At 39.0% G+C, this 72,089-nt stretch overlaps 2 protein-coding genes across 3 annotated transcripts in view; one reads left to right on the forward strand and one right to left on the reverse strand.

The window, feature by feature from the left end:
* Positions 1-510, reverse strand: part of TGDS (TDP-glucose 4,6-dehydratase) — a 16,593-nt gene extending 16,083 nt beyond the window's left edge. Inside the window, exon 1 of one of the 2 annotated variants that reach the window (XM_047081039.1) lies at positions 318-507. In XM_047081039.1, the coding sequence (XP_046936995.1) occupies positions 318-403 (86 nt within the window). In that variant the 5' untranslated portion in view covers positions 404-507. Of the gene's footprint in view, positions 1-317 lie in introns of both variants that reach the window. The other variant, XM_047081045.1, reaches the window with a different exon arrangement.
* A 3,472-nt stretch (positions 511-3,982) lies between these two features.
* GPR180 (G protein-coupled receptor 180) lies at positions 3,983-38,193 on the forward strand. Its single transcript, XM_047081057.1, has 9 exons — positions 3,983-4,158; positions 6,796-6,954; positions 14,918-15,118; positions 21,513-21,693; positions 21,838-21,887; positions 25,065-25,222; positions 27,727-27,918; positions 29,783-29,860; positions 31,328-38,193. The coding sequence occupies exons 1-9, from the start codon at positions 4,014-4,016 to the stop codon at positions 31,484-31,486; spliced, it is 1,323 nt and encodes a 440-aa protein (XP_046937013.1). The 5' UTR covers positions 3,983-4,013; the 3' UTR covers positions 31,487-38,193.
* Positions 38,194-72,089: the final 33,896 nt, after the last annotated feature.

Below are 72,089 nucleotides of genomic sequence, written 5' to 3' on the forward strand. Positions count from 1 at the left end.
GGTGCACTCAGAAGAGTGACAGGTGCATCCCAGGCCAGGTAAGAGGACAGACGGTACCACAGCACTTTGGTTTTGGTTGGGAAGCATCTTAAAGAAGTCGGAGTTTCAAAGGAACCAAGACTTTTCAGGCGGAGGCGGGGACGGGGGGCGGGGAGGGGGGGTGATGGCAGAAGGTAGGCTGATCCTAGTCATGCGTTAAGACCCTTCCCATTTCAGACCCCCTAAGCTGGTCCCAAGTTGCCAAGAGCAAGTAGAGGTGCAGGAAAAGGTTGGGGTTTCTGGGGAGCCACTACTCGGCCAGCGACGCCGTTACCTACATGAAACCAGCACCCCCGGTCACCAGGAGCCGCTTCGCAAAGCTGCCGGGAGGACCCAAGGGCTCCGCCCTGCCCGCAGCCGACATCTCCCAGCTCAGCAGTGCCTAGCAGCGTAAAGCGCCAGATCTGTACACCGTAGGTAAGTTCCACCGTGACTCTTCGCGACACGTCTCGCTGCCCCGACACGTCAGTGGGGTGGGCAGCAGCAGCTTCCGGAGCTGGGCCGACTTATCCCCGCCCACTGCAGGCTGGGCGGGGCCCGCGGGAGAGCGGGCGGTGCAGCGCTACTGCGCAGGCGCAGCTCTTCTCCGTTCAAACCCACCGGGTTAAGCGCAATTGGGGTGGCTGGGAAGATGAGGTCTGGTACGGTTCGGTTCGTGACAAGGACACCAGTATGGATCGGGTTTTTACTTAGATACGCAGATGTCGGAGTTATGAATGATTACCTTCTTTTCATTCTTGTACTTCAACGATCTCCACCGACTGTTTACCAACAGTTGAGCTGAGAACAGGCGTTCTCTTCTTGCAAAGTGTGGAAATAGGAGGTTAGAATTGCAAAATGCCTTTTACTTTGTTAATATTTTTACCGACAACGCAGGCTGCTGACCGTAGTGGTAAAGATATTTCCTAGATTCTGCCCTTACACTCCCTCTTTCTCCCTATGCTCCAGCCTGCCTGCCCTTCTCGCTCTTCCTTGAATTTATCAGGTCTGCTACTTCTCCTGGGCCTCTCCCCAGATGTCTGCCTAGTTTTTACCGATACTTCATCAGTTCTCCGCCTGAATGTCACCCTTCTAGAGAGTCCTTTGACCACCCCGATTAAGCTAGCAAGCTCTACCCCAGCCCTGCAGAACCACTTTATCCTTCTTTCATTTTCTACATAGTGGTCATTGATGTCAATTAACTGCTCATTGATACTGCTCCATGAGGTCAGGGGCTCCGTTTTGTTTTTTGCCGTAACGCCCAGGCCATGGGACAAGGCCTGGGACAGAATAAATGATCAGTTAATGTTGTTGAATAGATGAATAGATATGTTGGTTGTTGTTTTTTTTCTTTTTTCATGTAATGTGTTGGCAAAGTCTAAAAAGAATGAGAATACGCAGTATATGTCGAAATGCCATTTGTTACAACTTTTTTCAGGGGCAAAGTGGTAACATATATGAAAAGTTCAAATGTACATACCCTATGATCCCCAAATTCCATGATGTATAATATAGATAATTGCAAATAAACACAAATATGTTCATTGCTATATTGCTTATATGTAGTAGTGAAAAACTGGATACAATCTAATGATATATTAGATCCAGTCTCACCTTTTAAATACCATGGGCTGAAATAAACACTTTCAAAAGAATGTATGCACATGGAATGAAGACCAAAATATATTGTAGTGGATCCTATGGTTTTATCTGACCAAACTCTCCTACCCTTTATAATCACCCTAAATTGACCAGTCCCCCACCTCAGGAAGGTCACAGGAGCATCGAACTCACACTAGGCCAACTGAAGCATCTTCCTGGGATTTGGAATTGGACTAAGGTTCTAGTATTATCTGGTTGCTCTTCTTGAACTCTTGAGGACCTACAAATCTGGGACTAGTTGGTGGCCATTTTCATTCAAATGAAGTGAGGAATCAAAAAAAAAAAAAAATCTGTCTTCAGTGAAAGAAAAACAGAGTTGATCACGAAGAGAAGAGACAGAAAGGGCCTCACAGCATTCATGGCCTATGTTCTGATTTTTTTTCCAGGACCAATTTTATTCCTGTCCTTGGTGTGCAAATACCATGTACATTTGTAACTACATGTCTAAAAAGATCTACCCTAAACTATTAACAGGGGTTACCTTGTTACCATATCAGGCAGGGCAAGGAAAAAATGAGGACTTCCATTTTTACTTCATACACTTTTGGCTGTGAAATTTTTTTTCTAAGTTACATGAATTACTTTTATAATAAAAAAGTGCAATTTTTAAAAATCTCATATTAATACCTTTAGTTTATTCCTGGTTGACCAGCAATATAGAAAATGTTGGGTATACTATAGAAAGCATTTCATCAAGTTTTTTTTTTTCTAAATAGTGAGGTCTGTTGTGAGAAGTTGCTTATATGTAATGAAAGCATGTTGTGAAATGAAAATAATTTATATACATTTATTCATGAAATTTTTGAGCTTCTGCTCTCAAGACAGATACAGTCTCTGACCAGATGAAGCTTCTTATATAATGGAGGATTAGAGACATCTAGAGACATTTACAACACAGTGTAGGAAAGTAAGGGATTCTGGTTCCCAGGGTATCTAACACAGCCTTAGAGGTTTAGGAAATTTAAAAAAAATTTTTTTTAACATTTATTCATTTTTGAGAGTGAGAGAGACAGAGCATGAGTTGGGGAGGGGCAGAGAGAAAGGGAGATGCAGAATCCAAAACAGGCTCCAGGCTGGGAGCTGTCAGCACAGAGCCCTACGTGGGGCTCCAACTCCTGGACCGGGAGATCATGACCTGAGCCGAAGTTGGGCACTTAACCAACTGAGCCACCCAGGCGCCCCAAGAAAAGTTTTGTTTGTTTGTTTGTTTAAGCCAATTGGGAAAGAAGAGTTAAAGTAGAAAATGGAAGGTGATGGAGAGGTTGAGTGGTAGACTAAGCGAAGCCTTCCAGCCATAGGGATCTGCAAGTGCTCCAGGCTCAGAGAGGACAACTTGGAGTGTTCTGGAAACTGACAGTGGCTCCATAAGGATGGAGACAAAAAGTTGAGAGATGGAAATTTGAGAGCCTTGAAAGCTATATTCTAGAGTCTGACTTGTGTACTACAGGCGATCAAAGGCGTTTGAAGGAAAGTGATGCAGTCAGATTGCGTTTCCCACAGCTTTCTGTGACTCCAGGGTAGAGATGGGCTGTGTGTAACCAACTGGAGAAAATTAAGGCTGGTGCCAGATCACTTGCCACAGGCCAAGTAAGATGATGTATCCGCGATGGCCTGGATAGAAATGGCAGCGCTGCCTACCATCGCCGCCCAGAAGAGGCGCTAAATTGGCATGTGTTTCATTGAGATGATTGGATGTAGGGGTGTAAGCTATACTTCCCAGGTGTCTGATGACATAATTCAAGAAGATAGGGAACCTAGGAGGTTAAAATCTGTTAGAGGTGCCAAGAGAATTCATGCGTTAAACTTGGACGAGTACAGTTACGTGTCTTTGAGACATTAAAGCGGAAACGTCCAGCAGGTTGCATAGGCACCTAGAGCTCTGCCGGGGCTTTCCTTTCTTCGCCAGAAACGGTGCCATCGTGCGCTTCTCAGTTCTTTCCAATTTCCACACCCTCCACTCCCCCGAGAGCCCCCGGGAGCCGCGGAGGCGATCCCACGCATGCGCCGTGGCACCACGCACAGAGACGGAGGGGGATACTTTTTCCGTAACCTGAAGCAACATCCTTCTGAGTCTCCATAAAAAAGGCGGGAACTAGCCAACAGGCTGAGGAGTGATGGGACGCGCGCCTCCGCACGTCCCGCCCATTTCAGCCTCTGATTGGTGGATGTACTTGGCTCGTGGTGGAGGGACCTGCCACATAGGCTGTCAGTCTCCCGGGGGCGGGTCCGCGACGCCGGTCCTGCTCCCTCCTCCCCCACCCCCGGCTGCCGACGTGGGGAAGGCGGCCGCAGGCTGTTAGGGGCCGGGGCGTGGGTCCCGAGCGGGAGGGGGGATGGGAGGCCTGCGGCTGCTGGCGGTGGCCCTCACCTGCTGCTGGTGGCCGCCGGGCGGCCAGGGTAAGACCCTGCGGGGCAGCTTCAGCAGCGCCGCGGCCCGAGACGCTCAGGGCCAGAGCATCGGCCACTTCGAGTTCCACGGTAGGTGCGGGGGCGGGGAGCGGGATGCAGGCGCGTGGGCCCATCTCGCGGGCCGCGCCTCCCCACCTCGCTTCAGGAGGCCTGGAGCCGGCGGCGGTGACGCGGGGACCTCCCCCCTCTCCCAGCCCACCCGGACTCCAGCGTCGCTGGCAGCCCTCCCCCGACCGCAGCTGCCGGAATCTTGGGCTGCTCGAATGCCAGCTCTGGTGTTGCTGCTCCCCACTCCCTAGTCTGCACCCTCCCCCAGGAGTGATTGTGTTCTGCGCTTGGAACGCCGCTTCGCCAACCCTCCCCACACGCACGAAAGTACGGAGACTCTAATGCATCTTTCGAGATCCTTCCCTCAAGGAAGCAGGGTTTGCTCACCCCTGACTCAAACTGGTTGTAGACACTAAGGCACTGTACTTACGCGTTCATCGAAGCCCCAGAACTTAGATTTACTGGGTTTAGTTTTTGTTTTTAAGATCAATTTGCTCTAACCTCCTTGAAGCAGAGAAGTGTGGGAAACCAAATAAAACACCTGCTAATCTGGTGGTCACAATTGCTAGGTCAAATCGCCTAAAGTAGGAGATTGACTCTGGACCAGGAGGCCCGGAATTAACTTGACAGAAATGCTTGTAAGTGGGTCCTGGGAGCTTCATAATTTGTATCCTGTCTGGACCTTCTGAAATGAGAAGTGCATTTGATTCGTACTTTCTGGTCTCCCTCAAAAATCAATAATTCTTGAATGAATGAATTTGCAGTTCATTCTAATTTTTGCTTTATTTGCACTCTCGAAATTTAAGTGATTTTCTTGGTATGTACTCTTGCTACTCTATTTGACTAGTACTATATTGCAAATAATTATTTGCCTTGATGAGGTTGGGATCCTTGATTAATGTAGCTTTTAGCATGAAAAGACGCAATGTCAGACTGTGGTCCTAGAGAGGATTCTTAGAAGATAATAGGAGCAAGAAGCTATTTTGTGTAGGGAATTTAAAGTATTGGGAAGGTACAGAATTGGTGACGTAAAGGAAGAGGAACCTGAATTTTTTTTTTTTTTTATACTCAAAGTGTTTAAAACAACTGAGAAAAGAAAAGCAACCCAGTTTTCCAAAATCCAGTGTGGCACAGATCTTGAATGAAGAAGAAACTCTAGAAACGGTTTTGTTATTATATTTTAGGTCACATTTTTAGTTTTTTTAATCAACTGGCTGTAACTGTACTTTGAATATTGACAGTGATAGTAAAGACATTACAATAAATGGCACAACCTGGACAGTGCTGGAAAATCTGGGCTATATGGAAGCTACAACCTGGATTATCACTCAAGACTAGCAGAGGACTTAGACAACCTGGATATTTCATGATGATATTTCATGAATATCATCATGATATTCCATAAACATGGAGGAGAAACATACGTTGGGAATCCAGGTGTTTTAAGGAAGATTGAGGAATTGAGTGTTCAAGTATATTCACACACACACTATCATTGTGTGTATTTATTACCAATTTTCAGTGAATTTGAATTCAGTAGAATAATATTACTAAATTACACTGAAATAATAAACTCTAACTCAGTGCAATTTAAGATGGTAAGCCTTTGAGTCACTCTTAAAATTATTGATAATTTGGGGAAACCTGGGTGGCTCAGTCGGTTAAGCGTCTGACTCTTGGTTTTGGCTCAGGTCATGATCTCACAGTTTGAGGGTTCGAGCCTTGCTTTGGGCTCTGCGCTGACAGTGCAGAGCCTGCTTGGGATTCTCTCTCTCTTGCCCTCTCTCTCTGCCCTCCCCTGATCTCACTCTCTCCCTCCCTCAAAATAAATAAACTTAAAAAAAATCAAAAATAAAATACAATTTTTGATAATTTGTAATGTGATCAATTTATGTAGGAGACTTGGACATTCTTTGATACATACTGTACGTTTAAATTTATTTAAAATGTTTAATTAGAGTAAAATTATAATAAAGTGATGACAGCAACAGAAGAATATATCTTAGAATGAAATAAGTCTCCAGCTTTTCTTCTCACCTAGAGGCAACTACTTTTTACCATTTCTGTTAGGGCCTTAAATGTAGTTAGTGTGTGCAACCAGGCTTATTCTGTAGTGTCTTACAGTATGTATTGTTCTGAAAGTTCTTTTGTAAAAGTCACAGATGTCACATTTTTTTACATGGTCTAAAATGTCTACCCCCAAACTAATTTATTTAAACTTTCTTGCTATTAGCTATGCTTATTTTTTACATTAAAAGTATAGCTAAATATTAACATACATGTTACTTTAGAAAACAAGAGCAACTTTGGTGGGAAATTGCTGTAGATGGTTTATAAACAAAGATTAAAGCCATGTGGAGTGGTTCTAAAAATGAGGCAAAAATTCTGTGACAGTGAATGTCCAGATATAGTGAAATGTCATCAGTTTTCCTCAGAAGTAGATGGAGACACCACAGGTTAAGTTTGGATAATTAATATGAATAGTCTCTTGACTTGCCTGTGAATAGGCTGTTCATTCTCATGTGATCTACCTAGTTAAGTGAGATTTAAGAAAAACTCTTTAAATTCCTGTCTTGATAAATACAGATGTTGAATTGTCTTGTCATTTCAGTTCCATACAAGACCAAACTCATTGATAATTTTTGTTTTAATGTCAAGGTGACCATGCTCTTCTGTGTGTCAGAATCAACAACATAGCAGGAGCTGTTGGGAAAGAAGCTAAACTCTACCTGTTCCAAGCCCAGGAATGGCTAAAGCTCCAGGAAAGCAGTCATGGTTATAGTTGCAATGAAAAATTGTCCAAAGCTCAGTTGACAAGTGAGTATCTCCTTTTTCTTTTGATCATTGGATCTGTTTTTTGACTCCTGAATGTTGAAGTCTGTTGTTTATATACCAAGATGTTTCATGACACATCATGCTTTGATGACATTTTGTCTAGTACATTTTAAGCTGAAGTTTAAGGAAACCAACTTTTTCCTTGATCAAGGGGTAGAATGTCTTTTCCCTCCCTTTATCATTAAAAATTTTTTAAAAATATCTAGCTAATTTATAAAGGCATACTTTCATTCATTTGGACTTCTTACAAGTCACATAATTCACACCAGTATGGCAAATATATTTTGACCCAGTGGCAGCATGGAATGAATGATAGCATTTGTTGAATGCTTATTATCTGCTAGCACTGAGCAAAGCACTAAACATGTATTATCTCAGTTAATTGTATAATTTAGCCCAAGTGATGCTGTTTTGCAACATGTTACTAGAACATGGGACCTAATCATGTGGTGACACAGTATGTCATCTTGGGATGTACAAGCACCACATCATTTGTAAACTTCTAGATTTGCCTCTAGAGAAGCTCTGCTTTTATTATCCTAGTTGCCTGTATCCTGGAGCCCTTCCATTCTCATCAAGACTATCCTATGTATTAGGGTGCACTATCCAGAATTAGTGCAACTCTTTTTAATTTCTGTATAAACGAAGGGCATATACCATGCTACCCATGTTACCCACTGGAAGTTAATTGGTTGTAGAAGACATGAGAAATGTGAAACTTCCATTAGAAGAAATAGGAATTATCCCTCTCCTCTCTCCCCTCTCCCTTCTGTAGGGAAACAGAATTATCCCTCTGTTTCCCCTACTGTCTTCTGCATATCAGTGAGTCTCTGAATCTTCTTTTAATTAGTCAAGTAAAACATTGCCATTTCTAAACTTTCAGCCTTCATAGTCTTAGCAGCTCTCTTAGGTCCCTCATAAGGTAGCTAGCTACAGTAGGATTAAGAGTAGAAGACCCCAGTCCTTGCCACCTCGTGTAGGGATCTCTTATTTAGATTTATGAGATGGCATTAACAGTATGTTGAAGAAGTCTCAAATGACTGGATTCAGATATCAAAGAGACAGTTATATAAACTTATTTACCTCTCCCTTGAATTTTAGAACTAACCTGGGAAATTTGTGCAAATGCTCATTATCAGTTATCTTTTCCTTTCTATACCAATTTGGTCATCTGAATGTTCCACATATGTATAAAAAGTTCTGGCCTTCCATTCCTACTTCTTATAATGTCCCAAACCAATTCATCCTCTTGCCCATCTAGACCTCACCGTCTTCCAGTGTTCCCTGTTTCAGGAACCAACACCACCATCTATCCAGTAAGCAAGCTAGAAATCAAGGAGTCTTCCAACACTCCATCTTTGACCTCTCCATCTCCTTCCAGTCTATCAGTGAGTGACCTCTAAATCTCTCTTGAATTCATCTACTTTTCTTCATCTCTGCCTCCACCACGTTATTCCAGTCTGCCATAATTTCTTGCCCATTGCAGTAGTCTCCCATGTGGCCACTGCTGCCATTCTGGTGCCCCCCGGAACCAGAGTGATCTTTCTGAACAGAGATCACGTCACATTCACTTCTTACCACACTCATAAATCTGTCTTTTTCTACTGCTGTTAGGACAAAGACATGCCTCCTTAACCTGATTAGCAAAGCCATCATAGTCTGGCCAGTGTTTGCCCCCCAGTTCCGTCTCACAGCATTGTCCCCTCCTGCCTCATTTTATCTGTGGGCTTGTTCTATTTCAGTGCTACTCTGGGCCTTTGCACAGGCTTTTCCTCTCTTGTTCTTCCTTCCCTTTTTGGTTCCTTCCTACACTAAGTTAACATGTGAGTTTTTATAGCTTGTTTTCCTCCACAACACATATTATAGTTACCGCTTTTCATTTTATTTATTTGTTATAAAATCAGCGAGAGAAGCAAAGCTCTTCTAGCTTGTTTTCCTCCACAGCACATATTATAGTTACCGCTTTTCATTTTATTTATTTGTTATAAAATCAGCGAGAGAAGCAAAGCTCTTCTGGTCTACCCATTCACTCATGCATACACTGGGCACTTTCATGCTTCATGTACTAGGCAAGGATAAATCAGGGACTAAAATACACTCTCTTTGTCTTTACGGCTAGTGGGGGTCACAGGAATGAATCTGATCAATGTGAATAAATATGAAATTGCAATTGTGGTAAGTACTATGGATGCTAGTCACATGGTGTTAGGAGAATGAAAACTTATGTCTTTGTAGCTTTTACTAAGTATTTGTAGGATGAATCGTCATAGAGCTTAGGGCTTGAAGGGCTTTTGGTTTTTGGTTTTTTGGTTTGTTTTAAAGTTTATTTATTTAGGGGCATCTGGGTGGCTCAGTCTTTTGGGTATCCGACTTCGGCTCAGGTCATGATCTTACAGTTTGTAGGTTCGGGCCCCGCATCGGGTTCTGTCCTGACAGCTCAGACCTGGAGCCTGCTTCAGATTCTGTGTTTCCCTCTCTTTGCTCCTCCCCACTCATGCTCTGTCAAAATAAATAAACGTAAAAAAAATTTTTTTTTAACATTTATTTATTTTTGAGAGAGAGGGTGCGTGAGAAAGGGACAAAGAGGGAGAGAGAGAATCCCAAACAGGCTCCACCCTGACATGGGGCTTGATCTCACCACTGTGAGATCATGACCTGAGCCAGTATCAAGGGTCAGATGCTTAACCAACTGAGGCCCCCAGGCCCCCCTTTTTTTGTTTTTATTTTAATTCAGTGTAGTTAACATAGTGTTATATTAGTTTCAGGTGTATAATATAGTGAATCAACAATTCTATACACTACTCAGTACTGATCATAATAAATGTTCTCTTAATCCCTTTTACCTATTTCACCCGTCCCCCCACTTTCCTCCCCTGTTTGGTCTCTGTAGATGAGAGTCTTTTTTTCTTTTTTTGTCTCTTTTTCTTTGTTAGTTTGTTTTGTTTCTTAAATTCCACATATGAGAAAAATCAGATGGTATTTATCTTTCTCCTGACTGACTTATTTCACTTAGCAGTAACTCTCTAGATCCATCCATATTGTTGCAAATGGCAAGATTTTATTTTTTTCATGGTTGAGTATTATTTCATTGTATGTCTATACCGCATCTTCCTCATCCATTCATCTATCAATGGACAGTTGGGCTGCTTCCATAATTTGGCTATTGTAAATAATGCTGCAGTAAACATAGGGGTGTGTATATATTTTCAAAGTAATGTTTTCATATTCTTTGAGTAAATACCCAGTAGTGCAATTACTGTATCATATGGCAGTTCTGTTTTTAATTTTTTGAGGAACCTCCATTCTGCATATAGTGACTACACCAGTTTCCATTTCCAACAACAGTGCATGAGGGTTCCTTTTTCTCCACATCCTCGCCAACACTTGCTATTTCTTACATTTTTTTTAAACCATTCAGGGAGGTGTGAGATGATATCTCATTGTGGTTTTGATTTGTATTCCCCTGATGATGAGTGATGTTGAGCATCTTTTCATGTGTCTGTTGGCCATCTGGATGTCTTCCTTGGAGAAATATTTATTGGTGTCTTCTGCCTATTTCTAAATTGGATTGTGGTTTTTTGGTATTGAGTTGTATTATGTATTTTAAGTTGTTTATGTATTTTGGATACTAATCCTCCATCAGATATGTCATTTGCAAATATCTTCTATTTAGTAGGTTGTCTTTGTGTTTTGTTGATTGTTTCTTTTGCTGTGCAGAAGCTTCTTATTTTGATGTAGTCCCAATAGTTTATTTTTTCTTTTATTTCCCTTGCCTCAGAAGACATATCTAGAAAAATGTTGCTTCGGCCAGTGTCAGAAAAATTACTACCTGTGTTCTCAAAAATTTTTATGGTTTCAGGTCTTCAGGACCCACATTTAGGTCTTTAATCCATTTTGACTTTTATTTTTGTGTCTGGTGTAAGAAAGTGGTCCAGTTTCATTCCTTTGTATGTAGCTGTCCAGGTTTCCCAACACCATTTGTTGAAGATATTGAGGGTTTTTTTCTGGTTGGTAGGCTGATTGCTTTGTATTTGGTACCTCAAATTCTTTTTCTCTCTCCAGTAAAAACTTATAAGGCCATTTAAAGCTTTGACTTCTAGGAATTGATTTGTTTTTTTATATTACCTTGTTAATATTATACCATACCCTGTATACATTTGCAAAAACATAATTTTTATATCAGTCATATACCTTCAGTCCCAGAACTTATGGGTACAAGGAGACAGTACGGTGTGATGGAAAGGCTGCTAAACTGAGAACTATGGCTTGTTTTCTTTGAGCCTCACTTTACCTATCTGTACATCAGGAAAGTTGGGTTAGTTTTTGCTAAGATTCCCAAAAGTCCTAACCTGATGTAATTCTAAATATAACTCTTCAGGATGGAGTTGAATCTATATAGGGCTATAACTTATGTAAAATCTCTAGCAGATGTTTCTTAGACTATTTTTCCTTCTTTTCTGTTCTTCTGTTGAGTGCAAGGGTATTATTGGAATGGAAGATCTCAGGTAATAAGAATTTGTGGGGAATGATGATTGTTTTGTTAAATTTGGGGACCTGAAATAAATTAAGTACTGGTAATATATATATATATATATCGCTTTTTACAAATCTAATCAATTCTTTTCCCAATACCAAAAGCCAAGTCTTAAGAAAATCTATATTCTCTACCTTTTACATATTAGTGGTCATATTTATAGTATGTTATTATTTAGAGGCTTTGGTGCGTTGAAACACAAAACATATCCTTAAATGCATGACAGTGTAGTAGTACCACATATTTTTAAGTAATTTCTTGTAGAAATATTCTCATTTCCTGGCCATTAATGAGACTTTGAGGATTGAATAGCCTTTTACCTACTTGGTAATGTGTTCCTTAACTGTTTCTAACTCCTTTGAAAAACCTTGTGACTGTGAACTATGAAAAGACTAGCAGATTTGAAAAATCCTGTAGTGTCAGATGTTGCTTGTGAGTATATATATTCCCCCAAATTAATGTTTGAGAAATTATTTTTCTGTCTTCCTTTTTCCTCTTTCAGTAATGTTATAAAACATCAAATTTTAAAACAATGGTAAAAACTATTTTGTAGGTTTTTAAAGCAAGCAAAGGAGACATTTAAAAGCACTGAAAATTACAACTGTATGTAAAAAATATTTAACAAGGAGGTTTGGGGTAATTTGCCGTCATATTACAAGAGCTAAATATTTTGCATATAAAACATTTTCAGTATTATCTTTTTACATCATATGCATAAGATTTCCCTTTGTACAATTGATGTGTTTTATAAATCATTTAAAGATATTAGCATTTTATTATTTTGTGTATTTTTGTTAACAGTATTCATTTTCTTTAATAACATGACTCGGCAACTAGCCATTTAACGTTATTGTCTGCAATTCAAGTTTTGTTAATATTTGAGATACTAATTACATCAGCATAGAACATGCATGCTGTGTGGTAGTCTTTTGTCTCAAAAACAATGAACATACAGTTTTGTGAAGAGGTTTGTTTCCCAGGCCTGCTAAAAAAGGCCACAAGACAAAAACTGAAGGCCAGTATCACTTTTTGAAGCACACTTTTGTTTTTATTTGATGTAAATCTGCACAATTGAAAATGAAACATTAAAGAGTATATTGGTGAAAAATATAATAGTTAATTTTTATTTTTCATGTCATCTTATCTAAGAAAAAAATCACAAGTGATGAAATAGCAAAGTAGCAGAACCGTTATATTATGAGGTCCAAATTATGTCATTGTGAGCTGTACAGTTCACATGCCTAATTTCTGAACCACTGGTGATCATATATTGAATTCTTGTTAAAGGTCTTCAAATATTTATCAGAAACTAGAGTCTTTGCTACTCATTTCAAGAAGCTATACAGTAAAAATGAATAAATAAGTAAGCAAAAAAAAAAAAAACAAACCGCAGTATAAATGCCAGCCAATTTAAGATAGCCCCCAAAAAACAATGCTGTGGCATTATTAATAAAATCAGCTTGTCCGCTTCAACTGCTGTTAATGAAATTCCCAATTGTAAAGTTTTAAGTCCTCAAAATTTGAATCCTGACTAGATAAATCTGTATCTCATTTTAAAGACCATCCATAAGTAGTATTTTTTAAACATTTTGTTAGGAACATTTCCATTCATATAGATATGTTGAAAGTGTAGTACAACTAACATCTGTATATCCTGGCTTAGATTCAATAATTGTTAGTATTTTGTTACATTTGCTTCTTATTCGTACGTGTGTGATTTTTGTTTTAAATCACAGCATAAGAAAATAAGCTGTGGATGTCATGAGCAGTTTGCCCCAGCATGTATTTTATAAGAGTGAGGAAATTCTTCCGTTAGCATTACCATTATGGTGCCTAAGAAAAGGAATAAGTTCGTAATATCCTCTAAAATCTCTTCCACATGCAGATCATCAAGTTTATCTCAACAAGTGTCTTTTATTTATTAAAAAGTATTTTTTCTTCAATTGAGAAAAAGATCATGACTAGCTGGCCTGCTGTGGGGGCAATCTAGAGTTGGAGATTGGGCCCATCACTATCTTACATTTTAAGAATACTTTGTATAGAATCAGACTCTTTAGGTAGGATTTTTATATACTGTCTCATTTGCTCCTGACAAGAACTGTGAGCCAGACAGGTCGGGTACCTTAATTTTACTACTGAAGAAGCACATTTCGAGAGGTTAAGCAATTTATTTGCTGAATCATGAAGTTATTAAGTAATAGCACCAACTCTGCTACTTTTTTTATTCTATAGTGTGTTTGAGACATAACCCTCCTACGTGAGAGTACCTCGTAAGTCAGAATCATAGTTTCAGATTTGGAATGCATATTAGACATCATTAAGTGTTTCTCAGAAGGGGTGCTGTTGACATTTTTGGTGGAACAGGTCTTTATTGTATGAAATTTTACCTTGGATTACATGCGGTTTGGCACAGACTCCCTCCAAGGACCTTGTCCACTATTGTGACAACAAAACTGTCCCTGCACATTTGCAAATGCCCTGGAGGGGAGCAGGATTACCCTGCATAGAGAACCATTTATTGGTATAACTACCTGTTTTAAAGAAAGGAAAAGGAGAATTATCCTTTATTCAGCACCTACTGTATGACAGGTACCATCATACGTGACTCCTATACCTCAGTGCTTTCTTCCGCTCCTTGCTCCAAGTATTATCTCCATTTTACAGATGAAGAGAGTAAATGTCATTGCTTGTACATCTTGCCCAAGTTTACATGGTAGGTAAGTATTGGAAGCCAGGATTCAAACACAGATCTGTGTGATGCCAACTTTCATGAATCTCCCCGTTCCCCCATGATATAGACCGGGCCCAGTATGACAACTCTTACGTTCCCATCATTTCTATTTTTCCACTTTGAGTATCTTTTTAATGAATAATCAACGAGAAAAAGATTTTGGAAAATCGTTTGAAGGTATATGTCGGTCATAGTTTTTAGATACAGTGATTCCGAGTTGAATGCTCCATTTTAAATTTAACGCAAATATAATTTTCAAAAATGTCTCTGCAGCGGTTACACAGCTTTGTGAATGTACTTAATGCCACAGAACTGTACACTTCAAAATGGTTAAAACGGTCATGTGTTAGGCATGTTTTACCACAATAAAAAAGAAAATATTTTTAGTGTTGCTAATCCACATGAAAATCTTGACATACTTAAAATTCAAATTCAGAATTTCATTGAAACCATTCTACTCATTTGTGATGCTTCACAGGACTTTTATAATGACTCCTTTGGTTAAGATAACATTATTTTTATCTACCTTAGGATTTACAGACCTTATTCCAAAACTACACCAGGGGTTTGATTTTCAAGGTAATAAGAACTAAACAAAACTGCGAATTGATTATATGACTAAAACAACGAATACATTTGCGAACTTTGCTTTGAAAGTGCTATTTTCTTTCTCTTCAAAGTGGCCATGAATCAGACTGAACATAATCTGACTGTGTCCCAGATTCCATATCCACAAACGTGGCACGTGTTTTATGCAGACAAGTATACGTGCAAAGATGACAATGAGAATTCTCTGGCAGAAGATATCCCATTTGAAATGATGTTACTAAACCCGGATGCCGAAGGGAATCCATTTGATCATTTTAGTGCTGGAGAATCTGGTAAGAATATATACTCAAATGTATGTTCTAAGTATAGAAAAAGAATGATGCACAAATATCTTCATGTTGTGTTTTTAGAATATTAAAACTTAAAAGCAACTTAAGTGTGTAGTAGTAGGCAGATGGTAAATGAATCCTTTAATAGCATTTTAATAGCTATACTATTAAGTTAAAGAAGTAGAACGCTAAATTTTATATTTTACGATTTCAAGTATGTTACAGAATGCACAGAATTAAGCAGAGAGAAGTACAGAAATATTAACAGAATGTTTCTATATTTTGGGTGGTAGTATTATGGATGATTTTTAGTCTTCTCTATACATTCTAAACCTTTTTTTGTTTTTATGATAACGTAGCATTATTTTTATAAACAGAAAAATGTTAATAAATTGAGCAATCTAAATTAGAAAACCAATTTTTAAGTGAGATAGAAACTGACCTACTTTTCCCAACTTGTTTAAACAGATTAGGGATTATCTTCATAGGAGCTTGCAACCATTTTAAGAGTGATCAAAGTTTATAATGTTTTCCAAAATCAGAATTACTCCCATAAAATATGCCATCAAAATTTTAGGTCGTGGGGCGCCTGGATGGCTCAGTCAGTTAAGTGTCCGACTTCGGCTTAGGTCATGATCTCACGGTTTGTGGGTTCGAGCCCCGTGTCGGGCTCTGTGCTGACAGCTCAGAGCCTGGAGCCTGCTTCGGATTCTGTGTCTCCCTCTCTCTGCTTCTTCCCCATTCATGCTCTGTCTCTCTGTCTCTCAAAAAGAAATTTAAAAGGTTAAAAAAAAATTTTTTTTTAATTTTTGGTTGTGTATTGCTCTATGGAAGTAAGATTCCTAGCCCAGACAGAAATGAATGACTTCTTACGATTAATGATAGACATGCTATAAAGTATTCTAGCAGACTTGTAAATCAGCGTGTCAGAATGAAAACTAAGATCTGTAGACTGTCTATCAAAGAAAAGGATTAGGAGTTTACTTCTTACTGAGTTCATTACCCATTTGGAAGACTCAGTCTGCTTAGAGAAAAATTTCAATCCCATTAAATCTCATTGACCATCATGGTTAGTGGGTATAGGAAGAACAGGAATTGAGGCTACATTAGATTAAACCGGTTGTTTAGTTCAAAGTGTAAATTGTCACAGCTAGAAATGTAACTCGAGGAGCATGTGTTATGGGCAGTAGGTCACCAGTAACTTAACATGTGGAAAGATGAATTTTTTAAACTATCTTTTAGTCTAAAAACAATGTTTACATAGTGACAGAGTGCCAAACATTTTTAAATAGTTAAAAAGTTCTTTCTGTGAAGGAAATGACATAAGGGTAAGCCACTCAAGTTGTTTTTGAATGAAGATGAACTTAAAAGTTAAATTTTACTTAATAGTGCTTTGGAGCAGTATGGATCATTATTGGAAGTTAATTTAGTCCTACTGTTTCTTTTATCTTTATAACATTTTCTGTATTGGGAAACGCATTGATGAAATCCAGGTCTACTGATAGCATTGGATGGACAGTTGGATTAAATTGCTTGTATGGTCCCTTTTAACCATAAGTCTTCACTATTTCCTATGACACTAATTTTTAGGACTGGTAAAGGCTCAGAGGGAAGTAATGCTCTGCTGTGGTCCCTGGATGTGCAAACCCTACAGCCTGAAGCGGAGTTCAAATCTAATAGCCCTTTCCCCTCCTGCCCTTCCAGCAATATGGCTTCAATTCAAGAGGTGGTTTTATTTATTGTGTGGATCCATGAGACTCTGCTACATCCTGATATGCTTTTTTTTTTTTTTGGCTTCCTTACCCAGACTCCCATTTTTGGTCTCTTTCTCATTCCTAATTAGACTTCTGAACGTTGACTATAGGCCATAGAATGATCACGTTTGTGGCCTGTGCCACTGAACATCAGTCATACTTGCCCTGGCTCACCCTGAACCCTGCCTACATCTTCCATTGTTTTTCCCAGCATCCTGAATTATGGCTAGCTTTGTCTTTAGTGTTCATACAAACTATTCCGATTCAGCTCTTAATCCTGACTCCTTCTGACCTACCTTCTCCTATGACTGATTTTGATTTGATGCTTATACTTATGTCTAAAACCTGTCTTATACTAGAATGGAGAAAGTTACATTTAAACAACGGGCAAAATGTCACTATAGTATGTATTTTCATTAAGCATAGGATTCTGTGCAAGGCTAATCTGTGGGGATTGATTATTAACAAGTGCCAGAAATACTCAGAAGTATTCAGATTTGTTATATAGCTGGCTTCATTCCTAGGGATCACATCATTTTATTGATTAAAATGCCTAGGAGCCTTAAAATATGATTAATTCCACATTGCCATGAGATGTGATGGTTTACATCGAAGTCTAAATCAGTGGTTCTCAACCCATCACTGTGCATCTGGAGAGCTTTAGAAAATATATAAATGTCCACCCTCTGAGACTCCAATAGATTGGCTTTTGGAGTGGAAGCCAGGCAACTATAGTTTGTCAGAGCTTCAAGTTGACTCTAATGTACAGAACCAGTGACCTAAAAGTCCATATTCCACATTGTTTTGGTATTGTATTGGTTTTACAGTACAGTCTTGAGAGGGATTCTTCCTACAGTATAGGAAGCCTCAAGGTATGGAATTTATTTCCAGGGAGTAATCCCCAGTTAGTTCGTCTTAGAAACTTCTTCTCATTTGTCTTTCTTTCCTGAGTAGGGAAAATTGATTTGCTATGGTTTTTACTGAGAATTGACTACTAAGCTGTATGTCTGAGGGGTTTGAATTACATAACCTGGTGCGGATAGCTGCAATCAATGCTACGCATTATTCTGGTTAGATTTTATCATTTGTTTTCTTTCAAACCAATTACGTGTTTTGTGTCTATCAAACTTCGGTTAAGCTCCTATTTCACAGATTGGTCTAGGTTAAAAAAAAAAAAACCATTAAGGCAAGTATGATGCCACTTGACAAAACACTACATAGGAATATTATGCTTTAAGGTAGAATAAAGTAGAACTGCTTCTTAAAAAAATTAGAATTTTTGTTAAAAAATCAGCACTGTACCTGTGTGTTGTTAGAGACGAACAGAAGTAGACTCCTGAGAGTTAAAGCACTATCATCTGAAGTAGACTGGTTTTCATCGCAATAATATTATAATATTATTCTCTGTTATGTCTGCCATCTCACTGTTTTTTCAAGATTCCAGATACTAGTTCTGGTAACATGTTGGCATGCTTTTGGTTGAAAGTAACAGAAAACTCGAATGCAGGTGGTACAGACAATGAATGAATTATCAGGCAGAAATTAATTATCTTCCATAACAAGAATTTGTGAGGCTTCCTCATGGTGGTTTAGTCAGCGTGTCTGTGTCCTCCTGTCTTCTGACTGTCCGCGTTGTCCATAGGCTAGCTCCCTCGTGTTCAGAGTTAACTGCGGTTCACTGTGTGGGCATCGCATCTAGATAACGGCAAAATTCAGTATCTCTTTTGAGAGCAAGGACACCTTCCTCAGAGGCTCCCTCGTCGCACTTCACTGGGCAGAACGGGGTCACATGCCTTTGCTCTACAGCATCCTAAGAGAAATGTAAGTGAAGGTGTCAAAGAGGGTAGACCGACGTGTCAGAGTAAAGGGTTAGGCTTCCCTCTTACTGGCAGGAGTGTTGGAATTTCTGTGATCAGTTGAGACTGATCCAGATCCATCTTGAAACACTTCAGGGTGGTGTGGACACCGGGGCTCTGAGGCTGCAAGCGGAGCGGGCAGGCGGGAGTGGGCCAGTGCCGCGGCCATGGCCGGTGACTCTCCCCTTGTCTTACCCTCTTTCCTCTCGTCTCCCGTCCTTCAGCTGGAGCTGGGTTTTTCAAAGCTGTGCTGTAAGTTTTCTTCCTGCTGAATTTGGCCAGCGCTTCTTGCCGTGCAGCTTGCCTTAAAACCCACACGTTTTCTCATAACGCATGTGTTTGCCGCCTGCTGCATACTCATTTGATGGCACTTTTCTTCTTCCGTATCTAAGTGAGAGTTAGTGCCTGTTTTAGGATTAGAATCTAATCTCACGGTGAACAGATACAGACTGCTTTCTTGTGATGGATGGTGGCAAAATAAAAATTGATCACTGAAGAGGAAAAAAACCACTTTTTTTTTTGAGAGCAACTTTATTTAAAAGAACAGTGAGTGCAGAGTCAGCATTTTATCTTTAGACTGTCTTGTGGACAGGGTCAAGGTAAGAATAATTTATGCAAAACTGAATGAACAAAGTACAGGGCACAGGTGTCCTGAGCTAGTTCAAGTTATTTAATATATTATCTGAATGAAATAATTTACTACTTACAATGTTAGCTTTTCTGGAAGGTACACTTAATCTTGAATAATCCTAAAACATTTTTTTGCTACTGACATGCTTTCAAAAGTATCCTCCTCCGATATTATTATTCTGTTTACTCAGTACATAGTCTGAGGATTTTCTTTTCATGGTAGATTTGTAACCTAATGGAGTCTGAAACTTTATCTTGTAATGGATATTCTGTAAAGCATTATAAATAAATAGAATGAAAGAATGCCATAATTAAGTCTTCATACTAAGGAGGAAAAATAATGAAGATTCGAAAGGTAGACTAGCATAAAGAATTTTACTGACCCAGTGATAATATATTTAGCGTATTTTCTGTCTTGTTCCATTACTATAACAATTCTGGGCTTATTGTTCCATTATTTCTAAAGCTGGAATACTTTTCTATGTAAGGAGTTTAAAAAGAAATTATGCCTCTTCAGTTATTTGATCTTCTCTTCCTAAAGTCTAAACATGCTTTTTCACCTGGAGGAGAGAAATGAACTAGCGACGTTTATATACGTAGAGCAGGAGAGACACCCAGTGGCTGAAATACTTACCTTTTTTTTTTTTTTTTTTTTTTCCTCCTGACCATGCCAAAAACATGATTGAGATCGAACTGTTTATTGACTGTTTTTCCTACTATTTGCATCTTCTGGATTGCTTTTTCAAAAAGAATACTCCTTTCTCTGCCTGTTGATTGGAGTTTACCTCAAAGGGGAAGCTAAAGCAGAGTCGGTGTTCATGATCGATAGAGGTGATTGGGGTTTAGACTGTTCGTCCCCAGGCTCAGGAGAGGCAGCTCTGCTCACAGCCACCGTCACTAAGCACCAGTGTTGTTTAGATACAATATAAAATCATAGTATTATAGACTAGCTAGCCCTCTGGTTTATGATAAATTTTTTCCAAATTTTCTGAAAAATAACACAGCTCAAAGATTCCAGGTACTGCAGAAAAAGGGGTATTTCTCTTGTGGCTGCACAAAGACTGTACTGGCAAGCTGCTAGTAGGAACTAGAGCCTGCTTAATGACTGGCACCGTTTTTAATATAAAGTCTGTTCACTTACTTGGTTCTTGTTACCAAGCAGCTCCCTTTGCTCTTTGGAAATTTCTGCTTACTCAAAATATTTCTTTCACTGTGACCTCATTCGACTTCTTTGGTCTGTCCCAACATCAGCTCCTTTCAACTCCAGTTTCTATTGCCCGATTCTTTCCATGTTTTGTGGTTTGATTTCCTGAGAGAATATGATTAGCCTAACTTACCTTGGAGAACTAAATTAGACTGGTGGCCAGTGGCTCGTCTTTGGATTGCTGGCCATCTGGTCAGGTGTTAAACAGTTTTAAGTCAACTGTAGACTGGAGGCTTATGGTCTCCATAGGATTTCCTTTTTGACAAGAGCTGAAGACAGTTGACTTCAGAAGGGGACTCTGGTCATAACAGGTATTTTGAAACTCTCTCCAACTGAAAATGTAAGGTAATGGTACATTTCAGAGTTGTATTTCTGCATCAGAATCACCTGATGGGCTTATTAAAACACAGCTTGCTGGTCCCCTCTCCCACAATTTCTGATACAGCAGATCTGGGATGAGGCCCAAGCATGTGCATTTCTAACAAGTTCCCTACTGCTGCTGCTGGCCCAGGGATCACACTTTGAGAGCCATTGTCAGGGTATATTAAAGTGTTGTTGACTGAATCTGTTCCTAACTTTCATATGGAAGTAATCCACTTTGGGGGTAAAAAGTATGTCTCACAATGCTGAAATCCTTGTTTTTACTGTTTCCTAACAAAACTGTGATCTTACAGTTAGTCTTCGGGCTTATCCCCCGGCCGCTATGCTTTTTTATATATTGACTTTACCTGCTTTTAGTTTAATCTGCCTTCTTATGTTTAAATCTTTATCCCACAGTAAAAAAATTGTTTTAAGTTTCAATAATTTCCCTTTTTTTTTCCTTACAAAAGCGAATGCTATGACTCCAGTGAAAAAACAAGTTTTAGAAATATATTGGCAGGAAGATTTGAAAGCAACCCTGCACTGTAAGTGGCTTTGTTTGACTGAAGCAAGCTCCTTTCTTCTCTCCACAGGGCTACATGAGTTCTTCTTCCTCCTAGTCCTTGTGTACTTTGTGATTGCCTGCATTTATGCTCAGTCATTGTGGCAGGCTATTAAGAAAGGAGGACCCATGCACATGATTTTAAAGGTCCTGACAACTGCATTGCTGTTACAAGCTGCTTCGGCTTTAGCTAATTACATTCATTTTTCCAGGTAACTCCAAACCACTAAAACTGTGTTGTTCATCATTATGTCTAATTAATCCTAATTAGTTCACCAAAATTATGCCTGCTTTGATTACGAATAATCTTTTCACATTTGTAATTTACACTAATACTCTTCTCTTCAATTCCTCAGTTACTCCAAAGATGGACTAGGGATACCTTTTATGGGAAGTTTGGCAGAATGTGAGTATCTTTCTGAGATTCATTTTTTAAAACATAAACTTGCTATCTGTTTATTGTTTGTTTTCCTTTTTTGTACATTGTTTTTTGTCATAGTACAATTTTTCTATCCAAGGTTGGTTAGAATTCAGCTCAACTGAAAACAGGGTTACAGATTCAGTTCCCGTGTGTCCTGTTTAACTTCTTTTTAATTATCAGCCATGTGCGTCGTTCTTCATTGTTTTTGGAGCATATTTATATACATTCTCTCACTTTAAGTAAAAACTCACTGAAGTAGATACAGTTAGCCCTATTTTGCACATAAAGAATCTGGGCTCGTTGACAGGAAGTACATTTCCAAATGTCAGCAGCTTTTGAGCGGTAAAGACAAAAGTCAGACCCAAGTTTTCTGATCCCAGAGCTGACATTTGTAGTCCTATTTTCAACCCTTTTTTGACTCTTTTTCTATTTCTGACCCAGAGCCATAGAGTACACCTATAAGTGAACTGACCTCACATCTCGTTCTTTTATTTGTATGAGGAACTTTCATGAAGTAATTTTTCAATTAAGCATGATGGGAAAAATAGTCAAGATTTGCTCTAAAACAGATTCTGAATATGAAACCATTCTAGGATTTACTTTTTTAAATATTTCCATAGTTCTGGTCTCCTCTCTCTTTAATAGGGTAGCTTATGGTAATCTCTGTAATCATCTGAAGACCCATTTATCCTCATCTTGCTGCCTGCCTTAAGATTCTAAACCTTCTAGAACCTGTTTTCCTAGTGAAGAGAATGTGTGCTGGTCACCTCCTGGCCACGAAAAAGAGTTGCTTCTTTTTGAACGTTATTGAGAACTCTGGTTTCTCTTGCTCTTCTCTTGTCTCTTAGGCGACTTAGGATGTTTAACAAAACCGTAGAATTTTAAATCTGAACAGAACCTTAGAAATAATTTAGCTTATGCATTTTAGAGAGGTAAAACACACAAAAGCCCATCACGGGCAAGCTATTACCAAAATCAAGGACTTTTGGATTTTTGTGAGTGTCTGCTATATACAAAACACTTTTTTTTGGCTGTCTGGCATCTTCACTGTAGGTTTAAAAGCAAAAGGTTTTTTTGTGTGTGTGTTTTTAATTACAATAAATCAGCGTTGCTAAATTTTGGTGTTCTGACAACAAGTTTGGTTTAATGATTAAATGTCAAGATTTTTAATAAAATCACACAGAATGGGATTTTTGTGTGATCTGCTTTTTTTATCTATAGTTATTTTTCAGAAACAGATAAGCAGTGTTCTACCTATGCTTACAGTTATGGTATTCTATCAATATGTGTATTACTTAGTATACAGAGAAATGAGCCAGAACATCAGGGTTCCCCCCCAGGTATTTGTTTTTGCTAATTAGCAATTTATGCAGGAATATTTCTTTGGCTGGCTTCTTTAAGTAACTGAATATGTATTTGTGAGATGTTTAATAAAAGTATTTGGCATCACTGTCACTTGAAATCTGTGGTGAAAGAAAACTGCTTGATCTGAAAGGTCATGGCATTTTGTACCATTCAAATGTCATGATAGTTCATTATCAGAACTCACTATTATAAGTATATGAGCATAAATGTAGAGTCTTCAGTTTTAATTTAGAGGGCAGAACAGTGGTCATTATATATCTGAAGAGGTGTATCATGAATAGGTTTTCAGCTTATAAGTTGCTAATATGTTATACCACAGCTAGTTTTATCCATTTCTACAAGAATATCTTTATATGAAAGAAATAAAAGCTGTAAACATCCAAGGTATGGATGGCAATTTGAAGAAAGTTTCACTTTGTTCAATTCTGATCATGTTTGTGCCAAAGTCGGTATCAAAATATACTATGGTGAGAAAGTGATCATCTTTTTTTTAAAATCAATAAATACCAGCTTCCAAAGTAAAAATGCACGGAACTTGGAGTATTTGGAGATTGTTGTTTTCTTGAAGCTGGAACCGGATGTCGGTGGTCTCCTTGCTACTTGTTTAAAGTAGCAGCCTTTCCCTGCAGTGTACGTGGTGGCCGCCTGGTGGCACATCACACCAGGGCACGGATCATTTCGTTTCGTTTGTCTTCCGGACTCAACATCACCGAATGCTACAGCAGCCGTGCATTTTGTTGTCATGGCTATTTCTTGCTAACAGTTTGAGAAAATAAGTTCACACTATGTAGTTCAGCCATCAAAAAAAAAAAAAACTAACAACCTGGAACTGAAGACACTAGTATGCCCCACATTGCAGAAATTACATTTAAAATGTGTTTATTTTAATAAGCAGTAAGTTACAGAGAACAGTATTATGTAGTTAGAAAAATTAAATGGGAAACACAAAGATTTAAAGTTAGTCTTTTTTTTTAATATGAAATTTATTTAAAAAAAAAAAAGAGGGGCGCCTGGGTGGCGCAGTCGGTTAAGCGTCCGACTTCAACCAGGTCACGATCTCGCGGTCCGTGAGTTCAAGCCCCGCATCGGGCTCTGGGCTGATGGCTCGGAGCCTGGAGCCTGTTTCTGATTCTGTGTCTCCCTCTCTCTCTGCCCCTCCCCCGTTCATGCTCCGTCTCTCTCTGTCCCAAAAATAAATAAACGTTGAAAAAAAAAATTTTTTTTTTAATAAATAAAAAAAATTAAAAAAAAAAAAGAAATTTATTGTCAAATTGGTTTCCATACAACACCCAGTGCTCATCCCAAAGTTAGTCTTTTTTTTTTTTAATTTTTTTTTTTCAGCGTTTATTTATTTTTGGGACAGAGAGAGACAGAGCATGAACGGGGGAGGGGCAGAGAGAGAGGGAGACACAGAATCAGAAACAGGCTCCAGGCTCTGAGCCATCAGCCCAGAGCCCGACGCGGGGCTCGAACTCCCGGACCGCGAGATCGTGACCTGGTTGAAGTCGGACGCTTAACCGACTGCGCCACCCAGGCGCCCCCCAAAGTTAGTCTTAATAGAGATGTATAGAGAAAGAGAGAGAAAGAATATTGCCGTTAATAAGAACTTAAAGGCAAAATTTTAATTGTTAGAGTTCGACGTGGATATCTCTAATTATTGAATTTTATCAACTTCTCTTTGAAAATGCCTATCTTTTTGTGTTTAAAAAATAACTGCTTTATATTCTCAATACAAAAAAGACCAGATCCTTTGTGTTATGAAAACTTGGTTGACTTTGGTTTTCATTTCCCATTTAGTTTTTGACATTGCTTCCCAAATTCAAATGTTATACCTGCTTCTGAGTCTGTGTATGGGTTGGACAATAGTGAGGATGAAGAAGTCTCAAAGCAGACCTCTCCAGTGGGATTCTACTCCTGCATCCACTGGCATTGCTGTATTCATTGTCATAACGCAGGTGAGGATTGATCCTCAGTGTTTGTCCTTTGCAATATGCAGAAATGCAAACGTGAATATGTCTCATTTCAAAGGTAAAACTTGGGACCCATGAGCAATTTGTCACTTTAAAGTCTTTTCATCTTCTGAGTGCTAGTATAGATTGCAGAATGTAATTGTAATTTATCTGAATTTGAGATTTCTCTCAGCTTATTCAAGTGCAGAATGCTTACTATTAGGTTAGATTCTCATTTCCTACTTAATAGCTTTCTTTTATATTTTCTAACACACATAGTAAGTATTCAACATTTTAAATGAGTGAATCAATGAATCTGAGATTCATCCATAGGCATGGATCTTTAGGTCCAGTTCTGCTACTTTATACATGAAACAATTCAAGTGAATATCTGAGATTAATGAAAAAGCAATTTACAGAATGAGAAAGAATGGGATCTAGTTTTTGAGAACAAATGCAAAAACAAATATAGTCCTCTTAGCCCTTTTTTTGTTTGTTTTCTCTTATTCTCAGATCTCAATATGCTTATATGCAATGGAGTTTATAAAAATTACAAAGAAAGGTATAAACAAAAATTTATACTGAGTTTGTGACCACCATTAGCTATAGATGAAAATGAAATTTACATCTGGGCTCTGCAGAGGACATTATAGTCTAAGTTTTAATGCATTAAATAAATTGAAAATTTCATTAATGAAGGATAAGACCTGTGCTTTATTCATCTTTATACTCATAGTATTTATTTAGTATAGGTGTTGAGTGAAATACGTGTATTGAATTTCATGATTGATTTAGAAAGAGACCATATGACAGGTGGTAATATTTATAAAGGAAATAATGCCCTTCTCAGGCATTAGATGGAAAGGCTAATGACAACTGAATTAGAAATGATAAGTATAAGGGCAAGATTCTACCAAGTTAATGTTTTTGATCTAGGGCTTATGGAGACTAGTGTTCATATCAGGCTAAATTCTCATTTCTCAATAAATAGCTTTTTTAAAAACTGAATTTTCATGATTTCCTTATAATGTTAATCCATCATCATAGACAAATAGGAATTGAGAACTGAGATTATGACACTTCTCTAGAGTTTATGTCAGCGTTTATGACGAATACATGACACATGACCCTGGTCCTCAACCAGCCAGACAAGGAAGGTGAATGAGACTACATAAGTACAAATACACATGTATATTCCACAAGTCACACGCTAGTATACATATCTGAAACTGTGGGGTTTGAGGATGTAAAAATGCGAATCATAGGAAATAATAGTTCTTTTTTGTTGGTTTTCTTTGGGGTTAATTAACAAATAGAAATTGTACATTTTTAAGACATACAACTTGATGTTTTGATATATGTATGCATTTTGAAATGATCACCAAAATCAGGCTAGTTAACATATCCATCACCTCACATAGATACCAGGAGATAGTAGTTTACAATAGGACTTCTTTTTATACAAGTTAAGTTTAGAAATGCAGGTTAGGGAATCATATGGGTATAGTAATTTGGTGGAGTGAAGAAATAACACTTCAGTCATGGAGAGCACATCTTCACCCTAAGAAGGAAATGTAGATGTGGGGGATGACAGAGAAATTCAGCTGTCAAGCATAGAAGCAGGAAGATTTCAGAATGAGAAGAGGAAGGGGTTTCTGACAAACCCCATAAAGTCTAAGAATTGGATTTAATAACTGAATTTTGATCTAAATTCTTTGGAAGCCACTGAAGACCACTCTAAGGGCCGAGCTGGCAAATCAAAGAAACACGGGGGACCCCTGACATGTGTGATGGCAAAAATATTATAATAGCTTGTGATCAGTGTTTAGAAAAGATGGAGGGAAAGTGATTTCTACAAAAGAGCAAAACACAGAACAGCTAATGAGGAACTTGGTGAGCTTTTTTTTACTGTAACAGTAACCATACGGGAGGAAAAAAGTCAACAAACAAATGGATAAGTAACGATGCTGGTCATCTGAGAATAGCCTGGCTGCTTCTAGTGAATATAAAAAATGTACCCTCCTTTACCCTGAGAGGTTACATCTGAAATCAACAGCTCCGACTCATTCACTTCTGGATTACAGAAGATACTGACATGTTTCAAAGTCACCCTGATACAATGGTGCTTGAATACAGGGCATTTTGATTCTTCATATAGTGTGGAAGGAAGGAAGATTTAGAAGAAAGTTCAGATTTCTACTCTTAACCTTTTCAACTTATTTTCATCCTTAAAGATATCTTGTATCAGGGTAACATTCACATTTTTTATTTTCTGTATGTTGGTCTCATTCAATAAAAATCCCTTTTCTCTGCTGTAGGGTAGGGTATCAGGGGGGTAAAGTCTGTGCTGGGTGTCTGTGTTTTATTAACAACCTTTATGGTGTGATAAGTCTTAGAACCTCTTAGAAATATTTATATATGCTTTAAGGAGGTGTTTAAAAACCAAGTACTCTACTTATAAGTAGACATGATTTTTTTTCTCTCTCTAAATGTAATATTGTATTTTGCAGAGTATTTTGCTACTTTGGGAACAGTTTGAAGATACCAGTCCTCACAGCTACCATTCACATCACAACTTAGCAGGGATCTTGCTAATCATTTTAAGAATTTGCCTAGCATTGTCATTAGGCTGTGGACTCTACCAGATCATCACAGTGGAGAGAAGCACGCTGAAAAGGGAGTTTTACATCACATTTGCCAAGGTATGGGTTTGGGTAGAAAATGGCTTCTTGTGATTATCAGCTTTGTTCTACTTTTTGGGGGAAGTTAAGCAACCCCATGTTAATATTGGTTAAGCTTGTATTCTGTGCCAAAGCACTGAGATACGCCCTTTATGTGCCCCAGCTCATCTAATCTTCACAACCTGTGAGATGTAGGTATTATCCCATTTTACAGAACCCTTGCGATAGTAGTTTCCGTGTAATCTTAGGTCAGTTTGCCTATGTCATAATTTCTTTGTCAATAGGAATTCTACACTCTTTTTCCGTATCAGAGTTTTTTAAAAATTACATTAGAATACAGCTTACATTTCTCAAAAAACAGTTATTAACTATGAACTGTTCACATGCAGAGTTATGCAGTCTTTTCTAACAAGCCGTAAGGAGCTCTCAGCAAAAGCAGATGAAGCAGGAGCCTGGGGACATAGTATGTTTCAGCCATTTCACTGCCTCCCAAGGAGGTCATGTTTACTTTATTACTTCTTCTGTGTCCCTTACCCTCGTGGGATCTAAAAGCAAATTTGATTTTTTTTTCTCTACCCGTTTAACAAAGGAAAAGATGAGAGAAGTTGGGGCAGCAATGCTGCAGAAGTCTACCTCCTAGAGAGTTCTGTTTTTCGGTCAGATTGACAGAATCCGTACACCTTCCTCTTGGCAACCCAGAACGGTATTCGGATAAGCCGTTTAGTCTGCCCACCCGAGTCCACAGGGCTCAGCGTCCATTCCGAGGTGGCTGTGGAAGTAGGGCCAAATTCCTCATTCCCAGTGTTCAGCATCTTAAAGCTGCTGTTGCAGCCGCAGGAACCCACGTCAGCTTTCTGAGTGCCAAACGGGCAAAAAAACATGTCACTTTGCTTTTGAATTTGTCACAGGGATGGATGGGTTTGCGTATTGTTTGAAAAGTTAATATATGTTTAAGGGGGTTTAAAACCAAATTTCCTCTTTCATTCTATATTTAAGATAGTAACAAACTTTTTCTTAAAAAATTTGTATATGTTTTAATTTAACTTTTTGAATGGGTTCAAACATCTGAAAGTGTTTAAAGAGCAGTTTTTTTTTTTTTTTACCTCTCGTCTGCCTATCCAGTTATTATCTCCTCCTATAATCACTGCTATCAATTCCTGACTTACCCTCCTAGAGAACTTTAAACATGTATGTATTCCTGTGTATTTCCCTCCGTATTTACACAAACAGTAGTATACTAAACACCTTTTTTTACATCTTGTTTTTTCCCTTCTCTTCAGTATACCAGGCATCTCAACAGCTCCTATTATTAACTTATTATTTCACTTAACATTTAATTTTGGAAGATAGAATACATTGCCGTGGTTCTAGGGAAGATAGAAAAAGATGCTTGAAAAGTATAATGTTAAAAAGTTTCCCATCCTTCCTTGCCCAGTTCCGCTGTCCTGCGTACTAGCTCACAAATGGGCAAGCACTGTCAGTGCTTTGGCATTCTTACAGAATCTCTTCCTGTATCTACATGCGAATACGAATGCACGGTCTTACTTTTTTCCTTTTACAGAAATAGTACTTTGCTTTTCTCAATGTTTGATGTTGCTTATATTCATGAATTTTCATGGTTAAATATATAACATAGTGTACAGTATTAAGTATATTAAAATGTGTACATATAAGAGATGTACAAATACAAAATTTTAAATACCCATGTGATTAGAAACAAAATGTTATCCTAGCAACATCAAATTTATTTTTTTATGTTTAGAGTAGCAAGCTCTACTCTGAAGATCAATTGAGGTCAGTCAGGACCTCCTAAATATGCTAGTAATGTTACTCTGAAAATAAAGATACAGCTGCATGCATTTGACTTACTTCTCATTTGTTTCAGGGCTGTATCTTGTGGTTTTTATGCCATCCAGGTCTCGCATGTATTTCTGTCGTTTTTAGTGACTACCAAAGAGATAAGGTAAGTAAAACACATGATCACAGTGGTTTTTTATAGTGTTTATTGGGAAATTATTAAAGGTGAAAAGGCCTATTTTTTTCCATTTAGAGGTTTTTTTTGAGCTTTTTATGTATTTTATTTTATTTTTAATTTTTTTAAGCTCTATTTTATTTTTGAGAGAGACAGAGTGCAAGCAGGGGAGAGGCAGAGAGAGAGGGAGACACAGAATCCAAAGCAGGTTCCAGGCTCTGAGCTGGATGGGACTCTCAGCACAGAGTCCCGTGTGGGGCTCAAACCCATGAACCACAAGCTCATGACCGGAGCCAAAGTTGGACGCTTAACCAACTGAGCCACCCAGGCGCCACATTGAGCTCTTTAAAATAAAGCTTTGAGGGGCGCCTGGGTGGCGCAGTCGGTTAAGCGTCCGACTTCAGCCAGGTCACGATCTCGCGGTCCGTGAGTTCGAGCCCCGCGTCGGGCTCTGGGCTGATGGCTCAGAGCCTGGAGCCTGTTTCCGATGCTGTGTCTCCCTCTCTCTCTGCCCCTCCCCCGTTCATGCTCTGTCTCTCTCTGTCCCAAAAATAAATAAACGTTGAAAAAAAAAAAATTTAAAATAAAGCTTTGAAACAAAATATTGAACTGGCGAGTATATAAATTAGAACTTTAAGTGTAAAAGAAAAATGTTTAATTTAGTTAATAAAAAATGATAAAAATAGCTTTTGTTAATTTTAATCTATTTCATAATACTATTTTATAAATGATGCGATTCATAATCCGTCGTTGTTAGGAAAAATTGATTAAGATGTTTTACAGCATAGTGGAAAAATCAAAATAGATTTAAAAAATCAGTCTAGTTGCTTTAACAGACTGCAGACTGCAATGCCACGCTCAAGTGTGCCACCATTTTCATTGTGCTGAAACCCACCTTCTTAGGTAAACGACTCCATCATTTCAAAGTGTTCTGCCGGGTACCTTTTACAAGCAATGCAGTCTGTGCTTGAACACATGGATGTTTCTTAAACCTGAGGTGTTTACAAGGGGTAAATAGATAGGAAGGTAGTCTACAAAAATAAAGAAGCAACTTGGGAATTTCTGAAAGGGCTTTTAGAGTACTCTTCAAGATTCAGGTCCCTACCTGAATCATGCTTTATTCTCATTACTAGATTATCCAGGAAGCTGATTTTTCGGATCTCTTCCTGTGGTGTGTGCACCCTGAGGAGAGAATGGGTTAGCAAATTGAGTGTGTTTATAAACTGTTAAATAAGTTTTGCCTTGAACAGTTACAGTTCTGAACATTGGTCATTATTTTCCTACTGAAAATTTCTTTGATAAAATGTACCCATGTTAAAGATGGAGGAGTAGTTTATGTGTGTATATATATATATATATGGATGTATGTAAATATAAAGTACATGGGTTCATGATAACTTGAATATAATTTGTCTGTTGCTGCATGCAGTAAATGCATTCCCTTTCTTTTCTTTTCAGGTTATTACAATAGGTGTTATCCTTTGCCAGTCCGTTTCCATGGTTATTCTCTACAGACTCTTTCTGTCCCACAGTCTATACTGGGAAGTCTCTTCACTTTCTTCAGTAACACTACCACTGACCATATCATCTGGGCACAAAAGTCGGCCTCACTTCTGATACTTGATTTTCTTTAAAGGAAAAGTGAATTGATTTGAGAGTGCAATAAGGATCCAAATGCAGTGACTTTTCTTTCATACTTGTGGTATGGAAAATTGAACAAAGAAGGCCGAGCATGTTATTTATACAACTGCATTGAAGCAGTATCAAACTGAAAAAAGGTAATAAATGTTTTGAAATATGCTTAATAAACTTTGAAGAAAGAGTGTTGTTATAAGGTGATTTATGCAATTTCTCTGTGGAAATTAAGATGAAAAAGAATTATATGATATTTTGGTAAGAGATTCACCACTTACAATGCCTCGTCTCATATCAATAGTTAACTCAGGTTTGATAGTCTTGTGAAAAGTAATCAGTTAAATGATTACTTGCTTATACATATCTAACTCCAGTTACAAAGTCAGTGTAATACACTGATTTAAAACTGCTTCTTTTTGTGCTTTGAGGAAAATGCATTTCGTATTGGAGTTTAAAGGAATTGAAAATGAAATTACTTCAGAATGTGAATATAAAGTATATTTATAGCTAAATGAATAAGCTTTTGTTTATTTGTGTGTGGGGTTCTTCTCCATTTTCTTCTATCACTTCTGGCTCTAGTTCAGGTTCTAGCTTGATTAGCAAAGGGTTTCTGACAGATGATTTATGAAAAATAACACAGATACATTACATAGGTTATTCGTTACAAAGAGTTCTCAAATGTAAGCACTTAGGTGAAGAGACAAACAGGGTTCTATGTTTAAAAAGAAAGAAGGAAAAAGTACTATGTGATAGGTACTAAAATTTTAATCCTGATATAATTCATTTCTCTTACATTGAATCCCCAATCATAATTAAGCCGTATACACAGATTAAATTAACAGAAGCATTTCACATAAATGTTGGTTTCAGTCATCAACTACCCATGAATTCCTGCCCAAGGATACTTAATCAGGATTAAATTTTCTATGAATAATTGAAAAACAAAATACTCACTGGATTTGTTATAATCCGTGTTGGCACTGGATTCTAAGTAGTTGCCATCTTGAATCCTTTGTAATAAAGCCATATTTTTTTGTGTATGTGATGCCCCAGTATTGAGTATGCTAGCTGCAAAGCACTCTATCAAGTGCCTGTTTAAAGAATTGCTAAATGGTTGTCAATACCTGCTGTATAAAATGAGTATTCCCATTAGTAGTCACTGATTGGAAAGGATTCTGTTTCTGTGTGTCATGTCATTCAGACCTTTTCATTTTCACATCAGGCTTTAAAAAAAATATTCTTTATCAACTGTCAAAGGTATTACATTTTTAAGCAAGAAATGGTGCACTGATCTGGTAATTAAAGTTTTTAATTAAGTAGTTAACGTAGCGTAACTTTAATATATCTATGGCTTCGTCTTTGTTTTTACCTGACACCTAGTCTCATTGGAAATGAACAGTATTCTGTTTCATTTTAAAGGCAAGATGCATAGGTTCTTGAGCAGCAAACTGGCAGAATGGCAGAGGTCAGCCTGCTCATTAAATCATTTTCCTAACAGTTCTCTGTAAATTATCTAATAAATGAGGGCTGCAGGTTACCACTAGAAAGTCCGAAGTATATTTTAGGTTTACGTGATCTGCTGTGGGGTCACAACCTTTTCTTTTAGCCTGTCTCGCTCATAACCCCGGTTTCTGTGTGTCGCGTTCAACTGAGGTGCAGTTAATTAAGCAGGACAAAAAGGTGAAGTCTTTTCCTAAGTGTTGTGAACTTGCAACAGTGGAAAGGGAGTAACTTTTCTGTTGCTTACGCAAAGATCACAGAAACTGTAATCCGAGTATATGAAATATGTTGTTGTGCTTGCATATATGAAACTGTAACAGGTCTTTTTTTACTTTAATTATCTTTTAATTTATGGTTGAATTGTTGATAATTTATTTTGTTATTCAGGAGCCATTGTTAAATGAAGGAAAACAGTTGTTAATAATTAACATATAACACCTAAGACACTGTTAATAAATCTAGTAATCAGAGCTCAGAATTTATAGTCCATAAGTCGTGGCACAGCATCGTTCTTCTCTTGCTGGATGTTTGCAGGAGACCTGTCAGCGCCGAGCATGGAAGGATAGACTGCAAACTCTCCTTAAGATCAAAACTGCTCTACTTTTCTTTCTGACAGATCATGCTTTCCTAAATCTGTGTTTACATTTTTTTCTTAAAGAAGATGAGTATGTCCAGAGCTTTTTTTTTTCCTTTTTTTTTTTCCATTTTTTTCCATTTTATTTCTTCCTTTAGGAGGGTAAAGAAAATATTTACTTCTGTTGACACGTGTAACAATACTAGCTCCTACTTGACTGAATGTCTGCTGTGCGTCAGGCCCCTTATCTTCGTCACTGAGCCCTACCGTGCTGGCAGAGCTCCCCTTCAACTGCGTGTGAGAGAGAATAAGTGAGTTCTCTAAAGGCACCTGACTTCTCTTTCATTTTTCTACTTCACCCTCATGATTTAATGAGCACCTATTAGGTGTGTATGTTTTCAGTGAGAATGCGTGGCTATCCATAGTTAATTTTGGCTGTTGATTTTAACATTAAACCTGAAATTGTACTGAGGTCAGAAGTGAGGTTTCACGTGTAAGTGTGCACTGAGCACACTTCAGTATTTGAACCTTGGCTTTCAGCTAGAGGCAAAAGAGCTTGTTTTAGGAAGGCTGTCTGTGGTCTCAACTTGTAGGCTAAGTCTACTGAAACTAGAAGATTGGCAAGTCCAAGGCCAGCTGTGATGTAGTGAGACTAGAACACATGCATCAACATGAGCCCTGGCCCCTTCAGCACGTTTCCCTGAGGAGGCAGTGCCGATTCTCGGGAAATTCTTAGGAAATCCAGAATTATTTGTGTAACATTCTATTTAAATAGCTTCAGTGGTGTCAGATCTTCAAGATTTTTGTTTGTTTTGAGAAGTAATATAACCAATCAATTTGAGACCAGATCTAAAAAGGTAATACCATTTTTGGTACCAAGATGAATTCTTGAGTTGAGACTAAAATGACAAAATTGGTTTTCCTGTGAAATCTGAAAAGCAGTGTGGAAGCACACTGGCCTGAACTCTTGAATAGTTCTTGAAGGAATATTGCTGCTTCCACACTCCGGCAGCCTTTTCTGCACGTCTCCCAGGGCATCGTGCACAGCGTCCTCTAGGAGTGTGGCTTACATAGAAAACCAGGAGATCTGGAGGAGTCCTAGAGAGAAGTGGCCCTGCCCGCCAAAGCCCATTCTCTACACAGTGAAGGGAAATCAGTTGGATGATAGAATTCTTTGTGCTAATCTTAGGCCTTTTTTTAAGTTCGAAATCATTTTAAAACAGAGTTTAAAATGATAAATCAGACCAAACTACTACTGGCTTGTCAAAAACTCTCCATTTGCTTTCCTTTGCACTTAGAAAAAAGTGATCCATGCTCATTACCGTATTCTACAAGGACCCATGTGACCTGATCCCTGCCTCTCTGACCTCATTTCATACCACTCTCCCTCTCACCATACTCCAACCCCATCATCAAAAAATACCGTGTTTGTATCGCTGCCTCAGGGCCTTTGCAGTAACTATTTCTGCCTGGAATACTCTCTTCCAAATCTTGGCATTGGCTGTGTGGCTGAATCCTCCTTGCCCTCCAGGTTCTCAGCTCAAATATCTTTCAGAGACCTCTGACCATCGGTAGTGGCTTTATGTGGTGCCAGTATAGCTAAGCTGGAGATATGTTCCTCTTAATTCTCCCTGCATAATTTTAGGATCGTGTGGGTCACAAGAGATGTGTGGTGTGAGATTCAGAAGGCAGAAGTTAAGTAGCCAGGTCCAGATTTCTATAATTGAAAGGTCCAAGCAGGGCATGCATTGTTGTGGCTTACCCACATTATTGCGTATCTGCTGGCTTATCTTTTTGGTCTGTGGGCCAACAACCAGGCATGCAGAAACGCCAGCTCCTGCTGGATCACCTCCTTTACTTTCTCTGACTCCTCGGCCAGGTGTGTGTTTCATTCTGTGACAGAGGGTGCCAGGTTCTGCAGCACAACCCTGTCATTGAGGTTGGAGGCTTGGAGGCAGTGGGAGACTGGCATGGGTTCCACTGAGTCCCCGTGGGTTCTGCTCTCCTCTCCTGGCAGGTCCCAGTATGTTCTCGCTTCCCCCGCTTCACATCCGTCCCCCCTTCCCTTTTTGTGGCCTCCCTGTCACAAAAGAACAGCCTCCTATAATCCCTATTACAAATCCTTTCTTTTATATATTAAAAGTGGTGTGTGAGTGATACCCTAGTGGTTCTTCTCTGATCAGATGCTAACTGAGAGGTCATCCGAACAGATGCTACCCCATCTGGATTGCTCTGTCACATTTCCCCTTTTCTTGTTAAACTTCCCACTTTATCTTTGCCTGTTGCCTCTCACCCCAATTAGAATGTAAATTCTAAGGGAGTTTGGCCATCGTCTGGATTGTTCACTGCTGTATCCCTAGCACCTAGAGCATTCCCTGGTGCACACGAGATGCTCAAAAATGTTTCTTGAATTAAAGAAAGCAATTTTGAAAAAGTTTCAGACATGCACTTAGCAATATGGCATGAATTAAATCATAGAACCTCCCATAATGACTTAATGCCTTCCTTGCCTGTTCTTCATTTAATTACATGGAACCAAGAATGTGTACAAATCTTGCATAGCCAAGTAGTTGTTCTGAAGTTTAATCTCTAAAACTCATCAGTTATGAGAGGCTTCCTCAAGTTGTCAAAGAGGCAGTTTCTCTCTATTTTATATAGTATTGGAACTATGTGCCTTGTTTCTCAGACCACTACAACTAAAAGCACCAATTTAAAAGAAGTTTGAGTCAACTAGAGGAAGAAGGTTGATGGCAGTGAGAAGTAGCTGGGAGAAATCGGAAAAACTAAAAATGGCACTAACTCAAATCACAGGAGCCTGGGGTCATGCAGTGTGGGTGAAAACAGCCCTGTGGCCTGAATAGACCCTTAGGGCTTCGTTGTTCAGTATAACTTCCGACAATGGCTCTTAGTAATCAAAGATTAAATTACATGTAATGTTCAGTATCCTCAGAGAAATGTGCAAATACATTGTGATGTTTTATTCTTGTTAAGTAGGTATTATGTGCATAATTGTGCAAAAATCAGAAGGTTGAAAGGGTAAAAAATTAAGTCAGCCATTTCCCTTCCATTGATCCACACTCTGCTATCAGTTTCTTGTCTATTTTTCTGGATGGCCTCATGTGTATATAAACATGCACACATATATGAAACACAAATGGTACTATAGTATACCGTACACAATGTTTTGCATATTCAGCAGTTTATTCTGTGTCCTTACCTACACAATTGCCCCATTTTCTTCATTCGTTGCATAGAACCCCATTATATGGGTATATTTTAATTTTTTTAAATCAGTCCTCTGCCACTGGACAGTGTTAGTTTCCACTCTTTTGCTATTACAAGTAGCTTCTAAACACTTGGAATAAAATAAAATGGATAAAAAATATGCCTCTTCCCCTCTTCCCAGCACTACAGCCCCCTCCCCTTTCCAGGATCTAAATCCTTGGAAGTTCCAGAGTGAATGAAGTGTCTTTGTTATTCATGGTGGAACCTGATAGTTCATGCTAATGAGATGACTCAGGAGGAAGGCTAGCCACACCCAAAATACCAACCATGTGATTAGAGAGTTGGGGCTTTGGGGCACAGTGATAACAGCCTGACCTCTGGGGTGGGAAGGACTGGAGATTAAATTCAGCCTTGTGGCCAATGATTCAGTTGGCTATGCCTATGTAATGAAGCCCAACAAAAACCCGACACCAAGCTCAGGTGAGCTTTTTTGGTTTTTATTTTGTTTAATACAGTGGAATTCTCAATTTTTTTATGGCTTCTGTGTTCTTCTTATGTCACATAGAAAAGCATTACCTCTTTGAAATTATGTTTCAGTTGTCCATATTTTCTAGTAGATTTACATTTTTATCTATTTAAAGTTTTGATTCACCTAGAATTTATTTTGCTATAAAATATAAGCTAGGGATCCAACTTAATTTTTTTCAGATGGTTGCCCTCTTTTACAACATCATATATTGTGTAATCTACCTTCTCTTTACTGATTTGTTGCTAGTCTATTTCTGGGCTTAAGGCTATTTCAGTGAACTGTTTGATCCGTGATCTAAAACTGCACTATTTTAATTATTGTAGCTTTAAAATATGCCATATTGTCTGGTGGGGAGATTTACCTGTTAGTGCTCTTCTTTGTTATAATTTTTATGATTATACCTACCACTTCTTTCATAATGAACTTTAGAATCAATTTTTCTGATTTTTAAAAGAAAAATCTTGTTTACTATTTCTAGTGGGATGAACTAAATTCCTATAGCAAATTAGGGAGAAACGACTTTATTAACATGTTGGATATTAATCCCACAGATGGTTGCTCATCTTTTTGGCTCCTTAGCCAAGCATTTCATTAACTGTGTGAACCTGTGATTGCTCTCATAGTGATCCAAGAAAGTGGTATGAAATACTTTTCTATTTGTTTAATGTGAACATGTGTTTGCCAATCACTGTTAAAGGACTTCTTTATATAGATCTTGTACATTTCATTATACCCCTTGGATATTTGAGTGTTTTCTTTCATTCTGTCTTGCAAATGGCTGTTGTTTTACACATGAAGTGTGTTGATTTCTGTATTTTAATTTTGCTCCCAATTCTAACTGAATTATAATAATTGTAATAATTTTCTAGTTGGTTCTCTTGTATTTTCTAGGCAAACAGTTGTGTCATTTGCATATAATGATCATATTTTTTCTCTCCTTTCCCTTTTTTACCTCTCATTTTTACCCCCTTATTGCTAGTATCTTCAAAACAGGGTTAATTGGTTTTGGTAACATGGCAGTAAGATTTCTACATCCCCATGACATAATTCCAAGCAGACTTTGGAAAGTTAAGTACATATTATTGTGATCCCTAGAGCAATAACTAAAATACACACACCACCACCACCACCACCACCCCTACACCCAAATATTTTGGCAAAATTAAAATATGAAAGTTTAAATGGAATGCTAAAATAGTGTTCAAATAACCCAAAAGAAGAGAGGAAAAGGGAAATGGGAATTAAAAACAGAAAAATAAGCAGAAAACAAATAACAAACTGATAGACCCAAATCCAGACTTATCAATAATGACACTAAATGTAAATGTTCTACATATACCAATTGAGAGATTGTCAGAATATTTTTTTTTGTATCCCAACTATGCTCTATACAAAAACTCACTTAAATACAGTGATATAGGTAAGTTAAAATGACAGGAAAGATATACCCATGCAAACAGTATGACTATATTAATGTCAAGATACACTTCAGAGTAATGAAAATTACCAGGGATAAACAAAGGATAAAAAGATAAGAGTTGATTCATCAAGAACACCTCAGTCTTAAATATATACACCAAACAGCAGATCTTCAAACTACATACAGCAAAAACTAACAGAACTGAAAAGAAATAGACAAACCTTTAATTGTAGTTGGAGACTTCAACACTCCTCTCTCAGTCATCATATATAGAACTGAATAGAACAATATAGAACTGAACAACACTGTCAATGGGATCTACATGACATTTGTAGAACACTCAACCCAAGAGCAGCAGAATATAGTCTTTTCAGGTATGCATGCACCATTCATCAAGATAGACTATAACCTGGGTCATAAATTATAACAAATCTAAAAAAAAAAAAAATTGAAGTTATCAAATAGTCTCTCTGAGCCTAATCAGTAACACAAAGATAACTGGAAAATCTACAAATACTTGAAAAACAAATTAACCATGGCTTACTAAAAATAATTTGAACTGAAAAAATGAAAATACAGCATATCAAAATGCATGAGAGGAAGCTAAAATATTTCTTAGGAATAAATTTATGGCATTCAGCACCTATTATACAGAGGGGTGCCTGGTTGACTTAGTTGGTAGAGCATGCAACTCTTGATCTCAGGCTTGTAAGTTTGAGCCCCACGTTGAGTACAGAGATTACTTGAAAATAAAATCTTTAAGAAACAAAAAACAATGCTTATAAAGAAGGGAAGTCTTGAATCAATAATCCAAAACTTTTAACTTAAGAAAACAAAAAATAAATAAAAAATAACCTCAAAGCAGCAGGAGAAAGAAAATAATAAAGAGTAGCTTTCAATTAACTTGATCACAGAAAACCATGGAGAAAATTAATGAAACCAAAACTGGTTCTTGGAAAAGATCAGTAAAATTAATAAGCCTCTAGTAAAATTGACAAAGGAAGAAAAGGGGTAACTTGAATTACTGTTAGCAGTCATGAAAGAAGAGGTATTAGACTTGGCAAATATTAATAGGACAATAGGAAATACTGCAAAAATCTACATAAATAGGACAATTTAGGTTAAATAATCAACTCTCTGGAAAGTGTATGTCAAGAACTACGAAGAGTGTGAGATTTTACTAAGAAGCTAGCTATTAACCTGTTACTCTTTCATAAAGGCTGCAGAGCACATGAGACTCCTAGGTCAGAGATGAAGGACTTTGTTACTCATAGCTTGGCAAATATCACGAGCTTCCTGTTGGTTTGCATGGGTTACACATAATTCCTACATCCATGGAGGCAATAGATATAGTCCATCGTGGCAATAGATGTAGTCCATGACAGTGGGATTCATGTAGCCCCCAAGAAACACCGAAGTTGAGAAATTTATCTCTTTTATAACTGGTGCTGGGTTGAGAGGAAAATGTTACTTCATTCTGCTCACAGTCCTGAGAAAGGGCCGAAATGAAGAGTTGTTAGAGCTTTGCATTCTTGGCATAACCAGCAAGGTATGCAGGGATGCATAGGGCCCATAGCATACTGCCACAAACACCAAACTACCAAAACCCACTCAAGATGAACTAAATATCCCAAATAGTCCTGTAACTAAGGAATTCTTGTTTCAAAGCCTTCAGAAATGAAAATCTCCAGGCCCAGATGGTTTCATTGGTGAATTCTATGAAACATTTAAAGAAGAAATAGCACCAATTCTACATAATCTCTTCCAGAAAAATAGAAGGGAGAGAAAATGTAAAGCCAATTCAGTGGAAAAGTGAATGTCTTTTCCACAAACAGCATTGGAACTGTTGGACATCCATTTGCAAAATAAATGAACCTCAACTGAAACCTCACATCTTACACAAAAATTAACTCAAAATAAATCAGATTTAAATGTAAAGCATAAAACCATAAAACTTTCAGAACACTTAGGCTGAAAGCTTAGTCAAAGAGTTCTTAGACACCAAAAGCACAAACCCCACGGCATGCCTGGGTGGCTCAGCCAGTTAAGTGTCTGACTTTGGGTCAGGTCATGATCTCATGGTTCGTGAGTTCAAACCTTGCATCTCCCTTTCTGCTGTCAGCACAGAGCCTGCTTTGGATCCTCTCTTCTGTCTCTGCCTCTCCCCTGCTCATGCTGTCTGTGTCTCCCAAAAATAAGTAAACATTTAAAAAAATACATAAACATAAACCCAAGGAGAAAATATTGATAAATTTGACTTCATTAGAATTTAAAACTTTTGCTCACAAAAGATAATGTTAAGAAGATGAATAGACAAGCTACAGTCTAGGAGAAAATATTTGGGAAATACATGCCCAATAAAGAAGTCCACATAAAGAATATATAGAGAACTCTTAAAACCCTTTAGTGAGCAGATAACCCAGTTTAAAAAAAAAAAAAAAAAGATGGACCAAAGTCTTCACCAGGCACTTTACCAAAGAGAATATACAGATGACAGATTGGCACATGAAAAGGTGTTCAACAGAAGTAAAATCCATTAGGGAACTGTAAATTAGAATCATAGCGAGATACCCACTATGCACCTATTAGAATGGCTAAAATAAAAATACTGAAAATGCCAAGTCTTGCCAAGGATGTGTAGCAACTAGAACACTCCTGCATTGCTGGTGGGAATGCAAAATGGTATAGCCATTCTGGAAGACAGTCCTGTAGTTGCCTATAAGTTAAATAAATTACCATATGACCCAGAAACCCCACTTCTGTGTATTAACCCTAGAGAAGTAAAAAAGTATATTCACACAAATGTCTGTATGCTAATGTTTATAGCACCTCTATACACAATCATGAAAACTGGAAATCCAAATGTCCTAAATTGACAGAATATAATATATCCATACAAAAAATACTGTCAGTAATAGAAACAAACTATTGGTTCACACAACTTCCATGAGTCTCAAAGACATGATGAATTTAAAAAGCCAGTCTTGGGGCACCTGGGTGGCTCAGTTGGTTGAGTCTGACTCTCGGTTTCAGCTCAGGTCCATGATCTCATTGTTTGTAAGTTTCAGCCCGGCACAGGGCTCCACACTGACAGTGCAGAGCCTGCTTGGGATTCTCTCTCTCCCTCTCTCTTTGCCTCTCCCCAGTTTGTTCTCTCTCTCTCTCTCTCTCTGTCTCAAAATAAATAAACTAAAAAAAAAAAAAAGCCAATCTTAAAAGGTCATTTATTGTATGATTCCATTTAAGTGAAATTTTCAAATTGAGAAAACTGTAGTGATAGAAAAAATAATCAGTCATTGTCCAGAGTTACCAGTGGGAGGAAGGTTTGACTACAAAGGGGTAACACCAAGGAGGTTTTGAGGGTAATGGAACTTTTCTGTATACTGAGTGTGGTTGTGGCTTCATTGAATCTATACACATATTAAAATTCAAAGAACTGTACACCAAAAAAAGACAATTTTCTGTGTCATAATTTAAAGAATAAAAAATTTTTAAAAACGGATGTTGCATGTTATCTAATCCTTTCCTCATCTAGGAATATGATAATACATGGGTGCCTGGGTCGGTTGGGCATCCAACTCTTGATCTCAGCTTGGGTCTTGATTTCAGGGTTGTGAGTTCAGGCCCTGAGTTGGGCTCCATGCTGGGTGTGGAGCTTACTTCCGAAAAAGAAAAAATGATAATATCATTTTTCTTTTTTTCTATTAACGTAGTGAATAGTATTAACAAATTTCCTTATGTAGAATCATCTTTCAATATATTTTTGGAAGTTTTACCACCCCAGTCTGATAAGATTTTTTTAAATCTGAGGTATCTCATAGGATAGAAACTTCAGGCAGTTTGGAAATGAAAATATTCAGATTCATTTCTTGAGGTTGTCTTGGAAAGACAAGACTTGTGTTTGTTCTGAAAAGTGCATTTAAAATTTTTTTTTTCAACGTTTATTTATTTTTGGGACAGAGAGAGACAGAGCATGAATGGGGGAGGGGCAGAGAGAGAGGGAGACACAGAATCGGAAACAGGCTCCAGGCTCTGAGCCATCAGCCCAGAGCCCGACGCGGGGCTCGAACTCCCGGACCGCGAGATCGTGACCTGGCTGAAGTCGGACGCCTAACCGACTGCGCCACCCAGGCGCCCCTGAAAAGTGCATTTAAAGTCAGTTGTATTATTATTGTCAATGTTTGCCTTAAGTGTCACTTATATTTCAGGTTTATTGCCACTAGATGCTTTGGAGTATAGCTGGTTAGGTATAAATAAGGTGCTGAATTCTTTTATATCTAGGAGGTATTATGATCTACTGGAAAGAGCAGGGACTTTCTGGCGCGACGGACTGATTTCACATCCAGACTCTGCCATTTTTCAATGATTTTCTCATTCGTTACCTGCTTTTGGAACAAACAGTGATTCCTTTAGCACGGAGAAGGGGTCCTCCGACTAGAATGGGAAGTGGCCAGATGTGAGAGATGGTTTTTAATATTACTAACTCGGGATTGTTGTAAAGATTATGTGTGGCGCTCATGCTTACTCAGTACAGTGCTCTTTATTTACAGTCCTGAAAGTTGTGTGCAAAACTTTCAGTGAACCTGAGATTCTTCCTAATCTGTTCATTCATGGAGATAATATTTAAATGTCCAGGAGATGAAAGTGTTTGCTTTAAATAATCGTACATATGTGGTTAGAACAGAAAGTAGGCGTGATTGGAATACGTTCAAGATTCTATCTAATTTACACACGACTACATTCCAACTTACACCCACACAAAATAAACTTTTAAATCTTTTGCCTAGCCTGTGAGCCTTACAGATCTTTCAGAAGATAAATGTTAAAAGACTCACCTAGAAGTTAAGAGTGTTTGTAAAAGGTTTACGGGGGGGAGGGGGCGGGGGTGAATTTTTTAAGTGAAAAGTGGCTTTTTTCCTCAGATACACCAATTGCTATGACTGGAGTTCCTCATCAAATTAGTAAACTGGAAGATTCTTTCTTTCCCCTTGTAAGGACAACAGGTTTTGTAGCAATAAGTGATACTCGATGCTTGTTCAAGTTTAGTATTTCCAAACTAACAATACTTTTAAACCCCTGTAAAGTCTACCTTTGTTCCTCAGAGTGTGTAAAATGGTTCGTACACTTAACCTGAGAACTCAAGAGAGGAAGCGCTTCTGTCATAGGTCAGGTTTTAAACCCAGTAGCAAAAAATCGTAAATTATGGCTCCTCTCTGGATTTCAAAGTCCTAGATCTCTCACCTCTTTAAATAGTGAAATTCCCTTACAGAGAACAACATTTCGCCGCCTGCTCTTCAGCCTCCGGGTCTCCGGGTCTCACCTGTGGCCACTCCTCACTCTCTCCAGTAGGACCCCCTTGCTGTGCTGAAAGAACCACTGTTTGCTCTGAACCAGATGTTTCCCCCCAGGGCTCTGCTTTAAATCGGTAAGGCAATATTTCCTGCCCTTTGTCTTCTTCTTCGTTTTCATACTTCTGCTCTTTATCATAATGTTGTTTTGGTGTTTCTGGTTCTTGAGGATACACCACTGTCAGCTCAAGCTTCTGCTGTGAGTTTCAACAGCTGTGACATGTCTAAACCGCATGATCTTGAAAGTGTTGGCACTCGCGAAAAATAGAGAGGAGCCAAATTAATAAAACAAAACATTTCAAAGGGTTCCTATGGTTACCTCCGAAACCAGGAAGTACGTTGGGTTGCGTTGGCTCGTGCAGCCTGCAGTAGCTTCTTCTGTGTTTCTGCATCGTTTGTGTGCGCGCCGTGTAATATGTGCTTGAGGATTGGAGCGGCTGATGATTGCAATCACATCACGAAAGGTGTGCCTTTTTGCCTGTAAAATCCATTCTTAAATGGGTTATTGTGTTTGAAGTGATATATTACAATCTTTAGAGATAAAATATGAATACAGTACAAGGGGTGTGGGAACCAAGGTGCAAAATGGTATGTTTTATGTAGAGGAGTAATGAGAAAATAATGAGTATGCATTCTAATAAGGGTAAAGTCACTACAGAAGATTGAAAAGACTTCCTTTTATTGCAAGTTGAGCCCGTGCAGAGTTGGACTCAGGCAGTAATAAAGTGGTGCTATGTTCCTTTGCATCTGATTTTATGAGACCTTTATGTGTCAGTGTGACTTTCCTCTTTATGTATTCATATTTTAGTTTTAATATATTTGCTTAGAGTTTGATTTTTTTTTTTAATGAGGTAAAGCTTCAGGGTATAAATGTAAATGCTACTATATAGCCCCTGAGTTATGAGCGGCAGGGGAAGAGTCAGGAAGAGAGGAATATATTCTGAAGTGATCAGCTTGCCATTTAAAAAGGAAATACTTTTTATCTTCATATATATATATATATATATATATATATATATGTATCGTGACTTTTTTTGTGAGTGATTTACCTATACCTAACCTTTTCTATTCTTTATCTTTTCCTTTATACTTTCTAATAGCTCTACCTGTATTTTTCCTACTTTGCGATTTGCTTGTCTTGGTTTTGTTTGTGGTTTTGTGTTGTTTTTTTTTTTTTTTGGCATTCAGAAATTTAAAGATTCTTATGTAGCTAAATATGTGAATATTTTCCTTTGATATTTCTCCCTTTAGTGTTCTTTAGTACCCTAAGATTACATATACAGTTATATTTTTATTCACTAATTCCACAGGTTTTTTACAGTCAACTTTTTAATCTATTTGAAATTTATCTTGATGGAAAACCATAGTTCTCATCCATGGCTATGCCGTAGAATTACATGAGAAAAAGAAAAAAAAAAAAAAACCTCACGCTTAGTTAGATCCCGTTACAGAAAAACTCATTTAGAATCTCTGAGGAGAGAGTCTGGCCATTGCATTGTTTTAGAATTTCTGCATGTGATTTGTGAGGTACAACCAGAGTCAGGAATCGCTGTGTAAAGAGTCATGTATGCATCCAATGTTCCGCTTGCTCAAATTGTTCCAATCCACCGCTCAAAGATGTTTTGGAAGCACACACATGCCAATACCCTGATTCCAAGTTTACACTAATGTATATAGTACTATGTAAAAGACTAAATAATACATTCACATCTCAATGGTAATCATCTAAGAGGTGTGAGACTTAAATTTTCTTATTTATCTTTTTCTGCAATTCCCAAATTCTCTATAAGAAGCATGTATTATCCTTTAATATGAGAAAAAAATTAGTTGCAAAGGAACCTTAATTTTTTTAAAAAGTTTAATTTTTAGTCATTATTTTTTAAATAGTGCATAGAAAAGTATCCTTATAAATGTGATAGAATCATTAGAGCAAGTCTATCGTTTGCAAAGGTGTCTTATTAGATGAAGACATACGCACTGGTTTGCTAAGTTTGCCGCTTATGTTTTTATAAATAAATAGATATTTATCTATTTTTTTTTTAATTTTTTTTTTTCAACGTTTATTTATTTTTAGGACAGAGAGAGACAGAGCATGAACGGGGGAGGGGCAGAGAGAGAGGGAGACACAGAATTGGAAACAGGCTCCAGGTTCTGAGCCATCAGCCCAGAGCCCGATGCGGGGCTCGAACTCACGGACCGTGAGATCGTGACCTGGCTGAAGTCGGACGCTTAACCGACTGCGCCACCCAGGCGCCCCGATATTTATCTATTTTATATACATATACTGATTTGACTTTTAACTGACTTTATTAAATATTTTATTTGCCTTATCTCTGAGAATAAAATACTGTTTGGGGAAAATTGATAAAAAGAATCTATATACTTCAGTTTTTTATTGCTTTGGTCAATGAGAGAATCATAACAGCCAGTATGGTTTTATCTTAGCTTGTGTTAGCCCATGTCCTTACTTTGCATAGGGAATTCATTTTAGTAATAAGATCGTAAATTCATATTGGATTTCTAAAGACATTAAAGACTAAGAACTTTAGACAATGGTCAGTCCATGTTCCTGTTTATAATTGACAAGACTTTTTGAAGATCATTTATTTCATCAGAGCCTTACAATAATTCCTGTATTTGGTTGGCAGGATTTTACTGTATTTAACTGAATCTAAGATTCCATTGCTTTGAAGACTCACCATTAATTTAACTAAGAAAGAAAAAGTGTGGCTAGTCACATTATGGTACAATGTTTTTCAAACACACTATTAACGCATCCAATTTCAAGATCGTAAAACTTGAAAAATATATTCATCTTAGTATCAATGAAATATAGGTGTTATTTTTTTTGTAAAGTTTATTTTGAGAGAGGAAGAAAGAGCAAAACAGGGAAGGGAAAGAAAGAGAGGGAGAGAGAGGATCCCAAGCAGGCTCATGCTGCAATGTGGAGCCTGACACGGGGCTCGATCCCACAAACTGGGAGATCACGACCTGAGCCGAAATCATGAGTCAGACCCTTAACCCACTGAGCCACCCAGACGCCCAGATGTTATTCTTTTAAATGAGAATACAGAAAGAGGAGGAAATTTTCTTGTCCAATACATGCAGGATTTGAATTTAATATCCAGATTGTTCTACACACTATAGTAAAGTTGTAGATATTATAATTGAGATTAGTGAAGAAAGGCTTTATACGATAATTTAGTCCAATTGATAAAGGTACTATGGTGGGGGATGAACTTTATACGTGACTTATCAGAGGCCATGTCTTCCTACCAATCTGAGTAACATTCGAATTACCTGTTTGGAGACATTTGTTTTTGTCATATTAAATGTAATGTAGCCAGCAAGAGTTCTTCTGCCAAAGCACTGAGATTGGTTAAATGATGTCAGCAACTACTTTGCCATAGGTCTGGCACCTTCCCCAAATGCTTGAGTGGAGGGAGGATATATGAGACATTTTATCCTGAATACTTGATTTGTTAGAACTGAGTACAGTGGCAATTATATTGCTTAGTCACATCTGAAAATCGTATATTTGAAAAGGAGTCATAGAGATTCTCTTAAAACAATCCCTTCAGTTTATGGAAAAGGAACCGAGAGCCTCTGGGGGTAGATAATTTGCTGCAGATCACGTGGTCACAGAGCAGCAGAGCCCAGATGGAAGCCAGACCCCTGGATCCTAGTCTCGTGCCCTTTCTGCTATTTCATATTCCTGACATTCAGGGACATGAGGAAGATTAGAGTTATTAAGTAATTTTAAGAGGACTGAATTTATAAACTGTGTGGTTATTTTGGCTTATGTGTTTTTGGATGTTTGCCTCACCTTCTTTGGGAAAAATCTGAAAAGAAACTAGCATTGACGACTTATTCACCACTTAGAGTCCAAGGAGAGACCAAGTCCATGTTATTTAATGTAATCCTCTCAACAACCTTGAGAGGAAATGAGTTCAAATAGATTAAGTAATTTCCCAGTGTTACACAGGTAAGTGACAGAATTGAGAGTGTGTCAGGCCCTAAAGCTTATTAGCTGCTACAATCTACTCCCTTCTTATGATTAAAAAAACTTCGGGGCGCCTGGCTGGTACAGTCAATGGGGCACGCAACTCTTTATCTCAAGGTTGTGAATTTGAGCCCCACGTTGGGTGTAGAGATTACTTAAAAGTAAAATCTTTTTAAAAATAAAATAAAATAGAACTAACTTCAAGTGAGGTATTCTGTACTACATAGAAGACGAACATCCTGGGGCACCTGGGGCGCTTAGTCGGTTAAGTGTCCTACTTCAGCTCAGGTCATGATCTCGCAGTTCATGAGTTCAAGCCCCGCGTCAGGCTCTGTTCTGACAGCTCAGAGCCTGGAGCCTGCTTTGGAATCTGTGTCTCCCTCTCTCTGCTCCTCCCCTGCTTGTGCTGTGTCTCTCTCTGTCTCTCAAAAATGAATAAACGTTAAAAAGAAGAAGACAAACATCCTGGGCCTCTCATGTTTGCAAGAGATAGTTCGACAGACTTGCCAAAAATTTCAAAGCCCCTTTGGGAGAGAAGTAGGAGGGGACACACTTGGTGAGAGGGATCTTTCACTGATGATTTTGTGCTGTGCTTGTGGGGAAGGGGAGGAAAAGGCATTCAATTTTCCTAGGTCACTATATGTCTGATTTTTATTCATAGCATTGACTATTCTCATCAACCAGATTATCATTCATTTTTATTAAATATTATCCTTTCCTTGAGATACATTTAAAAAATTAGATTCTTTTCTTACCTTTTGTTATTTGTTTTTAGGTTTCATATTTATTCATCCCATTATTAACAAGTGTAGCTTTTCAGCATTTTAAAAATCTCTTTACAAATATATAGCCTTGTATTCCATAAAGATGTCCTGTGTCAGAGCTATAAAATGCTCCCTTTAGCAATAGTATGTTAGCAATGCCATGTGGCTCTCTCATCACAGTTTCTTTCTTTTTTTTTTTTTTTTTTTGGTATCTTTTAATTCTAAAAATTCTAAAATTGGGGCACCTGGGTGGCTCAGTTGGTAAGCGCCCAACTCTTGATTTCAGCTCGGGTCATGGTCTCACAGTTCATGGGTTCGAGCTCTACGTCAGGCTCTGTGCACATGGTGTGTGTTCTGCTTGGGATTCTCTCTTTCTTTTCTCTCTAAGGCCTCTCCCCTGATATCTCCCTTTCTCTCTCTCTCAAAAATAAATAAATAAACTTAAAAATAAAAAAAATTAAAAACTCTAAACTCTGAGTCAATGTTTGTTCTGTTCACACACATCCTTGAATGATTCTGTGTACAAATGTCAATGTGGGATATAAGGCTGCTAATCTATTTAAACAGACTTGGCAAGACCCTCAGGATAAAGAAGGATTGCATTGGTTATTGTTTTGTTGGCCAAAAGAACTATTTTGGAATTGTTCACTTAATAAAATTGACTTTTTTAAAAAAATTATATTTATTAGTGTTAAACAGCATATAACTTTAAAGATATAGAAAGAATAATCTTGAAAAAGAGGAACAAAGTTGGACTCAGAGGACTTGATTTTAAGACCTTCTATAAAGCCACCTTAATCGAGATGATATGGTTTTGATATAAAGATAGATCACTGGATGCCGGATAGAGTCCAGAAATTGGCCCACACTTATGTAGTCAATTGCTTTATAACAAAATACCAAGGCAGTTAAATGAGGAAAGAAAAATCTTTGCAACAAATTCTACTAAAACAACTGCACAAATATGTGAAAAAACAATGAACTAATGAACCTTGACTCCTATCTCATACCACACCCAAAAAGTTAATTTGAGAGGAATAATAGGCCCAAAATAGAAAAGCTAAAACTACAAAACTTCTGCAAGAAAACTTTGTGACCTTTGGGTAGGCAAAAACATTTCTTAAGACACAAAAAGCACCAAGCGTCAAAAACAGTTGATAAAATGGGCTCAAAATCAAAACTTACGCTTTCCAAAAGACACCATGAAGAAAACAAATGGCAAGCCGCAGACTGAAAATATTCACAGTACATCTGTCCCTAAAAGGACTTTCTCCAGAGTAAATCAAGGAGCCCTACAAATAAATAAGAAAAAAACACAACCTGATTTCTAAAAGTGGGCACAAGGGGCGCCTGGGTGGCGTAGTCGGTTAAGCGTCCGACTTCAGCCAGGTCACGATCTCGCGGTCCGGGAGTTCGAGCCCCGCGTCAGGCTCTGGGCTGATGGCTCAGAGCCTGGAGCCTGTTTCCGATTCTGTGTCTCCCTCTCTCTCTGCCCCTCCCCCGTTCATGCTCTGTCTCTCTCTGTCCCAAAAATAAATAAACGTTGAAAAAAAATAAAATAAAAGTGGGCACAAATCTTGAACTGATGTGACAGCAAAAAGCTATATGAATGATGAATAAACACATGGGAAGATGCTCCACAGCATTAGCTCTCAGGGAGATACAAATCCCACCAAACACCATTTCACATCCAGCAGAATGACGGAAATTAGTAAGACTGACAGCTCCCAGGTGGAGAGAACGTGCCACAGCTCCGACTCACATACATTGTTGTGGGGAGTGCAGACTGACCCAACCACTTTGGAAAGTTCATTGGCAGTGTCTTATACAGTTAAACCATTGATCCTGAGATCCAGCAATTCCACTCGTAGGCCTTTATCTTAGAGAAAAAGCCTATATGTCATTAAGACATTTGACTTGAATAAGAATGTTCATAGCAGCTTCATTCATAATAGCCAAAAGCGGGGGGGGGGGGGGAAACATGAATAGGGGAATGAATAAATAAATTGTGGGATATTCATATAATGGAATATTACTCAGCAATGAAAAGCAACAAACTATTGATAGACATAGCAACATAGATGAATCACAAAAATATTATGTTAAGCAAAAGAAGCCATACATGGAGTATCCTCACGTTCATATTAAGTTTTAGAATGGGTAAAACTGATCTATGGCCATGGAAACATGGTCAGTGAGAATTGATTAGAAGCAGACATAAGAGAACTTTCTGGTTGCTAGAAATCATCTTATCTTGACTGGGATGTTGTGACATAGATATACACATTTATCATAATTCACCAAGTTGCACACTTAAATGTACACACATTTTACTGTATGTAAATTTCACCTAAAGAGTATTTTTAAAAGATTGCATTATATTCATAGCTATGAAGGTAGCGAACAAAGTTGTTTCACATAAGATGGGGGCATAAGTCAGTAGACACAAGGTATACAAGCAAAATCATGTTGGATTGCCGTTGAATATGACCAACCAGGGGAGTGGGTTTTCAGTAAGTATCTGTTGAGTAATGACCATTTATCTAAAGTTTGTCAGCAAGAACAATGACCTCCTTCCTACTGGCCATGTGCACGTATGGAGAAAAGGATCCATGTTATTTTTTTAATCAGAAATTCCTTTTTTAATATATTCCATTTCAAAACTAAATACATAGGAAAATTAGATGAGTTTAAGGGAAGAAAAATGTTAAGTATAATCAAGAAAAGAATATTCCAAACACAAAATAAAACTCTATGTCCATACCACCGTTAATACATTTGTATGTATTCTCAAAAGATTTTCCCCTCTATTGTCAAACATAATCTAAATATCACACCACACACATACGAAGTGGGATACTACCATAATATTATTTCATCATGTTTAAGATATACTAATTTTTAGCATCAGTTACAATACTTGAACGTTATTCCATTGTATAAACATGCCACCACTTATTTAGCCAATTTCTGGACATTTGGTTGAAACAATTGGATTTTCTTCAGTTTTCCATTGTTATGAAAATGCTAAATTATTCCTTCAGGATTTGTAAAGGCAAGCAGCCCTTTCCGGAGAATGTGGAATAAAGAAAATGCATCTTCACCAAACATTCTACTATACTGGGTCACACCTGTTTTATTGGCGCCCTGTCTGGCACAGGGCAGGCACTCAGTTTATATGATGACATACAAGAGGGAGAGAATGAGTTTCTATGATAACGGTCTTTCCCATTTGTGGGTGAAGTTCTATGCTTCTTATCCGGATCTGCGTATTTTAATGCCCAAATTAATTGTCTTCCTTTCCAATGAATAGCACAAATTTAACAATATTCCTGCTCTTCAGTCTTTAGTTTGCTTTTATTATCTTCCTGCCTGCAGTGTTTCTATGATTTGTCTTACAGCAATATTCATTAGTGGTCTTAACTCATTGCACCTTTTAAACTTTACATGGCACATTGCACAATGCCAAATGCAGGCGGAAGTTTCACAAATAATATTTTATTATGATAGTGGGTTCTACTCTTTTTTGCATTTGTGAATTTTTACTTACTGCCTGTTGTGTACCAAGCAGTGTGTTAGAGGTAGAGATAGGAAGGAATGGCAAAGGAGACAGAGGCTCTGTCCTCAAATTTTACAGATAAAGGATAGGCATGGAAGGGTGTCTGGTTGGCTCGGTCGGAAAAACATGCGAGTCTTGATCTCAGGGTTGTGAGTTTGAAAGTAGAGATTACTTAAAAAATAAAAAAACAATGAAAAAACAAAAACCAAAATAAATAAAATAAAAAACAACAACAGAAAAGGGTAGGCATGGAATCCAATAATGATGTTATGCCAAGGTAAAAGTGAAGTAATTATGCACAAAATCTGATAGAAAGACTGTAGAGGAAAGCAACTCCAGGTCTAGGGATAGGGGGTAGAGAGGGCTTCATTGAGGAAATGAAGGATAAGGGGAAGATTTCAGGATCTTGAAGACTGGGGGAGGTTTTCCAGGTAGCCCATGAAAGGAAGGATGTTTCAGGCAAAGTGAATGGGTCTGTGCAAAGCGCAGAGGCTTGAATGAGCGTGCATGGAGAAATACAGTCATTTGGTAAGACCAGAGAGCAAAGTCTAAGTTGGAGAGTGCCAGAAGATGAGGCTAGCGATGGGGGTAGTAGCCCGATCAGGAAGCATTTTGACTATCAGACTAAGAATACAAGGGTGAGAAATACTGCAGACCTGACCGAAGAGGAATAAAAAATGTATTTTGGAAATAAGATCGATTGTGAACAGTCATAATCAATGAGTGGTAAGGATGACGCCCAAGATTTCTGCCTTGCCTCGGGAAACTGGGGAGGTTGATGTATTTATTAGTTTTCTATTGCTGTTTAACAAATTACTACAAACTTAGTAGCTTTAAACCACACACACTTATTATGTCAGTTTCCATGGGTCGAGTGTCCAGGCATGGCTTAGCTGGTCTTCTGCCCAGGTCTTACAAGGCTGTATCAAGGTGGCAGCTGAGCCATGTTCCTTTCTGGAGCCCAAGGTTTTCTTCCAAGCTCATGGGTTGTGGGCAGATTTCAGTCCCTTGCACTTGTAAGACTGAGGTCCCGTTCTCTTGCTACCTGTCAGCTGGGGACTGCTCTTAACTCCTACAGGCCATCTGTAGTTCCTTGCTATGTGGCCCTCTGACAGTCCTTTCCCGACATGGTAGTTTATTGCCTCAGAGCCAGAAGGAGAATCTCTCAACCTTCTATACCCTCTTTTAAAGGGCTCACCTGAATATATCAGGCCTGCCGAGGTTCATCTCCTTTTTGATAACTCAGAGTCAACCATTTAGGGACTTTAATTACATCTGCAAAATCCCTTCACCTTTGCCACATAGTGTACCATAACCACGGGAGTGATCCCATGAATATGATCCCACTGGATTCACAGGCCTTATCCAGCAGCCAACACCAATGGATGGGTGTTGCCATTAGACCTCTTAGAATTTTGCCTAGAGGTTGCCATGAATTGAAATAGAAAATACGTGAAGAGGGACAATTTTATTGAGATTAAATGTTGTGTTTAGCTTTTAACATATTGAATTTGAAATACCTGTGTGTCATCTGGGTGTAGACTGTTATATTTAGTGACTTTCTACACAGTACCTGTGGGCTTTGGCACACATTCCACTTCAGCACAAATGCTGCAAAATCATCTTCTGAATAACTGTACCAATCCAGTTGAACCAAAGTAGTAATAGCCTGTATGATAAAAGCATCGTAAAATTTCTTTGGGGCACCTGGGTGGCTTAGTCGGTTAAACATCCAACTTTGGCTCAGGTCATGATCTCATGGCTCACGAGTTCAAGCTCCGCATCGGGCTCTGTGCTGACAGCTCAGAGCCTGGAGCCCACTTTGGATTCTGTGTCCCCCTCTCTCTCTGTCCCTCCCCCACTCAGTCTTTCTTCCTTGAAAAGTAAATAAATGTTTAAAAAATTTTCTTTAATTTCTTTGAATCATCACAATATTAGTATAAAATTTTCATTTTACACACTTTAATTTTACTTATAGTTTTGCGCATATACACATATCCACACACACCTTGGAATAATATACATTTCCCATATTTGCCTCTTACGTAGTGTGAGATATGCCTATGAAGTATATATATGCACAAACTACTTGTTTTACATATTTCATCAACAGTATACATTTATGTCCCAATATTTTCTGTGTTCTCTGGCTTCAGGACAGAAACTGAAACACATTCCTTCTTATGCTTTGAATTCTCAGAAGCAGCATCCTTGTAATGATATGTTATTATGAGTGTGATCTCATGTAGTAAAATGTAGTTTATGTGATACCTAATGTTATATAGTTGATGTCCATGAATATTGTTGTATTTTACATTTACAGCATGTGGGTTGGCATTTTACAGGAGTCTGTGTTGCAGCTACACAATGGCCCCACAGCGGTTGAAACAGTTGCCAACTGAGAGTAGGGACTGCCTGAAGCCTTTCAGAGCACTCTTTAACTACAAGAACATCAAACAAGATGGTGGATGGCTTCATTAGCAGCCTGTTTGAATAGCATTTTCTCACTTTGAGATAAAAATGTTCTGAAGAGTTTGTTTAGGTCTGCTAATGAATATTTCATCCCAGATGGAGAAAGCACACAGGGGAAATGCCGCACAAACAACCCTTCCATGAACTCACCCACCCTTTGTGTTCAAGTGGTGTGTATACTGGAGAGAATGGGGCTGCATATTTGAGAGCACCGACTCTTTTCAACATGGTTTTCTTGTTGTTGTTTGCTTTTGTTTACAGCATGAAATTCTAACTTGCAGCCTGAGAGTCTGGTACATATGTAAGAAATTAAATTGGGCCAGTATTTATTTATGAACGTCTAGTTTTAGGAATTTTAAAACCTTCTCCCCCAAAGACTTTTATTAGGTTGGAACTTTACATGGAATATAAAATTAAAAGGTTTACAAATAAGCATGTTTTGCTGTGTCGTGTGTGGATTTTAATTGATGAGTTTTTAAACAAATCTTTGAAGTGTATCAGCCCTTACATGTTCACAAGATCTGGAGGATCAGGCCCCTCATTTGCATTTTGTATTTTCTTTAGCTCAAAATAGATTTGATTAAAAAACAAAATTTGGCACAAGATTAATCCATAATAGGATTTTATTGCTCCTATTTAAAAAAAAAAACAACAAGCAATGTTATGCTTTGAGGTGTGATTAGCACATAAGTACAGCAGCTACTTTTCAGATATGTCTCATTTCATTTTATTTTGAATTCACCCATTGGATTCCACATTTGTGGGATGGTGTGTTGAAAGTGAACAGTTTCGTTCACTCTCCTCACATCTACCAAGAAATACAAAATTTATTGGCATTTGCTTTAGCCACACTGCAACAAATGAGTCTTCATACTTACTAGATGTGAGGTCTAACTTATTTTAAATGCTAATAGGTGTGTGCCTAAAAGTGAATTTAGTAGATACTTGAATTGTAAGAAATTTAAAGTTACAGTTGAAATGCTAAAATTAAGGCGCCCAACCCTGCCTCAGGAACATATACTACAGAAGCGAGATTTTGCTCTATTACATGTCTATATAAAGAAGGATTACAGTCATAAGTATACTTCCTATAGTGTGTAATCTACTTGTTCTTTTTTTCCGAGTATTATCTTGGTTAGAAGGGATGAGATCGGAATGACTATGGCTTAGTTTTCCATAAATGACCGGTTTAATTTTTCCCTTCTTGTGACTTCTGATTTTGAATTGTTCTGTTTGTTTGTTATAATGTTATGGTCACAATGTTAATATTTCTTCAGTACAAACTGAGAATTAAATAAGGTGCAAGATGGCAGGGAAACTCGGTCCTTGGCTTTATGATCTGTATTAGGCATATACTTCAAAGGCAAGTTGTTAAAACATGTCGTAAATATGTAAGACTCATTACCCAAAGAAGCCATGTCAGCCATATGTATGTATTGGATATATCTGTGAATTATAAACATGCCTAACTCTCTACCTATTTTCTTTTATATTATTTATATATGAATGTATGTGTGTGTGTGTACATATGCATATATGTGTGTATATATGAGTTTATGCCCATACACACAGATGTGTACATGTACAGTATATATACAAATATGGTAAAGGATGAGTATGTAGAGAGCTAGGCACGTGTATAGGTCACATATTTTATTTATTTATTTAAAGTTATTTATTTATTTTAGGGGGAGGGGCAAAAAGAGAGGGAGAGAGAGAATCCCAAACAGGCTCCATAGTCAGCACTCAGCACAGAGCCCGACGTGGGGCTCAATCCCATGAACAGTGAGATCATGACCTGAGCCGAAATCAAGAGTCAGACGCTCAACCACCTGAGCCACCCAGGCGCCCCTAGTACACATATTTTACAATCACAACAGTTTATTTTGGTGGAAAGAACATGTATGGACATTGGACTCTTCTTATTCAAGGATCACTCCAGCTGTATCACTTAATGATGTAACTTTGGACAAGTTGTATTCAAATTCTTATACTTTTCCCAAGGGAGAAGGAAGGCACCCTCTGGGCATTTAATCCTAGACTGGCATTTTATCCTACTTCTCCACTAACCTGCTTGGTAGAGTTGATAACATCTTTACTGTGCTAATGAGGACCTGAAAGTTTGGGCCTATCTTTTTATACGCTGATGTCATTGTAAGCCATCACCAGGCTCTCTCATAGACATTCTTTGGTGCAAGACTACATAATCACTGGTCTGATTTAGTAGCATGTGTTTTACTTGGACAAAGCAGCTCATGTCTTACCTGTGAACAGAGCACTTATCTGACTAAATTGGACTACTCAAAAGTCATAATTTGTGGACTTCAGACCCAAAACTGGAAAATACTAACATTGCCAATATTACATATTTTACTAGCATTAGTACAAGAGAAATGGATACCCCAATAATGTTGGAACTATGTAAAGGTAAAATACTTCGATTTAAAATTTTCTTTAGGAAAAGAATGATATCTTTGAGATAATTTTCTTTGAGTGAGCTTAATTAGAACAATCAAAGAAAAATCAAAACATTATTGCCAATTACGTTGATCAATTAGTAAAAATGATCAACTATTCAAAAGAAGTTGCGGTTTTTTTTTTAAATCAAGTATTAAGTGCTTTGAGAAGTAGCATTCTCAACATGGGAAAAGAGAGATACAATGTAGTATAGAAGAGGTTAAGTAAAACCCTGTAGCCCTGAATTTAAATTAGAAATATCACTATGAACTCTTGATATCATGTATCTTTAATATATATACATTCCTAGTGCTGTCCATTGGAAAAACCAAGAACCGGTGGTGAGCCCAGTAGCCATGAACACTTCCAGGCCTTCTCCGTATGCCATGTTTCACTCAAAGGAACTAGGACTCCTTGGAACATCTGCTGCCCTGGGTTTGGCACAGGGAATGTAGAAGATGATGCCAGAGCATCTTGTTGAACCAGAAAGAGAAAAACAATCAAAGATTTCTAACAGACTTGAGAACCAACACGAAAAGCTTCTCCATGGCCAAAGATGGACCGACATGAGCATCAAGAAGACTGTTAACCTCAACGGACTGAAATGCATCAAACATGGTTAAACATATGAAATACCAAAAACTTGATTGCCATTGAAGGAAGCTAAATCATGATTTTGAAAATTGATAAAGCAAAAAGGTGACATAAAGTATTTACCCTGTCTTCCCTATATGAACTGTATTAGTAGATAAGGAAAGATTTCTCTTTATACACATATTCCAGCTCGTAAACAGAGAGTTGGCATGATAGATGATCACCATTTTCCACCTCCAAATCGGTAACTCTGTGCAATGCTGCTGTGGACGTCACTGTGCCTGTGTGAAAGCAGTTCTCTGGGGGGAGCCTGGGTGGCTCAGTCAATTAAGCATCCACCTCTTGATTTTGGCTCAAGTCATGATCTCACCAACCAGGTGATGGAGCACTGAGTTGGGCTCTGTGCTGACAGCATGGAGCACCCCTGGGATTCTCTCTCACCCCCTCCCTCGATCCCTCCCCCGCTCTTGCTCTCTCTCAAAAACAAATAAATAAACTGTTTTTATTTTAAAAGCAGTTTTCTGGGACACACTTGAGCAGTGAGACTGCAGGTCACAGACAACACACATGTTAATTTCACAACATGACCCCAAACTATTTTTACAGTGGTTCTACCAAATCATATTCCAACCAGCAGATCATAAAGATTTCCCTTGCTTTAAAGACATGAATAGACACTTTTCCAAAGAAGATATCCAGATGGCCAACAGACACATGAAAAGATGCTCAACATCACTCATCATCAGAGAGAATTGAATCAAAACCACAATGAGATATTACCTCACACCTGTCAGAATGGCCAAAATTAACAACACAGGCAACGACAGACACTGGCGAAGACGTGGAGAAAGAGGAACCCTTTTACACTGCTAGTGGGAATGCAAATTGGTGCAGCCACTCTGGAAAACAGTATGGAGGTTCCTCAGAAAATTAAAAACAGAACTACCCTATGACCCAGCAATTGCACTTCTAGGTATTTATCCAAAGGACAAAAATATTGATTCAAAGGGGCACATGCACCCCAATGTTTATAGCAGCACTATCGACAATAGCCAAAGTATGGAAAGAGCCCAAATGTCTGTCAACTGATGAATGGATAAATAAGATGTGGTCTGTATATACAATGGAATATTACTTGGTGATCAAAAAGAATGAAACCTTGCCAGTTACAACAACATGGATGGAACTAGAGTGTATTATGTTAAGGGAAATCAGTCAGTCAGAGAAAGACAAATATCATATAATTTCACTCTATGTGGAATTTAAGAAACACAGCAGATGAACACGGGAAGGGAAGCAAAAGTAAGATAGAAACAGAGAGGGAGACAAACCGTAAGAGTCTCTTAAATACAGAGAACAAACTTAAGGTTGCTGGAGGGCATTTGGAGTCGGCGGATGGGCTAAATAGGCAAGGGGCATTAAGGACGATGCTTATTGGGATGAGCACTGGGTGAAATCATAATTACACTATACATAACTAACTTAGATTTAAATAAAAAGAAAAATTAAAAAGATAAAAGATAAATAAAAAAGAGACTTCTCTTGCTTTCTAATTATTCTTCACATTTTTCTATAAAGAAATGGGAGTGGCCTACTCAATTTTCTGCTAGGTGCTACTTCCCACTGTTTTCCCAATCCCTGTGGCTTCCATGGGGGTTAACCTCCTTCCCACTCTCCAGAGGGCACACAGCCAGCTCTGGTCCTTTTTCCAGGCACAAGTCAGGAGAGACAAGTTGTGCCTCGAGTTGGTCTAATGAGACTTGACTTTGCAACTTTTGTTGGAAAGTTTGGGGAAAAGGAGCTTTTTTTTTTTCTCTCCCACTCTGGGGATGTATGCTTTAGGGGTACTAAAAGTCATGTCAGTGTGTGGATTAGACCTGCATGGAGTGAATCCAACACAGACGTAAAACCAATGGAGGAAGAGATTGATTTCTAGATCCAGCCCCATGCCAGAAGCCTGTTAAATTGCCCTGGTTTCTTTAGTGATATAAGTCAGTGGGTAACAATATCTACCCTCTACCTCCAGTCCTGACTTACATATGATGAATTCAAGAAGTATTTATTACCTATCCATGCTGGGTTTAAAGATGCAACAGTGAATATGCTCCATGAATGTTTGCTTATTTTGATTTTGGTATTGAGAAATTACAGTTTTCGCCTCTAATAATCTTTAATATAGATACTTACAAACAAATTGTTTAAAACTTCCTCAGAAGCAATTGGTCAAAATGTTTGTTTAGTATGCTTAAAATGTGAAACCAAGGCTCTTCGATTCTGTACAGAATATAAAAATGAGACAGTCCCTCCTGTGGAATCATTATGTCATCTAATGGGAGAGATAACAAAATTGCAGGGGGAAATCCTCAAACTCCTAAAAGTGACAATACACACAAGTACAATATGTAGTTCAGAGAGAAGGAGAGAATGAACAGGCATATGTGCAAGTCCCAAGAAGGTTCTGGACTGAGTAGATGTCCACATTGGGTAAAACAACAAAGGGGCTGGAGGAGGTACTAATTTTGTGGGGCCTGAACCTTATAAAATCTTGGGGACCCTCCTTAAGAAAACTGACACAAAATTTGGTGGGAGGCCTTAGAAATGGCCTATGCCAGGCTGAGCCCTGAGGCCTAAGCGTCATTAGCTCCTTGGTCAATTTGTCTGTGCAGGAGAGGTATGTGTAGGTGTAAAAAAACCCTAAGCTGTGGTCCAAGGAAGAGCAAACAGGTTGAACTCACTATGGTCTAGAGTACAGAAGAAGGTGACAATTACGCTACTAAATGGTTGCTTGAAAAGGCCAGTCCTTTTAGGGGGCCTCAAAGCTAAGATGAAATTTCATGACAACATAGTTTGGAACTGGAGCACATTTCTGAGAAGAAAAGTCGCACAGTTAGGTAAACATTCTTGCTACTGGGGCTAAGATGAGTTACCAAGTAAATGAAAGGAGGTGCTGGGGCTCCCAGAGTATTTCTAGCAAGAAATGATGGTTTTGTGCACCTGGAGGGAGACTGAAGAAACGGAAAGGAGGGAAATGAATGCCAGTCCGAGCATTATTGAGGGGAATAGTCTAGATACAAGTCTGCAAACCAAGGCTGGAGTGCATGGAGGCTGGCAATGGATTCATTTTTACATGTTAATTTTTCCTGATGTTGTAAGCTTCTTGTGAGTCGGGGCTTAGGGTTTTAGCATTGTTTTGTACTATTTTTTTTGTAAATGTGTATCTAATAAATATCTAACATAGCCCTATATTCCAGGGCTATGCTCTGAATGTTTGTGTCTCCCCCAAATAAATACGTTGAAATCCTCATCCGCCAGTGTGATGCTATTGGGGATGGGGCCTTTGGGAGGTGATTGGGTCCTGGGGGCAGAGCCCTCATCAATGAGATTAGTGTTCTTATAAAGGACCCATACAGACCCTCTCCTCCCACCACGTGAAGACACAGGGAGAAACCAGCCGTCAGAAGACAATCTTCACGGAAACCCACCCACACTGGCACCCTGATCTTGGACTTAGAGCCCCCAGAACTATGAGCAGTAAATTTCTGCAGTTTGTGAGGTGACCAAGTGAGTGGTATTTTGTTATAGCAGCCTGAACAAAGATATCCCCGTAACATAAGAAACCTTGATGCTGTCCTCATCAGAGCTATCAAGGGGCAATGCTATATGACCTCAACATGTGCTAGATTCCGTTTCTACATAGAGTGTGAAAGGAGCATGAATGGCAGCATGGCCAAGGGAAATGAAGCTAGCTTTCAGGTGAATGGGATATCTCCCTCTCAGTGTTCAAAGCTTGAAATACTTAGGTGGCCCCAACTCAGTGTGAGCCAGCTTCATGTACTGACAGGGGTCTAGAAGGAAGCAGAGGAGAAGGCTAGAGTTCATGGCACCTGCAAACACTGAAGGAGACAGGATTTCCCGCCCTTAGTGTGCAGAGTAGAGAAAAGGCTAGAATACGAGGTGGCAGTGATGACGAGGCATTTTCTTTGTGGACTCTTGAAAAACAAATAGGGTTTTTGATCATGTAAAGATAATTCTCCTGAAAGATTAAAATAATCCAGTCTGAGCCAAACCTTCCTGTAAGAAGGGCACAGACCACTTCTATGATTCATTCCTTTTCCCTTCAGGAACCCAAACCCAGCACTGGAAATGTTGGAAAGCCTGAGTGCATTTTACCCCCCATGATGGTCAGTGCACCCACTGATTTCAGTGTCCAGATCGTAAGCACCAGAAAGCTGGGGTTGTTCATCAGTTCAGAGAAACACCCTTGAAATCGAAAGCTAGGCTTTGCGGGATTTAGTCCTATCTCTGTGCGGGGGAGAAAATCAAGCAGCACCTAGGCGTCGGAGAGGAGGGAATCCCAGCTCCAGGCTCCCTTTGGTTTGGGTTATGTTTTTTTGCAGTTATTCGCTATGAACCTGTAACAAACCGAGCAGGCAGTTTGGGAAAGCAGTGTTCATAAATCACAGTAACAGGAAACAGACCACTAGGGGGGATTGTTAAGCCATTTTGTGCAAAAAAGAATGACTCTTTAACTTTTGAGAACGATGCCGTTTCATTCTTTCAAATCGTCATTAGTCACCTTGAAGCAGGCGCAGTGCACCAGAACTGGAATTCAATCTTTTGCAAGCAAACTCGTATCTCCACCGAAAGTGATCAAATGCCTGCAAACATCCCTTTCTTGTTTTAATTGCGAAAGGATTAATGAGGGCTTTGAAGACAGAGCTGTTCCCACTATGTGCTTCCAGAAGCAACGGTTCCCACAGCATCTGGGCAGGTGCGGTGCAGAAGCTGGGCCCAGCCCTCATCACGTAGTGGGGTGCTGTCTGTGCAGGGTCTGGGGTGTGCTCAGCTCGGAACAAGTCAACTTCGTTACCTGAACTCTCCCAAACCCAAAGCGTAATAAGAAAACAGCAAAGAGTAATTCCCGCCCCCCCCCCCCATAGTGATTACAGAGGGACAGGGATCAGGGGGAATTCGAGAGCCAGACTAAATGAAGCATTTTTCAGATAAAAAGGCAAAACTTTAGATTTTAGCCGGGGGGATGCTAACACACACATGTGGGGATTGTTTAAAGGAAACGCCAGTTTGTTTATTTATTTAATAACTTTTATTTTACGCCAGTATTTTTAGAATTGCTCCTCCAGTGGAGAAGATCTCTTACTTGCAGTGTGTTAATAATCATTTCCAAGGCGGTAGCTACAAGTCTCTCGCCGGGTAGGTCCAGGGCTTGGTGTCAGTGAGGAGACTCTTGGAGGATGTATTGATTGGAAGACGGCGAGTTTGGGAAAGGCCACAGGGCAGGGGCTGGGGACGAGTCCAAAAGGCTCACGATTGTTTCAGTCATTAAACAGCGATATTTAATTTGAGTTTAGTAATCCAGGGCACTATTATTTGGGCCCAAGCAAAAAGGAAAAAAAAAGAAGAAGAAGAAAATTAAATAAGTATAATAAAAGAGCGAGGACGGGCCAAGCTGCTTTGGGCAAAGAAGAGTAATAAAGGAGTCTTTATAACTGCCGGATGGTGGGATATACTCTCCCCCCCCCAAGCAGAATGTCAAATTCTGTCCCCCATTTTTCCCTCTTAAAGCATGCTAAAAGGAAAATTCTTCACAGAATCTTAAAGAACTTTTTTGACACAACAGCTGCAAAATCTATTTTCTAAACAAAGATTTATACATATTTATATGAGCTTAATCCAGATTTTTTTTAATAAATCATCCTCAGAACTGCAGAGGTAAACTATATGTAAATACCTCAAGTAATAGGCTTGTAGTGCAAATCACATCATTTTATCTTCAATTTTGCATTCGTTTTTCTGGCTTAAAGGTGCATCAGAGATATGCATTTTAGCATATTCAGAACACGGGGCGTGAAATTAAATGTTTGACAGAGTGAGAAAAATATACAGACTTTGGAGATGCCTTAAAAATAGTAATTTATGCAGATCTAGAGGAGTGAAATCATTTGCAATGGAGTGACCCTCTCTCCAGGAATTTTGTGCTCAGTGTTCTCCCCTAATCTCCCGCTGTATCTTCATTTTTCATTGAACTAGCCAGTTTTCTGCGAAGCCGTCTTGTAGATAAGGGGAGTGCTAAAGAAGAAGAAAGAGGACGCTCGGTGGGTCCGTTTCCATTGCACTTTTACCCAAGGCAATGGGCAGAATTTAACGGATTCCTTCCAACATATGTTTTTGCCAGATAAGTAAACAGTGTGTGTCGGAAATGAAAAAGCATTTGCAATTTAATGACATTACAGCTCTCAGCTTAGGCTGGCGTGCTGCGAGGCGAAAAGCAGAAAAAGAGAGGAGAGTAGAAAGAGAAAAAGAACAAAGTTCATCTTCCCTTTTGTGCATTTTTATCAAGGAAAATATTACTTCTTTCCCCCCTCTCGTTCTCTTTTTCTTCTTCGTCTTTTGGCTTTTTTGTCTCACTCATTTACATTTTTTTTCTGTTCTGCCTTTCTGTCCTCTGTTCACTTTTACCTTTTGCTTATATTGCCACTGACTCATTTCTTTTTTCTCTCTCCATTGTGTGTCTTTATTCATCTATTTTGGCCATTCAGTTTTACCTTAGAAGAAGCTGTTTATCCCACAATGTATCTTTTTTCCTGCGTTGTACTCCTAGTGCTATAGCTCATAGTCAACAGGATTGTCGGAGGGATTATAACGTTTCATTTCAAAGCACTACAAATCTGCTCTCTTGCCTTCGGTCCCTGCTCCTGTTTCCTCTGATACTCGTCATTTGATTTCACGTTCATTGCAGTCTTTAGTTTCACCCCCAGACGTGACGGCACCCTGATGTCTAAGCACTGATACCCACTGTCTTTGCATTGCGTGTTGTTTCTGCAAGGTTCCAGAAACTTAACCTTGAGATGGAAGAACCATCCTCTCCCACCCTCGGTCAGATTTGGACGGGTGTGGGTGGTGAACATGTGGTCAGAATCGGTCCTCCCCATGCCTGATGGCCAGGGAAGGGTGTCTTGTAGCAGATGCGGATGCGGATGATCGTAGCGGGCCACCTTCTGATAGAAAATGAACCCCATACACTGCAGCCGCATTTGCTTCTATGTTTCCTTTGTGTGCGGGTGATCACTGAAATATGCGTATATTTGAGAGTTGTGATTGTGTAATTGAGTGTGCCTGGGTGTGTAAGTGTGTACGAACCAGACCGTGTGATAAGAGCACACAGGAAGGTGTGTGGAGTTGTTTAAGGCAGTGTACTCGAAGTCTTCGATGACAGGCATATAGAAAACATGACTATCTTTCAGCTTCGATTCTACCTTAAATTCCAGGAGCAAAAGTTGAAAGGAAAACCAGTATTTTCTCCTTACTGAGATCCATAGCATTTTTATTTCTAGGATTATTTTGACTGCACCTTTGACAAGTAAGAATAAGATTTTCCACCCGGTCTCCCTTTTGTGACAGACTAGTTAGATGACTAAGCATCCCCTTTTAGGAGGAAGGACTGAGTCATTTTTGCTGCCTTAAGTTGTCAGTTGGTCAATCTAGGCAGTTCCTGAAGAAACAATTTCTAACATGAAGATTAGGATCCGTTGCTGTCTTTCTATTTTTGCAAAGCAAGTTCACATATTTCTAATATCGTTATCATGCGCATTTGAATACTAGTACTCCAGATATTAAACACGAATTCCATTCCAAGAATACACTTGAAAGTTACCGGTTAACCTGCAGGTTGAGCGTAATTGAAAGGACCCGTAATCAAATTTCAAGTCCTATCACAGAAATACCGGACAGACTTTAAAAAGATGCTTAAATAAAACGCTCTTGTCTAAAGACATGTGCATGTTTTTACCATAAAATTACATCTTCCACATCTTCCAGATCCGACACTTGGTAAGTAAAAAGAAAATCTATTTGGACATAAGGATGTAAAGTAGCTGGAGGTGGTAATTTAATCAACCAAGGATATATTTCAATGTTTTTCTGGTCTTCTGGCATTAGCACTTTAAATTCATTATGTCGGTTTGACAGATATATGCAGCCTTAAGGATCTAAAAATGAAATCCTAGAAGTATAGCCTGCTAGAGGATATATATTGAACTTAAGAGATTAAAATGGTATAACCATTGCAATAGAATGGAACATATCGCGTTTCTCATTTTTTTCCCCACTAAGCATGAGTATTTTGCAGATGTAAAATGCGGTCTTGTCTAATTATAAAACCTGGCTCAAGAGTCAGAGAGCTTTCTAACTTTTATACCGATGAAGTGGATATTAGAAAGAAAATGTTGGCTTCACATACAGTCTGAAGACGAAGAAGTCTTCCATTTGGGATTTTACGTATCAATAATTTATTAAGGAAAAGAACACAAGTGGTCACATGAAGCCCACTGTTCAGAGGCAAGCATCATGCATGCTGTTCCTATTTAAGGCAAATAACAAAAGAGCCAAATTATAAAGCAGGTCTTAACATAACTGCGACGTTCAATCTAGTATATTATTATGCCAATTTAGTAGCATTAATGATCTGTAATATTAATTCATCCTCCTGGAAAATGGGGAAGAGTTGCCATAATTAACTGTATTAAGCCACAATTAAAAAGTCATCCAAGCTGTTGTAAAGATTCCAGCGATGATAAGGGCGTTCGTTATATTACAAACCTTTCTGACCATGTAAATTTTGTATGTGAGTCTTTGTTACAAACAGCCCCTCACTCCGAATTCAGATATGTCAAAAGAGCAGCCACCCACGGAGGCAGTGACTGACTAGACGCCTTATCGGCCCCTTCCATCGCCAACTGCAGTTCAACACTTTCTTGCAGGGAGAATCAGCTTTGAAAGAGGTACAACCTTTTAGCATATCTACTTTAATTCCTCACAGGGAAGCAAAAACAGGCTGTCTAGTGAAATTCACATATGTCGACAGACTATCTCTCCCCTGAGATTAGGGTCATCTTTGAAAGTCACATTTCACACCGCACAAAATGAACATTTTGATGTTTTAAAATGGAGATCCTATAACGTCCAAGCCTAAATCCAAGTTGCCTATCACCAGATGTCTTTAAGCTCTTAATTCTCCTCCCCACCTATTTGAAGTCTCTATTGTGACGGGAGTTTTTAAGGCACAGACAATATCAGGTGATGAGATAAATGGGACCATGAAAGGAGGTGGGATGCAGCCAGGAGGGCAACCGATTCAACCGGCCAGTCCGAAGGATTCCCTTTATCTTGGACGGGAAAGATCTGCTGGTGATAAAGGCCTATTTCCTCTTTCACCCTGACTTCTCTTTACACCCACATCATTATCATTGCCTTTAAGGATCAGGAGTTTTTCCTCCCTCAGCAACATCGAGTATGCTGCTATCTCCACGCATAAATCACCCTCTAAGTGCGTTTGTAATCGGGGACTGTCCTTGCTGACGGTGCTGAGCCGAGTGAGTGAGAAAGCGTAGGTGGTAACTTGCACACACGTGCAGCGGAAAGTAATTCAAGACAACTGAAAAAGAAAGCACATCACCAGCTTGTCCGGAATAAGAGGCTAGGGATTTATATTTGCAGAGATTCGTAAAGGACTCCTCTGAGTGGCTCTGTTTTAGGCCTGTTCAGCCTGAAGCCCCACTGCAAATCCAAAATCACATCTGCCACAATATTGCTCGGCATTCGATCAAGATTTTCAATGAAAAGAAACTGCAGTGATTCCCCCAGCAGATTTTTTTCCCCCACACCCTGTGACTTCCTATCAACATTATCGGATGTGCCTCTGTAAAGATGCACATACGCTCAACACTCCGATTTCTGCAGTGTGCCATGTGCTGGAAAAGTCTTGACAGCAGCACCAATGAATGCTCTTACTGACAAGGGGCAAATCATTGGCCAATCTCAGCCTTACTGATTTGAGGAGTGACTCCATTCCGGCAGTCTCACTCACCAAGACCCAACAACCTGTTCTCAAGAAAAAAACCGCTCCCCCATTCTTGTACTGAAGCATCCAGTTTAAACATCCAGCCTAAGAAGACTCCTATCCCGCCATGGAAAGCTGGAAGCTTGATGACTGTTGGCCAAAAAGAAGGCCCCTTCAAATGTGTTACTATACGTAGGAAAATAGCAGTTACTGCTTCTGATGTAAGAGTTTCCAAAAAAAGCCTTTCTTCCAAGAGATATTGCCAGAAAAAAGAAAAAAAAAAAAGCGGGTCTCTTACATAACCCCTGTGGGAGGGTGGAGGCATTTACCAAACCAAATCTAACTTCACTCCCACCCTTTGGAGCTGTAGCCCTCCAGAAGCCTGATTTACCCTCCCTCTGTAAAGGATGTGTGGGGCAGATACAGGTGAAAAGACACAGTTTTCTGGATATGTTTACAAAAATCCTAGCACTAGCCTGGCTGAGATGTTGGGAAGAAGACGTTGTGCCAACACCCTTCGCAGGTGTATATGGGTCCAGTTCTGTTCTGTGTATTTGCAGGACGCAGTCAAGGATTCAAAAGGAAACCAGGTTTGGGATACTTTTCTGAGGCTCTCAAGAGGCTTTCCATTCTATATGAACTGGGATCCTTGTGAAAACCCATTAGAGCAGTAGTTCGGCTTACGGCCGAACATGAGAGTGTTCATGGTCACACAGACCCTCACGCACCATGAACTACTTTGTATGATTCTTGTTCTGAGAAGACAAAACTCAGGGTCTCAGCCCTGCCATCAGGCACTTCTAAATCACCCGAGGGAAGGTGACCAGTGTCTGCAGACCTGACCCCTCTCTGTGTCGGCTCTTTCTCCATCCTTACGGGGAAACTTACCAATGTGTTCACATTCCTTTAGGTTCAGGTAGGACTTTGGTTAACCTTCCACATAGACCAACACGTCCCGCAAAGGCAAAGGCCTTCGCTCTCATGTCTTTTGTAGCATTGTGGCTACACCGTGGCTCCCTCGTGCTTGTGAGCACAGAGGAAGTTATTAAAAGAAAAGAAAGTACCTAGACGTGGGGCCTGGCAAGAGCTGCTCTAAGTTCTTCATTTCCTGTGAGTGGGCCTTGATATTTCCAAGACCCCACAGTCCACCGCGTATGAAAGCAAAAGTAATATTTGTTGGCAGGGCTCAGTTAAATCAGTGGGATGTACAGACAGCACAGATTTGGGCCTGAGGATCTTACTCTGGGGCATTAGAAAGAGCTACTTCTGGGGCGCCTGGGTGGCTCAGTCGGTTAAGCATCTCACGGTTAGTGAGTTCGAGCCCCACATCAGGCTCTGTGCTGACAGCTCAGAGCCTGGAGCCTGCTTTAGATTCTGTGTCTTCCTCTGTCTCTGCCCCTTCCCTGCTCTTTCTTGCATTTGATCTCTCTCTCTCTCTCTCTCTCTCTCTCTGTCAAAAATAAACATTAAAAAATTTTAAGAAAGAAAGAGAGAAAGAGCTACTTCTTTCCCCACCTGAGGGATGCATGAACACACCTCACCACATCTTCAAGTGTCCCATGGTGACTAAGGTCTATGAAGGGTGACTAGGTCTATGAAGGGTGACTATGAAGGTGACTAGGTCTATGAAGGGATTATGGATCGCTCGTCCAACCCCCTCATGAGGCTACTGAGACTAAGAAAGTTAATTATCTGCCCCGAACCACTAGCGATCTGGGGGAGGCCATGCCTGGAAGGCAGACTCTGTCTCTTACTTAGCCCTGTGCCCCTTTTCACTGTGTAACTAGGCGATCTGTCTTTATGAGGGATCCTGACGTGTCAAAATCAGATTTCACTAGTAACATTGTAAGTCAATCTTTTGGGAGCTTTTGATCTTTATTTTTGGTCGGTGGGTCAGGAAAATGAGTTGTTACCGCTCCCCCCCCATGACTGCTCTCATAGTATCTTGTGTTACCCGTGTGACATGCCTTCCCGTGTCCAGGTTGGATGGTTTCAGACTCACATATCAACACTTCATTAAATAAAATTGAGGTTACAGGGCACCTAGGTGGCTCAGTGGGTTAAGTGTCTGACTCTTGGTTTCAGCTCAGGTCATGATCTCATGGTTGGTGAGTTGGAGCCCCTCATCAGTCTCTGTGCTGTCACTGTGGAGCCTGCTTAGGATTCTCTCTCTCTGTCTCTCTGTCTCTCTCTCTCTCTCTCTCTCTCTCCCTCTCTCTCTGACCCTCCCCTGCTTGTACTCTGTCTTTCTCTCAAAATAAATAAATAAACTTTACAATAAACAAACAAACAAACAAATAAATAAATAAATAAAATCAAGGTTAGAAAAACCAGCTTAGCAAAGGGCTTCCGTTTTTAAATGCAGAGGAATTTGCACTATTGGTTCAGTCACCTCTGTTCTGAGTTGAATTGGGTTACCCAAAAGATGCTGAAGTCCTAACTCCCAGTGCCTGTGAATGTGACCTGATTTGGAAATAGGATCTTTTCAGATGATCAAGTTAAGATGAGGTCGGTAGGAGGGCTTTATTCTAATCTGATTGCTTCCTTCTAGAGGGGAGAAATTTGGACAGAGATAGACACAGTCAGAGGGAAGAAGATGTGAAGACACAGGGAGAGCACCATGTGTAGACAGGAGATTTGGGTGACGCTTCTCCAAGCTGAGAGTGCCAAAAGTTGCCAGAAAACCACCAGAGGCCTGGGAGAGGCGGGGACAGATCCTTTATCGCAGCCTTAGAAGAAACTAACCCTGTGGACACCTTGATATGGACTGCCAGCCTCCAGGCCTGACACAAAGCTACCAGTCTGCGGTACTTTGTTACAGAAGTCTTAGGGAACTAACATACCTCGCAAAAGGAATACGGAATGCAGATTTCCTTTTGTGCATTACTTCATGCGTGTTTATCTTTTTTCTTTTGCTAAAGGCAATTTAGAGATACTAGGCCTTACATGTATTTGGAGAAAGGCACGCTTGGTGATCTTAAAAATAAATGAGATTTGCAACCCTTAGTTTGTAACTATCCACACTCTGTTCTTCAGGGACTCTTTGAATTTCCAGGATTGCTTCATCTTTATTTCTAAATATGATTTAATAAGTACCCCTGGAATTTGTTACAGTGCTTGGTCGTTAAGATGATAGACCCTCAGTGAATGAGTTCTATCGTAAATTGCATAAGGCTGTATTTGACCTTTTGTTTGAAAGTGCTAGAAAATACTTGGTGGGGTGCACAGTGGGACCTTTATCAGTATGTGTACAGAAGGGGCACGCGTGCACGTATATGAGAAGCCAACTTGCCAATATATGTGACTCTATAGTTAACTTTATTCTATTTTAGTTCTTTTTGTTTTTAAATGTTTAGTTACTTATTTTGAGAGAGAGAGAGAGAGAGAGAGAGAGGAGAGCAAGCATGAGCCGGATAGTGGCAGAGAGGGAGAGAGAGAGGGAGAGAGAGAGGGAGAGAGAGAGGGAGAGAGAGAGGGAGAGAGAGAGAATCCCAAGAAGAGCCACCCCGGCGCCCCCATTCTATTTGCAGACTAGAGATAGTTTGATTTTCTTCTGTTATTTCCTAGATTACTTCAGGGATGGGGCAAAAGACTTTGCCATCTTCCTTAATTACATGTAAACAAAAAGCTACCAGCTAAGTGTTACTGAATTTGGAACATAAGGTAAACTTTTTTGACATCGGTACACACTCCTGGGGGGGTGGGGGAAACCCGGCAGGGGAGGCTGTATGGTAATATGCTTTCTCACACCAAACAGAAAATTATCAAACAGCAGCTAGTATCTTTCCTTGACTCAAAGATGTGAAAAGACTAAATTCTCTGTGCTACCTGAGAGGCTTGTGTGAGGAGACTACCTCAGGGGGCTGAAATGGGCAGCTTTCAAGAGGCGAGAGTTGAGTCCCATCCCTCTGCAGGGCACCTCGGTCTGCCAGGACAATGCCTCCGCAGACAGCAAGCATCTTCCAGGACCCCTACGCGCACCACAACAGACTGCGCCAATGCGGGATGAAACAGCCAAGTGGAAAGCAGAGACTGAACGCGTGCATGCTTTATCCACCAAAGTCCTATGTAAGCTAGTCTTTCAAGAAAATAAGCACATCTTTCTGGAGCGTACAGTTCCTGTATTTGCTGAGAATGTTTCTCAGGTTTCTATATTGATTGGAAAATCATCATATTGAATTGCAACGAGTTCCCAACCGGAGTGCTGCAAAAGTTTGCTTTAAGCAAACTCAAGGCATGAAAGACTAACACCTGCAAGTCAACGTCGTGCAGACACGCTGGGCT

The sequence above is a fragment of the Lynx rufus genome, unplaced genomic scaffold (assembly GCF_022079265.1).
Source record: "Lynx rufus isolate CCGP_SWC_20201006 ecotype Redwood Valley unplaced genomic scaffold, mLynRuf1.p SCAF_1, whole genome shotgun sequence".
Taxonomy (NCBI): Eukaryota; Metazoa; Chordata; class Mammalia; order Carnivora; family Felidae; genus Lynx; species Lynx rufus.

Bases quoted from the DNA above. Each gene is read 5' to 3' on its own strand.
- GPR180 (XM_047081057.1), top strand. From the start codon at position 4,014: ATGGGAGGCCTGCGGCTGCTGGCGGTGGCCCTCACCTGCTGCTGGTGG. The intron at 15,119-21,512 runs GTAAGAATATAT...TTCTCTCCACAG, and splicing joins TTTTAGTGCTGGAGAATCTG to GGCTACATGAGTTCTTCTTC. The intron at 29,861-31,327 runs GTAAGTAAAACA...TTTTCTTTTCAG, and splicing joins GTGACTACCAAAGAGATAAG to GTTATTACAATAGGTGTTAT.